Below are 72,089 nucleotides of genomic sequence, written 5' to 3'. Positions count from 1 at the left end.
TGGGGATTTACATTAGGCTCCTTGCTACTTATGCAAATTTCTGCAGCCAGCTTGTATTTCTCCCCAGAAAATGGGTTTTTCTTTTCTATTGCATAGTCAGGCTGCAAATTTTCCAAACTTTTATGCTCTGCTTCTGTTATAAAACTGAATGCCTTTAACAGTATACAAGTCACCCCTTAAATGCTTTTCTGCTTAGAAATTTCTTCTGCCAGACACTCTAAATCATCTTTCTGAAGTTCAAAGTTTCACAAATCTCTAGGGCAGGGGCAAAATGCCACCAGTCTCTTTGTTAAAACATAACAAGAGTCACCTTTACTCCAGTTCCCAACAAGTTCCTCATCCCCATCTGAGGCCACCTCAGCCTGGACCTTATTGTCCATATCACTATCAGCATTTTGGACAAAGTCATTCAACAAGTCTCTAGGAAGTTCCAAACTTTATTACACCTTCCTGTCTTCTTCTGAGCCATCCAAACTGTTTCAACCACTGCCTGTTACCCAGTTCCAAAGTTGCTTCTACATTTTTGGGTATCCTTTTAGCAGTGCCCCACTCTACTGGTACCAATTTACTGTATTCGTTCATTTTCATGCTGCTGATAAAGGTACACCTGAAACTGGCAATAAAAAGTTTTAAGTGGACTTACAGTTCCACATGGCTGGGGAGACCTCAGAATCATGGTGGGCGGTGAAAGGCACTTCTTACATGGTGGCAGCAGGAGAAAAATGAGGAAGAAGTGAAAGCAGAAACCCCTGATGAACCCATCAGATATGGTGAGGCTTAATCACTATCACAAGAATAGCACAGGAAAGACTGGTCCCCATGATTTAATTACCTCTCACTGGGTCCCTCTCACATGTGGGAATTCTGGGAGATATAATTCAAGTTGTGATTTAGATGGGGACACAGCCAAACAATATCACTGATGTTTATTCTGAATTAACACATCCCTTCCTAATAAGGGGTGGGGCATTCAGGAGAAAATCAAAGTCTCTGAAGAGCAGCTTAAAGGATAGGTAAAGCATGGTGGGTCAAAACAGAGTTAGCATTCTGGAAGGAATTTAATCTTACTTGCCACGTCAAGGGTTACCCAAGGCTCCTCCATAGATACAGTTAGTTGTCCAACAGGAGCTGTGGCAGAAGGTCTCAGTCCCGTCGCTCTTGGGCTTACCTGGCTATTTCAGCCATCATGGGTTTGGCTGCTGATGGATCCCTTCAGAATGCTGGGCAATCCCTTTCCCAATGGCCAGTTTTCTTACAATGTGCCCACTGATTTATGCCCAAGGCATGGTGACTCAGATGCCCAGCTTTGGGCTTCCCACCTTTCAGCTTCCCTTGTTCAGGCCAAGAACCAGGAGGCAACCCCATGTTTAAGGTGAGCTTAAGGCTGCAGCCAAGAGCCATACTTGTGGGAGGTCCTGCTTGCACTTTCTGCTTTTCTGCTTTGTCCCTGTTATCAAAAACTAAAAATTCCATAACCAAAGCTGTTCCTTAGAAGTTTGGGGACCCATAGCTGCTTTTAATAGTTTTCTGTGGATATCAGGGGCAGACTGGGTTATAAAATGTACTCCCAGAAGGGTTCATCTTTCCCTTGAGGCAGGATCAATGTTAGTATATTTCCCGATTGCCTCAACTAAATGCCCTTGAACAAAGTTGGATTCTCATCTTTGCCCGCAGAAACTTCCTTAACTTTTTTATAGTCAATAGGCTTTTTCAAACATTTCTTCATCCCTTTCAAAAAACAAGTGACCATATGCTCTCTTCACCCCAAGTCCTCACTGCCTCTTTGATAGTTCCCTTCTGGATCTTGATCTTGAACTGCTAAACCTCTTGCCTGATATATATTATGGTTCAAGTTGCAAGCCAATACCTCATCTGCATGGGCCCTAACTGTCCCCAAAATGCATTCTCTTTTACTCTTTTACTGTACAACACAGAGACAACAAAATGTGCAGATCCTGCCCAGTTAAACTGTAGGTCAGAGTTAATTTCTCAAACTCATCTAGGAATTTTCCTGGATCTTCAGAGAAATGACCAAACTTCTCTTTACATACAGCCAAATCAGACATAGAAAAGGGGACATGTCCACTCACAGTGCCTTCTTCCCCATTTGCCACCTCTGTAAGTGGACAAAGATTTCCCTTTGGAGGTTGATAGGCAGCTCCACTATGAATAGTACTCACTGAGCTCAGTTCCTCAGGGAGTGGTGGGTGTAGAAAGGGACTAGACGGGCAAGGAGGAGCAGATGAAGGATTCTCAACAGAACTTTCAGGTGGACTAGAGGAAGAAAGGACTGACACATCTGAACCTTTAGAGCTGACAGAAGGGTCTGCTCCACTCAAAACTGCCTGCTGAACCGGGGGTCGGGGATGCTTGCATTAAAGGATCATCTTGCATGTCTAGTTCTTTTTCTTCTTTTTCTCTCATCAAACATGTTTCACATTATCCAACTAACATAAGTGAGCCAAGCCATGAATCTTAAACCACAAATGAACTTTGGCAAAAATGTCAAATAAAGCAAAGGAAATGAAGAAGATTTAGATGGGAATGACCAGAGCAAGCAGGTTCTGGGCAATAGTGACTGTGTGGATTAAATAAGCAGAGTTGGTTTGCCTGAATCCAAGAAAAGAAAGAATTGCATTTTTCGTGTGCAAAATGAAACAAAACAGCAAGGAGAGAAGTCCCCTGATTTCCATCCCAGTGCTTCTCGATCACACTTAGTCGCTATAGCAGCAAGAAAATATAACCACATCTATGTAATTTTATTGCTCATAGCTGTTAAATACTAAATCAGCAATTTTAGAGATGGTGCCTTCAATGCTTTTTGTTCTCAAAGTTTCACAAGCAAAAGGACGGAAATCAGGAGGTACATAGAAAAAGAATAAGTTAACATCCCTAAGATCAGTTTAAGTCTCCTGAAAATGACGGTGAAAGCTGGGCATGGTGGATCACACCAGTAATCCCAGCACTTTGGGAGGCCAAGGCGGGCGGATCACCTGAAGCCAGGAGTTTGAGACCAGCCTGGCCAACATGGTGAAACTCCACCTCTACTAAAAATACAAAAATCTGCCGGGCATGGTGGCAAGAGCCTGCAGTCCCAGCTACTTGAGAGGCTGAGGCAGTAGAATTGCTTGAACCCAGAGATGGAGGTGGCAGTGAGCTGAGATCACGCCACTGCACTCCAGCCTGGGTGGCAGAGTGAGACCGCATCTAAAAAATAAAATGAAATAACATAATGACAGTGAAACAGAGACAGCGCCCAAGAAACTGATTCATGCAGCAAGTAGAAGGCAGATTAATACAAAGGGCTTAGCCTGCAGTGCCAAACCCGTTTTTATGTGCGAGGGACTTTACTGAGAGGTCCCTAAACCTTAGAAGGGACTCTAACCCTCCTAAATCAGGCATCTGACCTCAGGGTCACTCAAGCATTCTTTCCTTTTATTAAGAGGGGCCTCTAACCCAATTCCATTATTTAACCCCACCACTTACCCAAAGTCATCCAATCAGTGCTGCGGCCTATTTCCTTTGGGTTAGAGGGTTTCTTTAGTATCATCCCTTCCGTGGTTCACCAGAAAGATGTTACAGGACCCCAACACTTACGCAAAGGTAGCCAATGGCTCAGGGTTTCTGCACTATAGTCCCTTCTGTGGTCCCAGAAACGTGTTACAGGAAGGGGTCCCGATCCAGACCCCAGGAGAGGGTTCTTGGATCTCACGCAAGAAAGAATTTAGGGCAAGTCTGCAGTGCAAAGCAAAAGCAAGTTTATTAAGAAAGCAAAGTGGTGAAAGGACAGCTACTCCATAGACAAAATAGGACGTTCCTGACATCCACCCTAGGTACAATGCTTGTATATCAGATGTGTACTGCTACAAGGGTTTGTAATACATAATTAATTTTCTTAATTACTACATTTTGCGAGAACTGATATTATTATCTTTAAAGCAAAATTAGGAATGCCTTTGTTCTCCAGATATCAGGATATCTGGACACTCCCAAGTCTGAGTCTGTTTAGTAAACATTATTAATTTGTTCCCTTAACCATAAACATTTAGAGGCTAGGAATGCCTAATTTTCTGGGAATGCAGCCCAGCAAGTCTCGGCCTCCTTTTTTTTTTTTTTCTTTTTCTTTTTTTTTGAGACGGAGTCTTGCGGTCTCTCTCTGTCGCCCAGGCTGGAGTGCAGTGGCGAGATCTCAACTCACTGCAAGCTCCGCCTTCCGGGTTGACGCCATTCTCCTGCCTCAGCCTCCTGAGTAGCTGGGACTACAGGCGCCCGCCACCGCGCCGGGTATTTTTTGGCACTTTTAGTAGAGACAGGGTTTCACCGTGTTAGCCAGGATGGTCTTGATCTCCTGACCTCGTGATCCGCCCACCTTGGCCTCCCAAGGTGCTGGGATTACAGGCGTGAGTCACCGCGCCCGGTTTCAGCCTCAATTTTGTAGCCCTCACTCAAAATGGAGTTCTCTGTGTGGAACCCCTCTGACATAACCACTGCAGGAACATACCAGGAAAAACCAAAAGATTTCACAGACCCTTTGAAAGAAGCAGATTGTTGCTGCAAACCCCGTGACACAGCTGAAGAATTGTGAGTTCCCCAAAGTGTGAGAGAAAGAAAGTCTAGGGCCGGGCGCGGTGGCTCAAGCCTGTAATCCCAGCACTTTGGGAGGCCGAGGCGGGTGGATCACGAGGTCAGGAGATCGAGACCATCCTGGCTAACATGGTGAAACCCTGTCTCTACTAAAAATACAAAAAACTAGCCGGGCGTGGTGGCGGGCGCCTGTAGTCCCAGCTACTCGGAGGCTGAGGCGAGAGAATGGCGTGAACCCGGGAGGTGGAGCTTGCAGTGAGCCGAGATCGCGCCACTGCACTCCAGCCTGGGCGACAGAGCGAGACTCCGTCTCAAAAAAAAAAAAAAAAAGAAAGAAAGTCTACCTTTGAACGCACATCCCCACTGGGGGACCTGAAAAGTCCAGATCAAGGGAAACGTATTTAACCTTACCTAGAGCTGAAATGAATTTAGGGAGCTGAGTGAAATATAAAAGAAGAAACAAGAGAAAGAGCCTGTAGGCATTCCCAGCCCCCAGCTCAAGACCAAAGGAGTCATTCCTGACTTTATCTCACAAGGGTCTTTGCGAAAGGCAGCTAGCAGAATTAGGAAGGGGCCAAAAGAATAAAAAAGCTTTTAATGAACTGTGCAATAATTTTGACCGAGGATAAATGTTACTGCGCAGAGTCTGTAGGGGTAAATAGGAAGTGCAGATACAAGCACAGAAGCTGTGCAGCAAAAGGTGTGGGCAAGTGGGGAGGGGTGAAGCCTGAAAGCCTTTTTGGCTTTCTCAGCGGGAGGCATGTAGCCTGGGGCAAGATCTCAACTCTGCACGCTGGCTGCCTTGATATAAACTTCATGCTTTTGGCAGGACAGGGTGGGAATGGAATGAGACTGGCCTTGCTGGCTGCATGTGAGCTGGGTGAAGCCCGCCACTGCCAGCTTTGTCTCACTTTCTTGGTGCTCTGTATGGAGCAGCAAAGGCAGCCATAACTTCCCTTAAAACATAACTCCATTGGCTTGAGAACCACGTCTCCTCCAACAGTGACTGCAGCAAGCCACTGAGAGTCTGAGTTCAGACTGGTCTAATCCTGCCTCCCCCTGATGATTTTTCTCTACTCAACCTGGTAGCTGAAGGTGAAATAAAGTAACTTTTGGAAGATCTATGGTCCTACCCATCACCTGAGAATCCTGAACGGGTATCCTGGTTAACATAGAGCCAGTCTATACCCCCTTTCTACTACCACAGCTGGTGCTCTCCTGAAAGCACCACCATTTGGGTGGAGGCCAACTGACACAAGCCATGACAGCAACTCATAACAGAACAGCCCTGCTCCAAGGAAAAAACAAAAAACAACAACAACTAATTCCACTACCTGTAACATCCTGGCTAACCAGAGTTCCTGAGTCTGTCCACATGACAAATTCACTGCTTGCATAACAAGCACTTGAGAAAACCAATGCACTAAATAAAACTACAACCAAGGTCTCTCACACAGTCAATTTCACTTCCCTGCCACCTCCACTGAAGCAGGTGCTGGTATTCATGGCTGAGAGACCTGAAGACAGCTTACATCACAGGACACTTTGCAGACATTCCTCGATATCAGCCTGGAGCTGTGGAGCTCCACTGGGTTACTAGTCCCAGGAGAGCAGTAACAATCACTGTAGTCTGACTTGCAGAAAGCTCATCCCTAGGAAAAGTGAGAAAGCACCACATCAAGAAATCACTCCATGGGACAGAAGAATCTGAACAGGAGCCCTTGAGTCCAAGATCTTTCCACTGAAATAGTCTAGCCAAATGAGAAGAAACCAGAGAATTAATTCCAGTATGACAAGACAAGGTTCTATAACACCCCCAGAATATTGCACTAGCTCTTCTGTAATCATTCCAAACCAAAAAGAAATGTCTGAGTTGCCAGAAAATAAATTGAGAAAGTTGATTATTAAGCTACTAGAACAGTAACCAGAGAAACAAGAAAACCAACTTAAAGAAATTTTAAAAATTAATACAAGATACGAATTTAAAAATTTCCAAAGAAATAAATGTTATAAATTAAAAAACAATCACCACCGGAAATGAAAGATACACTTACAGAAATACAAAATAAACTGGAAAGTTTAAACAATAGACTACAACAAGTAGAAGAAAGAACTTCAGAGCTTGAAGAAAAGTCTTTCAGATTAAATCAGTCTGACAAAGACAAAGAAGAAAGAATCAACAAAATGAACAAAGCTTCCAAGAAAATTGGGATTATGTTAAATGACCAACCCTAGGAATAATTGGTGGTCCTGAAAAAAAACAAAAAGATAAATTTACATGTTTGTAAATTTTATTTGAGTGAATAATTGAGAAAAACTTCTCAGACCTTGCTAGTGATCTAGATATCACAAAAAATTTATCACAAAAGGATCATCACCTATTCACATAGCCATTAGGTTATCTAAATTCATGATGAAGAAAAGGATCATAAGAGCTGTGAGGAAAAACATCAGGTACCCTATAAACAAAACCTACCAGATTAACATAGATTACTCAGCAGAAACCCTACAAGAAAGAAGGGACTATGTTCCTGTCTTTAGCCTCCTTAAACAGCACAGTTTTTAGCCAAGAATGTTGTATCCAGTTAGAGGAAGCTTCATAAATGAAAGCGAGATAAAGTCATTTTCAGAAAAACAAGTGTTGAGAGAATTTACAAGTACCAAGCCAGCAATAGAAGAAATGCTAAAAGAACTTCTAAATCTTGAAAGAAAACCTCAAAATACACCAAAATAGTACCTCCTTAATGTATAAATCTCACAAGGCCTATAAAACAATAACAAAAAAACTCGAAGATATTCAGGCAACAGCTAACCTGATGAATACAGCAGTACCTCACATCTGAAAACTAACATTAAATGTCAATAACCTAAATGCTCTACTTAAAAGATGCAGAATGGCAGAATAAATAAAAATTTACAGCAGGGCACGGTGGCTCACGCCTGTAATCCCAGCACTTTGGGAGGCCGAGGTGGGTGGTTCACCTGAGGTCAGGAGTTCAAGACCAGCCTGGCCACCATGGTGAAACCCCATCTCTACTAAAATAGAAAAATTAGCCAGGTGTGGTGGCGTGCGCCTATAATCCCAGCTACTCAGGGTGCTGAGGCAGTAGAATTGCTTGAACCTGAGAGGCAAAAGTTGTAGTGAGCTAAGATCATGCCACTGCACTCCAGTCTGGGCAACAAGAGTGACACTCCATCTCAAAAGAAAGAAAAAAATAATTAACAACCAAGCATCTACTGTCTTTAAGAGACTTGCCTAACAAATAAAAACTTAAATAAACTTAAGACAAAGAAGTGGAAAAAGATATTCTGTGCAAATGGAAACAAAAAGTAAGAAGGAGTAGCTATTCTCATAGCAGACAAAACAGACAATGGTAAACAAAACAAAATGAAACAAAAAAACAAAGAATAACATTATATAATAATAAAAGAACTGGTCCAACAGGAAGCCATCACAATTCTAAATCCATATGCACCTAACACTGGAGCTCCCAGATTTATAAAATAATATCTGCTAGGCAAAAGAAAGGAGATAGAAAGCAACAAAATAATAATGGGGTACTTTAATATCCCACTGACAATACCAGAAAGGTCATCTAGACAGAAAGTCAACAAAGATACAATAAATTTAAACTGTACACTAGAATAAATTGACTTAACAGATATTTACAAAACATTCTACTCAACAACTGCAGAATATTCATTCTATTTATTAGCACATAAAAATTATCCAAAATAGACCATATAATAGGCTACAAAATAAGTCTCACCAATTTTAAGAAAATCAAAATTATATCAAGTATTCTCTCAGGCCACATTGGAATGAAATTGGGAATCAATTCCAAAATGAATCCTCAAATGCATTGAAATTACATAACCTGCTCTTGAATAATTTTTTCATCAACAATGAAATCAAGATGGAAGTTTAAAATTTTTTATAACCAAACAATAGTAGTGACACGACCTATCAAAACCTCCGGAATACAGCAGAAGTGGTGCTAAGAGGAAAGTTCATAGCATTAAATGCCTACATCAAAAGGTCTGAAAGGGCACAAATAGAAAATCTAACCTCACACCTCAGGGAACTAGAGAAACAAGAACAAACCAAACCCAAACCCAGCAAAAAACAAACAAACAAAAAGCAATAATCAGAGAATTAACATAATTGAAAATTTAAATAACACAAAAGACAAATGAAACAAAAAGCTTGTTTTTTAAAAGATAACCAAAATTAATAGACCATTAGTGAGATTAACCAAGAAAAGAAGAAAGAGAGAAGATCTAAATAAGCTCAATTAGAAACAAAATGGGAGATATTACAACTAGTACCACAGAAATACAAAAGATAATCCATGGCTACTATGAATACTTTTACATGCACAAACTAGAAAACCTAGAGGAGTTGGATAAATTCCTGGAAATGTACAACCCTCTTGGATTAAACCAGAAAGAAATAGAAACTCTCCATAGACCAGTAATGAGTAGTGAGATTGAAATAGTAATAAAAAATTGCCAAAAAAAAAAAAAAGGTCCAGGACCAGATGGATTCACAGCTGAATTCTATGAGGCATTCAAGGAAGAACTGGTATTAACCCAAATAAAACTATTTCAAAAATAGAGAAACAGGATATCTTTCCTAAATCATTTCATGAAGCCAGTATCACCCTAATACCAAAACCAGGAAAGAACATAGCACAAAACTGCACACTAATATTCCTGATGAACATAGATGCAAAAATTGTTAACAAAATACTAGCTAACCAAATACAACAGCATATCAAATAATAATACACCATGATCAGGTGCATTTTATACCAGGGATGGAGGGATGGTTTAACATATGTAAGTCAATAAATGTGATACATCACATAAGCAGAATTAAAAACAAAAACCACATGATCATCTCAATAGATGCAGAATAATATTTGTTTTTCCTTCACATGAAATCTCTGTCACCTGGGCTGCAGTGCAGTGACATGATCTCGGCTCACTGAAACTTCTGCCTCCGGGGTTCAAGCGATTCTCATGCCTCGGCCTCCCAAGTAGCTAAAATTACAGGTGTTCACCACTACACTCAGCTAATTTTTTGTAATTTGGTAAAGAAGGAGTTTTACCATATTGCCCAGGCTGGTTGAACTCCTGAGCTCAGACAACTCACCAGCCTCGGCCTCCCAAACTGCTAGGATTACACGCATGAGCCACCACACTCAGACCAGAAAAACATTTTAAAAATCCAGCATCTTTTTATGATTGAAACCCTCAGCAAAATCGGCACAGGGGGTACATACCTTAAGGTAATAAAAGCCATCTATGACAAATCCACAGCCAACATTATACTGAATGAAGAAAAATTAAAACGTTCTTCTTGACAAGTGGAACAAGACAAGAATGGTCACTTACAACACTTCTATTCAACATAGTGCTGGAAGTCCTAGCTGGAGCAATTAGACAATAAATTTAAAAATAAATAAATAAATAGCATTCAAATCTGTAAAGAGGAAGTCAAACTGTCACTGTTTTCTGAATTTATGATTTTATACCTAGAAAACCCTAGAGATTTCTTAAAAAGCTTCTAGATCTAATGAATAAATTCAGTAAACTTTTAGAATACAAAATCAATGTACACAAATCAGCACCACTGCTAAACACCAACCGCTACCAAGCTGAAAATTGAATCAAGAACTCAACCCTTTGCAAAAACCTGAAAAAAAAAATAATTAGAAATATACCTAACCAAGGAGGTGAAATACATCTACAAGGAAAATTACAAAACACTGCTTAAAGAAACCATAGATATCACAATCAAATGGAAACATATCCCATGCTCATGGATAGGTAGTGTCAATATTGTAAAAATGACCATACTGACAAAAGCATTCTACAAGTCAGTTTTCATCAAAATACCACCATCATTCTTCACAGAACTAGAAAAAAAATCCTAAAATTCATATAGAGCCTTAAAAAAGCCCACATAGCCAAAGCAAGACTAAGCAAAAAGTAAAAAATTAGAGGCATCACATGACCTAACTTCAAACTACACTACCAGGCTATAGTTACCAAAACAACATGCTACTGGTATGAAAGTAGACACACAGACAAATAGAACAGAATAGTGAACTCAAAAATAAAAGCCAAATACTTTCAGCCAACTGATCTTTGAGAAAGTAAATCAATACATAAGGTAGGAAAAGGACACCCTATTCAACAAATGCTCCTGGGATAATTGGCAAACCACATGTGGAAGAATAAAACTGAATCTTCATCTCTTACCTTATACAAAAATTAATTCCATATGGAGAAAAGATTTAAATCTAAAACTTGAAACTGTAAACATTGTAGAAGCCAACATCAGAAAAACTCTTGTAGACATTGGCTTGGGCAAATAGTGCATGACCAAGAACCCACAAGCAAATAAAACAAAAACAAAGAAAAATAAAATGGGACTTAATTAAACTAGAAACCTTCTTGACTACAACAGAAATAATCAGCAGAGTAAACTTACAACCCACCAAGTGGGAGAAAATCTTCACAGTCTATGCATCCAACAAAAGACAAATATTCTGAATCTACAAGGATCTCAAAAGAATCAGAAAAAAAAAAAAAAAAAAAAACAAGAAACAAAAAACAAAAAAAATGAATAAACAATTATCAAAAAGAAAAAAAAAAAAAAAAAAAAAAAAAAAATCCCATGAAACAGTAAGCTAAAAACATGAATAAACAATTCTCAAAAGGAGATATACAAATGGCCAACAAACATATAAAAACATGCTAAACATCACTAGTTATCAGGGAAATGCAAATCAAAACCACAATGTGATACCACCTTACTCCTACAAGAATGGTCTTAATTTAAAAATTTAAAAATGCCAGATGTTGACAAGAATGTGGTGAAACAAAAGCACTTTTACACTGCTGGTGGGAATGTAAACTAGTACAACCACTATAAAAGAAAAAACAGAATGAAGATTTTTTAAAGAACTAAAGGAGGCCCGGTGCGGTAGCTCAAGCCTGTAATCCCGCACTTTGGGAGGCCCATATGGGCAGATCACGAGGTCAGGAGATGGAGACCATCCTGGCTAACACGGTGAAACTCCGTCTCTACTAAAAAAAAGAAAAAAATACAAAAAACTAGCCGGGCGAGGTAGCGGGCGCCTGTAGTCCCAGCTACTTGGGAGGCTGAGGCAGGAGAATGGCCTAAACCCGGGAGGCGGAGCTTGCAGTGAGCTGAGATCCGGCCACTGCACTCCAGCCTGGGCGACAGAGCGAGACTCCGTCTCAAAAAAAAAAAAAAAAAAGAACTAAAGGTAGGGCTAGTCCTGGTGGCTCACAGCTGTCATCCCAGCCCTTTAGGAGACTGAGGCAGGTGGATCAGGAGGTCAGGAGTTCAAGACCAGCCTGGCCAAGATGGCAAAACCCTGTCTCTACTAAAAATACAGAAAAAATTAGCTGGGCGTGGTGGCAGGCGCCTGTGATCCCAGGTACTTTGGAGGCTGAGGCAGAAGAATCCCTTGAACCCCGGCGGCAGAGGTTGCAGTGAGCCAAGATCATGCCACTGCACTCCAGCCTGGGTGACAGAGTGAGAATCTGTCTCAAAACAAAAACAAAAACAAACAAACAAACAAAAACTAAAACCTAAAGGTAGAACTATCATTTGATACAGCAATCCCACTACTCGTTATCTACACACAGAAAAAGAAATCATTATATTAAAAAGACACATGCACACACATGTTTATAGCAGCACAATTTGCAACTGTAAAAATACAGAACCAGCCTAAATGCCTATCATCCAATGAGTGGATAAAGAAATGTGATATATATGTGTGCATATCACTATATATATCCATATATATATACACACATACACAAACAATGGAATACTACTCAGTCAAAAAAGGAACAAAATATTGGCATTTGAAGCAACCTGGATGAAGTTGGAGACAATTATTCTAAGTGAAGTAACTCAGGAATGAAAAACCAAATATTATATGTTCTCACTCATAGTGGGAGCTAAGCTCTTATGCAAAGGTGTAAGAATTATACACAGGACTCTGGGGACTCAGGTGGAAGGGCGGACATAAATTCAATGTTAAATGTGAACTCATGGAGAACCTAGACAGCCAACAGCCACTTGTTCATTCCTGAGTTTGGAGGGGCCCTTCTGAATTGTGAGATGATGTACCCAAGGTTAAAGGCCCTGAAGTGTTGCTGAAGGACATGTTGACTCTCATACTTGGGCCAGGAATATGTCACAATATTTTCTGAGGGCAGGGACCAGACAGGAGTGTCACATCACCTGAATACTCAGTCGGGAATATGTTACAATTTTCTCCTGACAGCAGGACACAGGCAGCAGAGTCAAATCACCTGGATGCTGAGCCCAGCAATAGGTAACAATGCTCTCTGTGGTTCAAGGCCCAGGCAGGAGAGACACATTACCTGGTACCTAGGCTTAGTGATAAGTCCCAATTTTTCCTGTGGGCACAGTGCAGGGAAAAATGGAGATCTTAGGTGATTGATGCAGAGATATGTCACAAGGCCCTCTGTAGAAAGGGCCCAGGCGAGGGCCTCCCATTTTATATATGTTGGGCCTAGTAATATGTCCTATTGTGCAAAATATTCTGGGCCTAGGTAAAAGAAAAGAGTCACATAACCTGAATGCAGAACTTAGCAGTATGTCACGATGCACCCTGTGGGCAGCGCCAAGGCAAGAAAAAAGACTTACATTACCTTTATTCCTGATTTAAAGTCCAATGTCTTGTAAGAGAATATTGACTAATGCAAAAATACATATAGACATGTCTGCGTGTGATTGGTGCTTATATTCACACAGTCCCCCATACCACAGGAGAAAACAGATAACTGTCAGGCCTCTGAGCTCAAGCCAAGCCATCGCATCCCCTGTGACTTGCACGTATAGGCCTGTGACTTGCACGTCCGCATCCCCTGTGACTTGCATGTATACGCCCAGATGGCCTGAAGTGAAAATGCCCTGCCCCACCTTAACTGATGACATTCCACCACAAAAGAAGTGAAAATGGCCTGTCCTTGCCTTAAGCAATGACATTACCTTGTGAAATTCCTTTTCCTGGCTCATCCTGGCTCAAAAAACTCCCCTACTGAGCACCTTGTGACTCCCACTCCTGCCCGCCAGAGAACAACCCCCCCTTTGACTGTAATTTTCCTTTACCTACCCAAATCCTATAAAACAGCCCCACCCTTATCTCCCTTCGCTGACTCTGTTTTCGGACTCAGCCCGCCTGCACCCAGGTGATTAAAAAGCTTTATTGCTCACACAAAGCCTGTTTGGTAGTCTCTTCACATGGACGCGCATAACAATAACCACAGACTGACCATTAGGGCCAAGTCCAAATAGCAAAATAAGTTTGCCTTTAATCTATTTTCTCCATATCTAAACATTGGAGGTTAAGACTGTGGACAGATCTGAAGATAGAGTTTTCTTGCTTTGTGGCTTCATCATTCTTTGTTCACTGTCTGATGTTTGGAATTAAGGTGAGCAACAGGGGGGCAGTAGTGGTTAATAAAATAACCAGAGGTAACCACAGGTCGACCTGTGGTTATTTTATTCTATCTGTCCTCTGTTGTTCTTTCTATGGTCACTGTTTCTTCCTTGGAATTGAAGAGAGATGTTGGTAGAGAGAAGCTGTCCATTCACCTCTGGCAAAAAAGGGATGTTCAGGCTCTTCACTCCCCTGACATCAGAGCTGCACTTTAATGTGGCAGCTATTGGCCACGTGTGGCTACTGGGTGCCTGGAATGTGGCTGGTCTGAATTGCAATGTGTTAGAAAGGTAAAATACAGTTATTTTCAAAGATTTAGTTCCACATATATGTGTGTGTGGTGTGTGTGTGTGTATATATATGTGTTTCATTAATAATTTCATATTGCTCCCATATTAAAATAATACTTTGGATATATTGGGTTAATTAAATTGTTACAATCAATTCCATTTGTTTTTTTCTTTTTAAAATTTGACTACTAGAAAATTTAAAATTCACATGTGGCTCACATTTTATTTGAGGATTGCTTCTTTTTAAAATTCTCGGGCTGCCTACTCAAAGGACCAGAAGCCAGGAAGGTCATAAAATCTGAAATTCTAAAATAATAATTATTATATTATTTTTATTTGTGAGTAGCCATATATCATTTACAAGTGTATATGACCTTATACACAAGGTTAAATACAAATACCCTCTGGGATGGGCCGGGCTCAGCTAAAAGAGGAAGCCCTGGCTGAAAAGGCTGCAGCGTAGGCTGTCACTCTGCATTCAGCCCAGTGTCTGATCACATCTTCTGTCACTCAGGGCCAGAAGGGTCAGGACCTTAAACGTTGTCCAATCAGGCACGCTGGGCTGGGAACCGTCCAATCAGGCACGCAGCTGGAGCAGACAAGATGGCTTCCGGGATTTGGCGGCGCCTTTGTCTCTGGCTGCAGCCGGAGCTCCAGGTTTCGCCTTCACTGCTCTGTGTCCTCTGCTCCTAGAGGTCCAGCCTCAGTGGGCCTGTGACCTGCAGAAACTGGGAGATCCACAGCTAAGACTCCAGGACCCCCTGGAAGCCTAGAAATGGTGAGCGTTCCGGGTGCGACACCCCCAGAGGTGGAAGGGGCTGGTTGGAACCGGTGGGAAGTGGCTATAGCGGGACTCAGGCCTCCCGGCAGTCAGCTCCACAATCTGCACCCCGAGTTCTTCCCCAGCTTGGCCTCAGTCCCCTGCAGCCATAAGATGGCGGCGCGCTGACAGCCAGGCCCCGGGGCGTCCGTCTCTTCTCTGCGTAGTGACTGTGCCCTGGCCTGTAGCCCTCTCTGGCAGCTCTGTACCCGCAGTGCCGCATCTCTCTCAGATTGTGCAGGGATCACGGGACGGGCGTCACGGGAGAATCCTGACTCAGGGTGCGGGTTCATTAATGGGAACAGTTTTCCTCCATGGGGTTCCCAGTTCCTATTTTCTCCTATTAGAATTTTATGGGAGGGCCGGGCGCGGTGGCTCACGTCAGTAATCCCAGCACTTTGAGAGACCGAGGCAGGTGGATCACCTGAGGTCAGGAGTTTAAGACCAGTTTGACCAACATGGTGAAACCCCGTTTCTACTAAAAATCCAAAATTAGCCGGGCGTGGCGGCACATGCCTGTAATCCCAGATACTCGGAAGGCTGAGGCAGTAGAATCGCTTGAACCCGGGAGGTGGCGGTTGCTGTGAGCCGAGATGGCGCTATTGCACTCCAGCCTGGGCAACAAGAGCGAAACTCCGTCTCAAAAAAGAAGTAAATAAATAAATAAATAAATAATAGGGGTCACCACAAAAATATTGTAGAATTTAATCAAAGATGGAATCAAAAATTGTGGAGCACTCAGCTGTGGTTTGTAGCTTGTGACTTATGAGAGCAACTTGAAAGACTTTTAAAGGTACATGATGAAGAAAACCAAATTAAATAATTGGTTAGGTACAGTTCATAGTTACTTGATTTGTACGATTGAGGTGGACATTTCCTGGTTATGTAATCAGAGGTTAATTGGCAGTTTTTGATTGATTAAGCCTAAATTTTGTTTCCGTCAGTCCAGTAATTTACAAAAAAAAAGCATTTGAGTTAGCGTTTTTAAAAAGTAGGAACCCAGGGACTAGAGTAACCTCAGTCTCATTACCTGCTACTTAGTTATTTTAACACTCCACAGGGGACTGATTTTCCCCTGCGTTTTTCCGCAGTTCTCTCAAGCTGGGTCTCAAGCCTACCCCTCACATCCCATTCCTCCAGACTAACTATGACTTGTAGTAAAATACTAAATTTCCAGTTTCTTCTCACATTGCCAAATGCCACTTTCCCCTTTTCTAATTCACATTATCAATTATTTGTCTTTTATTTTACACTTTAGATACTGTATTCTAACCATTTTTTGACATTGGCACTAAATAAATCGTTTTCTGTTTGAAAATATTTTTTATGAGAAGAAAAAGAAGAACAGTCCCCTGACACTGTATTGTAAAAAAATCTTTTCGCCTCATTTTTAAAAATCTTCTCTAGGCACAGAGATAGTATCAGAATATTGTTGGGTCAAGATTTCCCTTTGGAAACTTTATGGGTGATGAGGCCTCAGCCACCCTTCAGTTTTTTCTAGTCCTGGGCTCCAGTAGTTTCTGTGAATAAACCAATATACCTCCCATGGCTATGTCTGCTTGAGTGTCTAGTGAATATAATCTACTGGGTTGTTTTCTTTCATAAAACAACCTGAGGTATGGAGTGTAGCCTCTCAGTGGAACAGATGGATGCCCTTGGACTGATAGGACTCTCACCTGCGCTCTTCCTTTGAAAAACTAACCCTTGCCTGCACGGTGATGCATGCCTGTAATTCCAGCACTTTGGGAGTCTGAGGCAGTGGATCACCTGAGGTCAGGAGTTCGTGACCAGCCTGACTAACATGGTGAAACCCCGTCTCTACTAAATACAAAAAAATTAACTGGGCCTGGCGGTGCATGCCTGTAATCCGAGCTACTTGGGAGGCTGAGCCAGGAGAATCGCTTGTACCTGGGAGGTGGAGGTTGCAGTGAGCTGAGATCGCGCCATTGAACTCAAGCATGGGCACCAAGAGCGAAACTCCATCTCAAAAAAAGAAAAAATAACCCTTGAGACATTAAGATTGCCTTTACTCAACCCAGCTTCCATTTCTTGGAGACACATTGCTGATGACAGCCAATCAGATACTGGTATTGAGGGAAAAACACAGAGATAATTTCTGTCCCCTGGATTGTCTAAGATTTGTGAAAGAAAAAATAGCATTTCAAAAGACAAAAAAAAGTGACGTCAGTGAAACAATGCAAAAACTTGCAAGGTAAAATGCACTTGGGGCGGTCACTGAGGCATAGTGCAGTGAGAGGGTGGTCACTGAGCACTTAAGTGAGCAGGATGGGGTGGGAGAGTCTCTCAAGTGATTGGTGACCTGACTTGACACATGAATTAGACACATCTGTTTTCTTTTTTTTTTTTTTGAGATGGGGTTTTGCTCTTGTTGCCTAGGCTGGAGTTCGGTGGCACCATCTCAGCTCACTGCAACCTCTGCCTCCCAGGTAGCTGGGATTACAGGCATGCACCACCATGCCCAGCTAATTTTGTGTTTTTAGTATAAACAAGAGTTTTCCCATGTTGGCCAGGCTTGCCTCGAACTCCCCACCTCAGGTGATCCACCCCTCTCGGCCTCCCAAGATGCTGGGATCACAGGCATGAGCCACCATGCGGGGCTGACACATCTGTTTTCTAATCAGCATTGCCACTCCCTAGCTTTGTCACCTTGAAAAGATTTGTGCACTTATTTTTACTTTTTTTTTTTTTTTTTTGAGACGGAGTCTCGCTTTGTCGCCCAGGCTGGAGTGCAGTGGCGTGATCTCGGCTCACTGCAAGCTCTGCCTCCCGGGTTCACGCCATTCTCCTGCCTCAGACTCCCCAGTAGCTGGGACTACAGGTGCCCGCCACCACACCCGGCTGATTTTTTTGTATTTTTAGTAGAGACAGGGTTTCACTGTGCTAGCCAGGATGGTCTCGATCTCCTGACCTCGTGATCCGCCCGTCTCGGCCTCCCAAAGTGCTGGGATTACAGGCTTGAGCCACCGCGCCCGGCCCGACTTTAGTTTTTTTAAATGTAAATTGCATTTTATTAGTAGCATTTCAAAGGTAAGAAAATATGTCCAAAAAGCATATAAGAGTTGGGTTTCAGGAAAAAAAAAATCTAATTTTATATTCTATTTATTAAAAGTTTTTATTTACCTTTTTCTTTCCCATAGTGAGTTTAGAAAATTTGTCAGTTGTGTTTATGGCTGGGTGATTTCAAACAGAATTCCAAGGTTTAGCTGTTAGAATCCTACTAAGGAAAAGAATAAGGGCCAGGTGCGGTGGCTCACACCTGTTATCCCAGCATTTTGAAAGGCTGAGGTATGCGGATCATGAGGTCATGAGTTCGGGACCAGCCTGGCCAATATGGTGAAACCTCATCTCTACTAAAAATACAAAAATTAGCCAGGCATGGTGGCGCACGCCTGTAGTCCCAGCTACTTGGGAGGCTGAAGCAGGAGAATCGCTTGAACCCGGGAGGTGGAGGTTGCAGTGAGCTTGAGATCGTACCACTGCACTCCAGCCTGGGTGACAGAGTGAGACAATCCCTCTTCCTTTTTGGCTGTAAAAATTAAATACATTTCCACAAGAAAATGTAGTAGATAATTGGTGAGTTACATAGATTAATGAAAACATAGTTCCTCTTTTTGCACCATAAATTTGTGACAGTGAATATCAGTTCTGTATCCTATGATCTTGATTTCTGAATTTAATGCTAAGTGTTATGAGATGAAATTTGGTACCTCCTAGAAGTGTTCTCATATGACGAATTGTTTACTACATAACTTTCTTTTTTTCTGAGACGGAGTCTCGGTCTGTCACCCAGGCTGGAGTGCAGTGCCATGATCTCGGCTCACTGTAACCTTCCGTCTCCCAGATTCAAGTGATTCTTCTGCCTCAGCCTCCCGAGTAGCTGGGATTACAGGTGCGCATCACCAAGCCTGGCTAATTTTTGTATTTGTAGTAGAGATGGGGTTTCACCATGTTGGCCAGGCTAGTCTCGAACTCCTGACTTCAGGTGACCTGCTGGCCTTGGCCTCCCAAAGTGCTGGGATTACAAGTGTGAGCCACCGTGCCTGGCCTACTACATAACTTTTAAAATAAATAATAAAATAATACTTTTATTGTTTGAAAGGTATAGACACTTTTGGTTTTCTTATAGAGGTATGAAATGGAAGCACCTTAAAATTTTCTTTTTGTATGCCAACACTGTGTTTCAGTAATTTTGCTGGATTTTTCAAACACTTAGTTTCAGACACCAAGTGAATAACTCAGATATGAAAATTAAAGCTTGAACTCATCTAAAGCTAATATTGAGCCTGCAAAAGGAGGTTATTAAAGGTCCAGTTGATTCTTTCTGGGGAGCCTTTTCTGCAGATATCTTAGCCTGCTCACCTCAGCCATGGAAGAAGGCTTTATCCTGAGAGAAGCTTGAGAGCCCTGGGAAGCTGGAGATGCACAGGCAGGTGCAGTTAAGATTAAAATGAAAAAGGACTGGGAAGGTCTTACTGAAGATAAAGTTATTATTGATTTGAGGCAGTTTCTAAATTTTATAAAATGAAACAAAGTTAGATTTATGTAAAAAAATTTAATTCCAAAGGAGTATTGCAACAGGAGGAAGTACCAACTATTATTGCAAAGTTCAGGCAGACAAGGGCTTTTTTTCACAGAGGGGAGAAAACAAGATTAGAAAGAAAATAGCAGAAGAATGGCGAATAGAGGGTGAAAAAATCAGGTTTTAGATCAGAAAATGTTTTACCCTGAAGTTAGCATGTTCTTAGGATGAACATAAAATGGGGTTGTATGTTGGCTCAGACTGAGTGTAGCTCAGTTTAGTAGCTGTGGGAAAAGAAAAACTTAAGTTTGATTAAGAAGTATTTTATTTTGACCACTGAAGACAAATTTAGCTGATTTTTTAATAAGAAAAGGAAGGAAATGTGCAGTCTATGTCTGGCTATACGACAGGTGAGAAAAGAGAGCACCACCTAAGTCATATAAGAGGGTGTTTCTTTTTAAAAACTATTTCTGGAGAACACAAAGGATGGAGAATTTTATTAATCATAGTTCTTTATCAGGATTATCTACGTGCTTCATCTTTGCCCACCTTTTTTCCTGGTCCTATGTATTTCTTCCATTTGACTTTTTCTGAGTTGTATTTTTTATAATAAACTGGTAAAGATAACTACAGTGTTTCACTGAGTTCTGTGAATAGCTCTATTATATTACTGAACTTGAGGAAAGTTCTGGGAGTCCTCAGTTATTAAACAGTGGCTCAGAAGCATAGATCAGCCCATGAAGTTTGTGACTGGAATCTGCAGTAAAGACAATGTTGTGGACTGTGCTCTGAATCAGGGTCTGTGCTGACTCTGGGTATTGTCAGAATTCAAATGTTAGACAGTGAGTGTTGGAGAATTGCTTGGTGTTCAGTAAACTCTACAGATTGGTGCCAGAAAAAAGATATCACAGAGGCCTGGCCTGGAATGGAACTCTGGGTGCCTGGGAATGGGAGGCTCTGCTCTCCTGTACACAAGCTGTCACACTGCTCATTGTCCTGTGATTTCAGGTCTCCTCCACGGGTGAGCGAGGACTGAAAACTTAGAGGACAAGAGCTGTGATAGCAAACCCCACTTTCCCACAGCTGCCACCACAAGATTTCCACCTACTCACAAACACAGCCCCTAGGCATTGACGTGCCCAAACCCCTCCCAGGACTAGGCACCACCCTCAGAAAATTCACAGCAGCATTTTTTATCCCAGTGCTTCTTGCCAAAAACCCAAAAAATGACTGCATCTCCTAGAATATCCCCACGCCCAGACTCTGAATCTGTAGCAGTAATCTGTTTTCTCCACCATCCTAGGGTTTTGACCAACTGTTCGTAATCTCATCTGCCTGCCTTCATGGACACAAAAATAAGTCAGAGTGCAGCCTCACCTAAGCCACTATCTGCAGTACAAACCAGTCCTTCCACCTACATTGCACTCTCCTCCATCTATAGATTTTTTACTTTTAACTTTTATTTTTGGTTCATGGGTACATCTGCAGATTTGTTATATAGGTAAAATTATGTCATGAAGGTTTGGTGTGCAGATTATTTTGTCACTGAGATGCTAAGCATGGCACCAAACAAGTATTTTTTCTGATTCTCTTTGTCCTCCTACTCTCCACCCTCAACTGAGTCTCAGTTTTTGTTGTTCCTCTCTTTGTGTCCATGTGTTCTTATTATTTAGTTCTTATTTTTTTAAATTTATTTTTCTGAGACAGAGTTTTGTTCTTGTTGCCCAGGCTGCAGTGCAATGGCTCCATCTCAGCTAACTGCAACTTCCGTCTCCCAGGTTCAAGCGATTCTCCTGTCTCAGCCTCCTGAGTAGCTAGGATTACAGGCACCCACAACCATACCTGGCTAATTTTTGTATTTTTTAGTAGAGATAGGGTTTCACCATGTTGGCCAGGCTGGTCTCAAACTCCTGACCTCATGGTTCACCTGCCTCGGCCTCCCAATGTGCTGGGATTACAGGCGTGAGCCACTGCTCCCAGCCAGCTCTTATTTATAAATAATAACATGCATTTGGTTTTCTGTTTCTGCATTAGTTTTCTAAGGATAATGGTCTCTAGTTCCATCCATGTTGCTGCAAAAGAAATGATCTTGGTGTCTTTTTATGGCCACACAGTATTCCATGATGTTTATGTACTCTTTTTTTTTTTTTGAGATAGAGTCTGGCTTTGTCCCCAGGCTAGAGTGCAGTGGTGCAGATGTTGGCTCACTGCAACCTCCGCCTCCTAGTTCAAGGGAGTCTCCTGACTCAGCCTCCCTAGTAGTTGGGATTACAGGCACCCACTACCACACCCAGCAAATTGTATTTTTAGTAGAGACGGGGTTTCACTATTTTGGCCAGGATGGTCTCGATTTCTTGACCTCATGATCTGCCCGCCTAGGCCTCCCAAAGTGCTGGGATTACAGGCGTGAGCCACCGCACCCAGCCATATTTTGTTTTTATTAATTTTTTTGGGGGGGGATGGAGTCTCGCTGTTGTTGCCCAGGCTGGAGTGCAGTGACACAATATTGGCTCACCACAACCTCCGCCTCCCTGGTTCAAGCGATTCTCCTCCCTCAGCCTCCTGAGTAACTGGGATTACAGGCATCTGCCACTACGCCTGGCTAAGTTTGTATTTTTAGTAGAGACAGGATTTCACCATGTTGGCCAGACTGGTTTCAAACTCCTGATCTCAGGTTGATCTACCTGGCTCAGCATCCCAAAGTGCTGGGATTACACGTGTGAGCAAGTAGGTGGCCGTGCCTAGCCACCTACTTTTTAATGAGGTTGTTTGTTTTTTTCTTGTAAACTTATTTAAGTTCATTGTGGATTCTGGATATTAGACCTTTGTCAAAAGCATAGTTTGCAAGTATTTTCTCTTATTCTGTAGGTTGTCTTTACTCTGTTAGTAGTTTTCTATGAAGAAACTCTTTAGTTCAGTTAGATCCCATTTGTCAATTTGTTGCAATTGCTTTTGGTATCTTCATTATAAAATTTTCTGGTTCCTATGTCTGGAATGATATTTCCTAGGTTATCTTCTAGAGTTTTTTATAATTCTAAGTTTTATGTTTAAATCTTTAATTCATCTTGTTAATTTTTGTATATGTTGTAAGGAAGGGGTCCAGGGCTAGCCTTGTATATAGCGCTAACTAGTTATTACTGCACCATTTATTAAATAGAAAATTATTACCATATTTCTCTTTGTCAGTTTTGTTGAAGATCATATGGTTGTAAGTGTGTGGCATTATTTTTAGTAGGATTATTTAAATATTTACATTTAAATATAAAATTTTAAATAACATTTAAAATTAAATAGGAAATTATTCCCGTATTTCTCTTTGTCAGCTTTGTTGAAGATCAGATGGTTGTAAGTGCATGGCATTATTTTTTGGCTCTCTATTCTGTTGCATTTGTCTGAGTCTGTTTTGGTTCCAGTACCATGCTGCTTTGGTTACTGTAGCTTTGTAGTATGGTTTGAAGTTGGGTAATGTAATGCCTCCAGCTTTGTTCTTTTTGCTTAGAAAAGTTCCTTGGCTATTGGAGTTCTTTTTTGGTTTCATATGTATGTATGTATGTATTTATTTATTTAGTTCTGTTAAGAATATTTTTGATAGTTTCATGGAAATAACATCTGTAAATTTCCTTTGGCAGTAAGACCATATTAACACCAACCTTTTCTATCAATGAGCACAAAATGATTTTCCATTTGTTTGCCTCATCTCTGACTTTTTTTCCCCCCAAGACAGTTTTGCTCTTGTTGCCCAGGCTGGAGTGCAATGGCACAATCTTGGCTCACCACAACCTCTACCTCTGAGGTTCAAGGGATTCTCCTGCCTCAGACTCGCGAGTAGCTGGGATTACAGGCATGCACCACCACCCTGGGCTAATTTTGTATTTTTAGGCAGAGATGGGGGTTTCTCCATGTTGGTCAGGCTGGTCTCGAACTCCCGACCTCAGGTGATCCGACTGCCTCGGCCTCCCGAAATGCTGGGATTACAGGCGTGAGCCACTGCGTCCAGCCATCTCTGACTTCTTTAAGAAGTGTTTTGTAATTCTTGTCCTAGAGATCTTTCATCTCCCTTGTTAGCCGTATTTCTAGATATTTTATTCTTTTTTGTGGCAACTGTAAATGGCATTTTTTTTTTTTTTTTTTTTTGAGACGGAGTCTCACTCTGTTGCCCAGGCTGGAGTGCAGTGGTGTGATTCTGGCTCACTGCAACCTCTGCCTCCTGGGTTCAAGCAATTCTCCTGCCTCAGCCTCCTGAGTAGCTGGGATTACAGGCATGTACCACCACACCTGGCTAATTTTTGTATTTTTAGTAGAGACGAGGTTTCCCCATGTTGGCCAGGCTTGTCTTGTACTCCCGATCTCAGGTGATCCGCCCCTCTCCACCTCCCAAAGTGCTGGGATTACAGGCGTGAGCCACCGCACCCGGCTGAGATTGTATTATTAATTTGGCCTTTGGTTTGGATGTTGTTGATGTACAGAGTTGCTACTAATTTTTGTATGTTTATTTTGTATTCTGAAACTTTGCTGAAGTTGTCAGCTTACAGAATTTTTCTGCTGAGACTATAGATTTTTTTTAGATATAAAGTCATGTCATCTGCAAATGGGGATAGTTTGAGTTCCTCTGTTTCTTTTTGGGTGCTTTTATTGTTCATCTTGCCTGCTTGCTCAGTGAGGACTTCAAAATTCCATGTTGAATAGGAGTGGTGAGAGAAGGCACCCTTGTCTTGTGCCAGTTTTCAAGAAAAAAATGTTTGCAACTTGTGTCTATTCAGTATATTGGCTGTGAATTTGTCATAGATAACTCTTTTGAAGTATGTGCCTTCAATGCCTAGTTTGTTGAGGATTATAACATGAAGGATGTTAAATTCTACGGAAAGTTTTTTCTGCATCTATTGAGTTAATTTTGTGGTTTTTGTCTTTAGTTCTGTTTATGTGATGAATGACATTTATTGATTTGTATGTATTGAACCAACCTTGTGTCCCAGGGATAAATCCTACTTGATTATAGTGGATTAACTTTTTGATGTGCTGCTGGATTTGGTTTTTCAGTATTTTGTTGATGATTTTTTGTTAATATTTTAAAATATTGGCCTGAAGTTGTTTGTTTGTTTGTTTGTTTTGTCTCTGCCAGGTTTTGGTATCAGAATGATGCTGTTCTTATATAATAACTTGGGGAGAAGTCATTTCTCAATTATTTGGAATAGTTTTAGTAAAAATAATACCAGCTCTTATTTGTACATCTGGTAGAATTCAGCTGTAAGTCCATCTGGTCCTGGGCTTTTTTTGGTTGGTAGGCTACTTATTATTAATTTGATTTTGGAGCTTTTTATTGGTTTATTCAGGGGTGCAGTTTCTTTTTTGTTCAGTCTAGGGAGGAGGTATTTGTCCAGGAATTTATTCATTTTGTCTAGATTTTTTAGTTACTGTGCATAGAAGTGCTAATTGTAGACTTCCATCCTCATTTGTATTTTTGTTGGGTCAGTGGTAATGCCCATTTGTCGTTACTCATTGTGTGTGTGTGTGTGTGTTTTTTTTTTTTTATCTTCTCTTTTTTCTTCGTTAATCTAGCTAGTGGTTTATTTATCTTACTGAGTTTTTTCAAAACATTTACTTCTAATTTTTTAATCTTTTTTGTAGTTTTTTACATTATCTAAATATACCTCAGATATGATTTTAGTTATTTGTTGTTTTCTGCTGGCTTAGGGGTTGCTCTCACTTCTCTCATTCTTTTACTTAGGATATCAGGTTATTAAATTGAGATATTTCTAGCTTTTTGATGTGAGCATTTAATGCTATAAATTTCCCTTTTAATACTGCCTTAGTTGTGTTGCAGTGATTCTGGTATGTTGTGTCTTTGTTCTCATTTATTTTAAAGAATTTGATTTTTGCCTTAATTGTATTATTTACCCAAAAGTCATTCATGTTCAGGTTAATTTGCATGTAGTTGTCTTGTTTCAAGTGGTTTTCTTTGTATTGAATTATATTTTTATCAAGCTGTGGTCTTACTGAGTATGTTGCTGATACCATTTTGAAATTTTTGAATTTGCTGAGGATTGTTTTATTTCTGATTTTGTGGTCGATTTTAGAGTATGTGCCCTGTGGTGGTGAAAACATTGTATATTATGTTGTTTTTAGATGGAGAGTTCTGTAGATGTTTACTACTATTTGGTCAAGTGTTGAGTTTAGGTCCTAATATCGCTGTTAATTTTTCTGCTTCAGTAATTTGTTTACTAGTGTCTGTGGCATGTTGTAGTCTCCCACTATTTTTGTGTAAGAAGCCAACTGTCTTCATAGGTCTCTAAGAAGTTGCTTTATTTATGTGGACCCATGGATTTTTTATAGCACCTTTTTCTCTTCTGCTTTTTTCCCCATAAACATTCTTTCAAGTGAATACAGTGTGCTCAGTGCTACTCCTTAGATTCCTGAATCCAGTGTCTACTAAAATTAAGATGTCCAAGAGTTCAGCATATCCAGAGACCTGGCTGTTGTAAGAGAAAATATAAGTTAGAAATAAAAGGCTCTTTTTTCTTTTTTTTTTCTTTTTTCTTTTTTTTGTTTTTTGAGATGAAGTCTTGCTCTGTCACCCATGCTGGAGTGCACTGGCGTGATCTTGGCTCACTGCAACCTCTGCCTCCTGGGTTCAAGTGATTCTCGTGTCTCAGCCTCCCAAGTAGCTGGGATTACAGGCATGTGCCACCATGCCCAGCTAATAATTTTTGTATTTTTAGTAGAGACGGGGTTTCACCATCTTGGCCAGGCTGGTCTTGAGCTTCTAACCTCAAGTGATCCACCCACCTTGGCCTCCCAAAGTGGTGGGATTACAGGTATGAGCCACTGCACCCAGCCAAAAGGCTCTATTTTTTTTTTTTTTTTTTGAGACGGAGTCTCGCTCTGTCGCCCAGGCTGGAGTGCAGTGGCCGGATCTCAGCTCACTGCAAGCTCCGCCTCCCGGGTTCACGCCATTCTCCGGCCTCAGCCTCCCGAGTAGCTGGGACTACAGGCGCCCGCCACCTCGCCCGGCTAGTTTTTTGTATTTCTTAGTAGAGACGGGGTTTCACCTGTTAGCCAGGATGGTCTCGATCTCCTGACCTCGTGATCCACCCGTCTCGGCCTCCCAAAGTGCTGGGATTACAGGCTTGAGCCACCGCGCCCGGCCTAGGCTCTATTTTTATACCTGAAAATAAGAAAGAATGTTTTGCTCATCTCTCTCCTTTTTTTTTTTTTGAGATGGAATCTCGTTTTGTCAGCTAGGCTGGAGTGCAGTGGCATGATCTCAGTTCACTGCAACCTTGGCCTCCTGGGTTCAAGTGATTCTCCTGCCTCAGCCTCCCGAGTAGCTGGGATTACAGATGCCCGCCACCACGCCTGGCTAATTTTTGTGCTTTTAGTAGAGATGCCATTTCCCCATGTTGGCCAGGCTGGTCTTGAACTCTGGACCTCAGGTGATCCGCCCACCTCAGCCTCCCAAAGTGCTGGGATTACAGGCGTGAGCCACCGTGGCCTGCCCATCTCTGTCTTCTTCAAGCATTTAGGTTATATGTAGATATTTTTCTCTGCTTTTTAGAAATATATGTATATCATATTAACAGCTAAATAAACCTTTTGGCATTCTTTGTGACTCAGGATTTTATTTTTGTTTTTATTTATTTATTTTTTTGAGATAGAGTTTTGCTCTTGTCACCCAGGCTGGAGTGCAATGGCTTGATCTCGGCTCACTGCAACCTCCGCCTCCTGGGTTCAAGCAATTCTTCTGCCTCAGCCTCCTGGGTAGGTGGAATTACAGGTGCCCGCCACCATGCCCAGCTAATTTTTGTGTTTTTAGTAGAGACAGGGTTTCACCATGTTGGCCAGGCTGGTTTCGAACTCCTGACCTCAGGTGATCCACCCACCTCAGCCTCTCAAAGTGCTGGGATTACAGGTGTGAGCCACTGTGCCCGGCCAACAGTTTTCTTAATGTTCTATCATTGTCGAGTTTCTCTGGGGCTGGAGAAAATGTTTTCTTTTATTATTATTTTTTATTATACTTTAAGTTCTGGGATACATGTGCAGAACGTGTGTGCAGGTTTGTTACACAGGTATGCGTGTGCCATGGTGGTTTGCTCCACCTATCAACCTGTCATCTAATTTTAAGCCCCGCATGCATTAGATATATGTCCTCATGCTCTCCCTCCTCTTGCCCCCACCAGAAAATTTTTCTTTTAATGGTATTTCCCAAACACTGCCTAGAATTACCAGATATGATAGAAACATACAAGGTGCTAACCAGGATCTACTCTAGAGTGGGCTTACCCTCTCAGGCTTCCAGTCAACTCCCAAATTTGCTGCAGAGTGCATGCTGTCACCTAAATATGCAGGCAGAATTGTCTCTGTTATTTTGTATCTATAGTCCTCTACAGTGACTTCTAGAGGGGCTAGGCCATATTTCTACAAACTTCACAGGGCAGCAATCAGCCATTTTACCTCTTTCAATTACTCTTGAATCTTCAGACCTGAAACTGATTTAGAGAGCATGGGGCCCACAAATCCAACTAGAGTAACAGGTGTGCATTGAGTATACACATAGACATGAGAATCTCCACTTTCCACTTCCTCCTGTTACTGAAATGCTCACAAATGTGCAGGTAACATCTGCTGATACTCTGTCCACCCAGAACCTAAATCTGCAGCTCCAAATTCTGAATCTAGGTCTTGAAATTTTGGAAATTAAAAAACTTGTATCTGAGAAATGCAGATCCTTTTAGTTGTCAAACTTGAAGAGACATTAAAATGAGAGCACAATTATGTCTTTCTCCCCACTTTCAACTATATGTATTCATCCCTTGAAACTGTTTGCTATTGCCACCAGTAGTTGTGAATTAAATTAATAATGCCACACTGGACACTCTAAACCTTAGCGATGTACATCCAATCAATAATTAATGTTATTCCTGTAAATAAGAATTTGACAAACAAGTTTGTACCAGCCCAAAGAGGGACCATCCTCTGTCCTCTTTTTACCTTTACAAATACCCTTGTAACTGGTGGTAAACTAAGTGTAGATTCCAGGCAACTTGAATCTTTCCTTTCATGTTATAAATCTCAAGCTTGGTCCCCCCAAAACTGGGGGGGACCAGTTTTCTATATGTTGCCTTAGCTTTTTCCTTTTAGGTAGAAATATCATTTAGAATGAGCTAGAGCAGCCTCTATGAGTGGACCTCTTCTTTGATTGTACTCCACTTTCTGTGACACACAAGAATGCAGAGCCAGGTTTATCTGACGTAGAATCTGTACATAAGGTCTAACCTCTGTCTGGGATTCACAAGTCAAGGTTAGGCTTTGGATTGAGAATGTACAGAAAACATACAAGAGACATTTTCTCTATTGTGAGATGTCAGCATAGAAATGTTAAAACCCCTTTTTGAGAATGCAGTGTTCTGAACTTCTCAGATCTCGTCCAGTGACTTTCTACAGTTATGTGAGGGGCTCCAGGTGTAAATAGATTCTGATTGCAGAATCTGTAAGTGTAAACAAGCATCTTCAGAGTAAGAGATTGAGACTACAAGGTATCCAGTGCCATGACCAAACTATACCTACCCATAAAATGTGATACCGGAGTGGAGTATTCTAGTCCTTTTTTTTTTTAACCCAAGAGCAAACTAATCAGGACATGCAATTCAAGTTCTGGAGCTCCACCAGAACAGTTCCATTCTTCATTTAGCCTGAGTCTCTCCTCCCTAGCTTATCATTGGGCCACCAGCTCAGGGGCACTGAGAACCCTCTCACAATCACCTAGGCATCTTTGAGAAATTTGAAAATGTCCAGAACAGAATTATGTAAGGCTGACATGAGTGGTTAATTCTGCTTCTGTCTCAATGTAAGAGAAATAAGTCATCCTGTGTTTGTTCCTCCCCCCCATACAAGAGAGATCTTTGGTTGGTACTCAGATGAGAGTTTCTCCAGTTTCCTGGTACTTAGGTGAAAAACAAGGAAGAGGTCTGGAGACTCAAACAGATAAACTAATTGCTTCCATTTCATATGACCATTAGAAAAATAGATAAAGCAGTCATCATCCCTATCATCCAGGAACTTTTAATCTAGACTAGCAACTAGATAAATGGCTGAATTGGGCATGATGTGGTTGCTACAATGTTCCTAGACAGAGGCAGTGAGGAAGACCCCAGGACCCTTCAGTCTTCATCTAATTCCTCCTTCTGCACTGCTAGAGTTTTGTCTGACACAACCCCATGGTGGCACAGGGGCAGTCAGTTCTCCAGGGGTAATGACTGGTACCTTTGCATTGACAGCAGGGGCCTGGCAGGGGCTTAGTACATCCCTTTGCCCAATGCCCACTTTTCTTGCATTTGAAGCAAGAGTCTCTGCTGGCTTTATCTTTATGGCCCTTCAGATTCTCCTTAGATGCTCTTTGGGCATTCAAGACATCGCCAATGATGGCTGCCATAATTTTGGCTTGCCGTTTTTCTTTACTCTGTTTCCATTTTCCTTCATTCAGATCACAAGTGTTATACACCATAAACACAGTATCAAGAATCTGGTTTTGATTAGTCTGTGGCCCCATCTGTAACTTGTGGAGCTTATGTCTAATGTCAGGGGCAGATTGGCTAATAAAATGCTTTGCCATTAATAGTTTCCCTTCAGGAGAGGAAGGGACTAGATTAGTATATTTTTTAAAAGGCTTCCTCCAACCTGCCATAAAACATGGCTAGATTTTTCTTCTTGCTTTGTGTAACCTTCTGTACTATATCAAAATTTTCTGCCTTAGTTGTTCCCTTTCTCATTCCTCCAAGGAGAGCCTCAAGAAATTTAACCTGGTTGTTTCCCACAGTGGTGTTATAGTTTCAGTGAGGATCAGTAGTGGGAACTGTTTCTGGTCCTGAGTGATTGTCCTGAGGTTTTCAGGTGAATAATCCATCTGCTTCCTTGTGGGTGGCCTCAAAGATGTGTTCTTTTTCTGAAGGGATGCAACAGGTTGCTAGAATAAATTGAACATCTCTTCATGAGAGATCAAAGTTTGAAACCCATCGGCAAATTTCCCAAGATTCTCAGAATAGCTTTCTAGCTTCTCCTTACATTGTTGTGTATCAGTTATAGAGAAGGGGACCTTCACTAGGACTGGCCCCTCAGCTCCTGCTACCCTGAGAGGTAGCAGGGCTGGAGAGAGGGTTCAATACAATGTTCCCCCTTGAGTATGAGGGGAACGTGTAGGATCACCGGTGTTTGCTCCTGAGTTTTAGCCTCAGAAGCATTTGGCAAGGGACTATGTAAGGATGGTCGCTGGTCACCCTGGGAACCAGGTGACCCTGTGAAAGAAGGTTATCTATAATATCAACTTCTGCCTTAGAACTTTCCTTTACGGGGTAGGTTCTGGGAGTTTCACAGATTGTTAGGTTTTGATATAGGGTCATGAAGGACTGTACATAGATTTCTGACCATTTGCCCTGCCTCTTGCAAAATAGGCCTGTTTGCAGGATAGTGTCATAATTAATGCTACCATTGACTGCCCACTATTCTGAGCTGAGCAGCTCATAATAGGGCCAGACAGTATTGCAGAAAAATATTATACATTTTCTCTTGAGATTGTCAGGGTCAAATTGATTCTAATGGTGGAGGATATAGCCAAGCAGGGAATCAGAATTGGAAATAGAGTTGCCCACAGTGGAATCAGGTGAAATAGATTGAGAGTTGCTCATAATGGTCTAGAAAAAAGAAAAAAGAAGAGGACCTTGCAAACTAGAGGGCTTATTAGTTACCCAAATTTTTCCTAGGGCATCTCCCTGGAAAAATTCTTGGCCCAGACTGAGGTCTCTGGGAGCATCCCCTCTTTGAGCCTCAGACTTAGTCTGTCAGATGGCTCTGACCTTAGAAAGGTGCCAGCACTACTATAGAATGGTTCCCTCCACCACTGATGACCTACTATGAGTTTTTTTTTTTTTTTTTAATTTTTTTTGAGACAGAGTCTCACTCTGTTGCCCAGGCTGGAGTGCAGTGGCATGATCCTGGCTCACTGCAACCTCTGCCTCCTGAATTCAAGTGATTCTCCTGCCTCAGCCTCCTGAGTAGCTGGTATTACAGGTGCGTGCCACAATGCAAGGCTAATATTTTTGTATTTTTAGTTGGTCAGGCAGGTCTCAAACCCCTGACCTCATGATCCGCCCGCCTTGGCGTCCCAAAGTGCTGGGATTACAGGCATGAGCCACTGCACCCGGCCTACTATGAGCTTTTTTTAAGGCTTATCTATCCCATTTAAAGCAACCCTTTCTCTCTCTCAACTTAGGCAATAATACATTTTCTTTCACAAAATCCCCCCTCCATCACGCACCTCACAGACCACCTGCAACATGCTTGGACCCTCTGACTTATATAACCTTTTTGCATAGCTAGGTGGGTTTTCTGTCCATAGCTAGTTGAGTGGGGGAAGGAAAGAATTTAGCATAAGAAAAGAAGGTTTCAGTCACCTCAAATGTGTGAGTTCACCCTGGGCAAACTGCCACTGCCAACTGTGTCACATGTAGGGATCAGGGACTATAACCAGAAAGGATAGAAAATCTTTCCCCCTTCTGGGCAGGACAGCCAGCCTGTTTGCCCCTCGGCCTTCCGAGAACATCAGAGAGTGGCTCTGGCTAGTTCCACTCAATTACCAACAGCTACTAGAAAATGGCTGCTGAAAGACTGAAAAAGGAGAAAAGGAAAAGATCTCAGAAAACAGACAAAAACAATAGGACTCAGAAAAAGGAAAAAAAAAAAAAAAAAAGGTCTCAGGTCCCTCACCCAGACTGAGAGGTGGCAGTCAGGCGCTTCCACATGGAAACCTTTCAGTTTCATCAAAAAGTGGCCCTGGCCAGAAACTTGCAGTTGTCTTCATGCTTAGGCACTGTCCACCAAGGGTCCTGAGTAGGAAAGGAAAAGAGAGAGAGAAAGAGAGAAAGAAAAAGACTTCCCTGTATGTAAAAGGAGAAAGGAAAAAATTAAGTCCCATACTTTGGGCCTACCTCCTCTCCTGCCTGGCTTACCAAAATAAGTTACCAGTAGAAGGTCTTGACTGCAGGTTATCCAGGTTCTTGGCCTTTTGAACAAAGAATTGGATGAAACAGCAAAGCAAGAAAAGAATGAAGCAACAAAGGAACAAAACGGGCTTATTGAAAATGAAATTATACTCTGCAGTGTGAAAGTGAGCCCGAACAATGGCTTAAGGTCCCAGACACAGAATTTTCTTGGGTTCAAATATCTCCTAGAGGTTTCCCATTGGCCACTTGGTGCTCACCTCATGTAAATGAAGTGGTGGCCCACAATTGCTCTGATTAGTTGCAGAAAGCAACCAATCAGAGGCTGAAGCGAAGTTACAAAGGTCGCAGTCCTCTGCAAATATCCGATTGGTTGCAAAAACAACCAATCAGAGGCTAAGGTGAAGTTACAAAGTGTCAGTTTTATTCAAATAGAGACTCAGCCCACAATCAGTCTGATTGGTTGTGGACAGCCAATTTCCTATCTGCCTCACGGAAAAGGTGGGGATTTGCAAAGGCAGTCCTCTGGTCTTTTTGTTACTTAGGCATGGAAAGTTAGTTTTCCTTTCCATTTAGGTCTAGGAATTCGGTATGAAATGGTCTTAGGTTCCCTGTCTCCAGACCCTATTCTCCTGCCTCATTAGTACATGTGTACCTCATGGTTTCCAAATGCAGACTTATTTAGACGTTGCTGCTTTCTGCTTATTCTGTAAACTTTAAAGAGCCAGCAAAGAATATGAAAATTGGTAGTCTTCATTTGAGAAATATTTGTGTTGTGACAAGAGTGCTGAGTGTAAGGGACTCCATGCTGTGCCTGCTTTCTCTAATGCTAATACATGAGCCCCAGAGGAGCAATGTCAGCATTGATAGGGAACATTAATGGGTTTAAAATACCCATTAATGGCTGACTGCTGTGGCTCATGCCTGTAATCCCAGCACTTTGGGAGGCCAAGTTGGGTGAATCAGTAGAGGTCTGGAGTTTGAGATCATCCTGACTGGTGAAACTCTGCCTCTACTAAAAATACACAAAAAATTAGCTGCTTGTGGTGGCAGGCACCTATGTAATCCCAGCTACTCAGAAGGCTGAGGCAGGAGAATCACTTGAACCCAGGGGACGGAGGTTGCAGTGAGTCGAGAGCCTGCCACTGCACTCCATCCTGCACTACAGAGCGACACTCCGTCACACACACACACAAAACCCAAAAAACAAAAAACAAAACAAAAAAAAAAATTCATGAACGCTAAGTCTGCAGAATTACATCACAGAGAGTGGGGCCATAGTTTCTAAGTATTTTTTAAGCTCATTAAAGCTTTAAAGGCAATGCCCAGCTAAGTGGTTTTCAGCCCAGGTTTGATTTTTTTTTTTTGAGGCGGAGTCTCACTCTGTTCCCAGACTCGAGTGCAGTGGTGCGATTTCAGCTCACTGCAACCTCTACCTCCTGGGTTCAAGCGATTCTCCTGCCTCAGCCTCCTGAGTACCTGGGATTATAAGCAAGCACCACCACGCTTGGCTAATTTTTGTATTTTTGGTAGAGACGGGGTTTCACCATGTTGGCCAGGCTGGTCAAGAACTTCTGACCTCAAGTGATTCCCCACCCCCCAGCCTTGGCCTCCCAAAGTGCTGGGATTACAGGTGTGAGCCACCATGCCCAGCCCAGGTTTCTAATTAAGATTACATGGCCATGGCCAATTTGCAGAAATACCTACTTGTGCCCTATCCATGGGTCTGTTTATTCTTCTGGGCGGAGGTATCATGTTTTGTTTTTTGTTTTTGAGAAGGAATCTCACTGTGTTGCTCAGGCTGGAGTACAGTGGTCCGACCTCCGGTCACTGCAACATTCGCCTGCCATGTTTAAGCGATTCTCGTGCCTCTGCCTTCCAAGTAGCTGAGATTACTGGTGCATACCATTATGCCTGGCTAATTTGTGTATTTTTAGTAGAGAGGGGGTTTTGCCATGTTGGCCAGGTTGTTCTCAAACTCCTGGCCTCAAGTGATCTGCCCACCTCGGCCTCCCAAAGTGCCGCGATTACAAGTGTGAGCCACTGTTCCCACCCACGTTGTTTTAATTAAGTGCCTCATGTGACTCTAACGTGAGCCCAAAATCAAGTATGAGGGGTTCGAGATACATTCATGAGAGTTAAGTTCCACCTTTGCTCTAAAGAATGGTCAAAGGTCTGGTTCTGTTTGGTTTGGTAGTGACAGAAAAGTGTGGCTCGTATTTTCATTGCTGTAGCAGAAATTGCTGGTGTCCATGGCAGGGCAGGGCACCTGAGGACAGAAGGAAAGAAACTTTTACTTTTATCTCCATGGAGCAGCTCATGGTTCCTGAATCTCTTCTGGTATGAAGGACAGAAATGGGTGGACTTTTTCAGTTAGTCTTGGTCCTTCTGCCTGTGGGTATGATAGGAGCAGGTAAACATGTGGTACTGATACCTTTAAAGGCATATTCTAAAGATGCAGGTGTAATTTGTCCAGAGAATCACATCTGAAAAGAATTTTCAGAGAAAGGAAAAAATGGCTTTTTTTCAGTTAAACATGTCTCAGATCAAGAGCTGTGTCCACTCTGCCTCCTGGAATGCCATGCGTTTACTTTGACTTCTCTACTTGTGTTTTTTCTCCCTAATGAGTTTGTTTTAACTACTTCTAAAAACTCTTATGATAGTCAAGACTCTGAAAAATATTTCTTTTCTATATACCAGAGCCTTCTCTACATCATGGCTTCTTATATGCCATGCAGAATTCTCACCATTATTTTATGATCTGCAATATTAAAAATGTTGCCTGTGGCTGTTGAACATGGGAAGGTGTAGATACTCAAGATTCCTATTGAGAAAACCTGGGGTCCTTAGTAAAAATGGGGAACATCTAATGTTGAGGTTCCATCTGTGTTCTCAATTAGCTATTATTTAAACAAGATAGCGTTTATTACACAGAAGCTTCTGAAGCACTCAAAAAGGTACGTTTGTGTTTATGTCCTTAATTATATATATATTGTTTGTTGTTTTTTTGTTTGAGACGGAGTCTCACTCTTGTTGCCCATGCTGGAGTGCAATGGCACGATCTCAGCTCACTGCAACTTCCACTCACCACAGCCTCCACCTCCCAGGTTCAAGCGATTCTCATGATTTGCCTGCCTCCGCCTCCTGAGTAGCTGGGATTACACACATGCGCCACCACGCCTGGCTAATTTTGTATTTTTAGTAGAGGTGGGGTTTCTCCATGTTGGTCAAGTGAGTCTTGGAACTCCCGACCTCAGGTGATCTGCCTGCCTCAGCCTCCCAAAGTGCTGGGTTTACAGGCATGAGCCATTGTGCATGACCTATTGTATATATTATTATCCATAAAATTATTATATATACACTGGTGTTGTGGCTCTTGTGCCACTGTTTTCTCAGGGTTAGAGAACACATAAGGAAATATTTCTGTGTAAAAAATTGATTTTATTGGATAATTTCAGTCACTCCTGTAAATCAGAACCAGTTCTCATTACTCTCTCATTTTACCTTGAGTCAAATTATAATCTCTGTTGGCTACCTCGTGAATATGTTTGTGTGTATGTGTTTTTCAGGGACTGTTGACATTTAGGGATGTGGCCGTAGAATTCTCTCTGGAAGAATGGCAATGCCTGGACACTGCACAGCGGAATTTATATAAAAATGTGATTTTAGAGAACTACAGAAACCTGGTCTTCCTGGGTAAGGATAACTTCAACACACAGTTTCTTTTTGTTTTTCTTTTGAGATGGAGTCTGGCTCTGTCACCAGGCTAGAGTGCAGTGGTGCGATCTTGGCTCACTGCAACCTCTGCCTCCTGGGTTCAAGCGATTCTCGTGCCTCAGCCTTCCAAGTAGCTGGGACTACAGACGTGAGCCACCATGGCTGGCTAATTTTTTTTGTATTTTTGGTAGATACATGGTTTCACCACGTTGGCCAGGCTGGTATCGAACTCCTGACCTCAGGTTAACCACTTGCCTTGGCCTCCCAAAGTGCTAGGATTACTGGTGTGAGCCACCATGCCTGTCCCAACACACAGTTTCTAATGTACCGTAAAGGTTTCATTTCTCTTCTTTGTAGAATGTGTTTTGGTAATGTATGCTTTGAATAAATGAGTTTCAGATCCCTGTTTTTGAGAAAAGCTTAAGGATTTGTCTGTATTGAGAAGAATTTCTTCAGTATGTTTCATCTTGATCTGAACTTACCACATTCCTGAGCTGATCTGTGTCCTTCACTCTAGATTAGTGGTAATTTCAGAAGTTTAGTGGCATAAAACGTTGTTGCCCACACCTTAAAATCTAATTGCCAACACAAAGTTTTGATGCATAAGTACTGGGTAATGAAATTAAGAACCTGCAAATTTAGAATATTTTCTAAGTATTTAAAAATTTCTGTTATAAGTCAGTATTTGGGGATTAATTTGCTATTCTATTACATTCTCTTTACTGAGCACATTACTAAGTTGGTAATTGGAGAATATGAGCAAGATTCATGTTATTTATTTTTTAATAAAACAGGTATTGCTGTCTCTAAGCCAGACCTGATCACCTGTCTGGAGCAAGAAAAAGAGCCTTTAACTATGCAGAGACATGAGATGGTAGATGAACCCCCAGGTAAGTGAGAGTGAAAGTGAATACAACAGGTGACAAAGATGAGAGGTCCAAAGGTCAAAGAGAAAACCAGTCCTTAAAATGTGATTTGGGAAGCTGTGTTTTAAAGGAAATAGTTTCTGGAAAGCCTGAGTATTTTTTGTGCTCACATTTGAGCATTTTCTGTTTTATGCTTTTAAATTCTCTAAGGTTTCTATTTACATTTTTAGTAATTTCCCTTCAGGTTTTCAGTGAGAACCAATGTCCTCTTCATGGCATATAAGAGACTGCGCAATCTGAATCCTTACTCATTTGTTTTGGAGACACAGAAATATCTGCATAATTTTGAGAAACTCTATTAAATGATTTTTTAAGTTCTTTTTTTCCATCATGTCTGAAACGTGTGAGAAGTGTTTTCTATTGTTTTCTTTTCTTCTTCTTCTTCTTCTTTTTTTTTTTTTCCTTTGAGACAGAGTCTTGCTGTCTTACTCTGTGGCCCAGGCTGGGGTGCAGTGCTACAGTCTCAACTCACTGTAACTTTTGCCTCTTGGGTTTAAGCAGTTCTCCTGTCTCAGCCTCCCAAATAGCTGGGATTACAAGCACATGGCCACCACGCCTGGCTAATTTTTTGTTTTTAGTAGAGATGGGGTTTCACTGTGTTGGCCAGGCTGGTCTCAAACTCTTGCCCTCAGGTGATTTGCTTTCCTTGCCTTCCCAAAGTGCTGGGATTACAGGTGTGAGCCACTGTGCCGCGCCCCCCCCCCTTTTTTTTTTTTTTCCATTTTTCTACATATTTTATTTGTTTGTATTTCTGTAGTCTTCAAATGTAGTCTTGAAATTATAAAGGGCTGGGTGCAGTGGCTCAAGGGCCGGGCACGGTGGCTCACGCCTGTAATCCCAGCACTTTGGGAGGCCCAGGCAGGCACATCAGGAGGTCAGATAAAAACTAGAAAGAAGCTTTCTGAGAAACTGCTTTGTGATGTGTGCATTCATCTCACAGAGATAAATCTTTTGATTCAGCAGTTTGGAAACCTGGCTAATATGGTGAAACCCCATCTCTACTAAAAATACAGAAAATTAGCTGGGTGTGGTGGCACACGCCTGTAATCCCAGCTACTCAGGAGGCTGAGGCAGGAGAATCACTTGAATCAGGGAGGTAGAAGTTACAGTGAGCCAGGATTGTGCCACTGCACTGCAGCCTGGCTATAGAGTGGTACTCCATCTCAAAAAGAAAAAAGAAAAGAAAATTATAAAGTATGATATCCTTCTGCTTTGTTTTTTTTTCTCAAGGTTGCTTTGGCTATTTAAAGTATATCATAGTTTCATTTACATTTTAGAATTACATTTTTTATTACTGTGAAAAATGCCACTGGAATTTTGATAGGGAGTCTATTGAATCTATATATCATTTTGGATAACATGTCACTTTAACGGTATTCTTTCAATTCATAGACATAAAATATTTTCAAATTTATTTATGTCTTTTCTAATATATTTCACTGATATATCTCTCACTGTAAAGACTTTGTACCTCCTTTTTTTTTTTTTTTTTTTTGAGACGGAGTCTCGCTCTGTCGCCCAGGCTGGAGTGCAGTGGCGCGATCTCGGCTCACTGCAAGCTCCACCTCCCGGGCTCACGCCATTCTCCCGCCTCAGCCTCCGAGTAGCTGGGACTACAGGCGCCCGCCACCACGCCCGGCTAGTTTTTTGTATTTTTAGTAGAGACGGGGTTTCACCATGTTAGCCAGGATGGTCTCGATCTCCTGACCTCGTGATCCGCCCGTCTCGGCCTCCCAAAGTGCTGGGATTACAGGCTTGAGCCACCGCGCCCGGCCGACTTTGTACCTCCTTGGTTAAATTTGTTCTCAGAAATTTATTTTAATGCTATTGTAAATAAGATTTTTTTTTTTCTCTATTGTATCAGACAGTTTAGATTTATGGAACCCTAACTTGTATGTTAGTTTTATATTTTTCTAATTTACTGAGTGTATTTATTTACAAGTTTTAATGTACTGTTTATGTTTATATATATATATAATCGTATGAGCTACAGCTAGCAACTTTTTACTTATGTGTCTTCAATTTCAATTGCTCTTTTTCATTTTTTGACTAATTCTTCTGCCAGTACTTTCAGTGTTGTGTTAAACTAGCAGCATTGACAATGGGCACAATATAGTTTTGCATTGGCATCTGTGTATAGAAGGAGAAAACAGCTCAAGTTTTTATAAACTGGTTTCAGAAGGTAAAGATCTTCTTTTGTTGGACCCTCAGGGTAATGGGATGCCCTCTGGTTTGTAGTGGAGAGGGCTTTGTCACAAGGCTGCTGGGTCTGCACTAGGGTCTACCCTTAGTTGGCTTGTCCTAAAAAACTTGGGTAGTTTAAATTCCCATTTTGGACAGACTGAATTTTGGCAGAGGATTTTGCTCTGTAGGGCAAACACTAGGGCAGGTTTTTGCAGTAGGGTCTGCATATGGTGGGCCTTATATCAGAATGTGGATGACTATGGCTTTCAGCGAGTACCAGAAAGGATCTTTCCAGGTCACTGTGTGGGTTTCTATATAGGCAGAACTGACTATAAACTGTGGCTCAGCGAGCTGGAACTGAGTCATTGAACTGCTTCAGGGACCACAGTAAAGGCTAAGGTCTGTAGGCCAGCTGACATGGCTATAAATGGGTATCTTCCTCCGGGCCTCTGGAAAAGCAGAATCTCTCCCAGACTTTGGCTGGGAGGAGTTTGGGATGATTACATAGTAAATTCAGAATTCTAGTGGGACCAAGTTGAGTGGGCCATTTCCTAGTCTGTAGTTAAGAACAGGGATCCTGTAGTTTGCACCTGAATGAGGGCCTGCCTTCTGAAAAGAAAACTTTTAAATCTTGGGCTTTATCAGAATTCCACAACTCCCTCTCTCTCTGGATCTCAAAGCTCTCAAAGGCACTTATTTTGAGATGGAGTCTTGCTACATACATAATTCAGGCTGATTTTGAAATCCTAACCTGAAGTAATTCTCTAAACTTTTTTTTTTTTTTTTTTTTTTTGAGACGGAGTCTCGCTCTGTAGCCCAGGCTAGAGTGCAGTGGCCAGATCTCAGCTCACTGCAAGCTCCGCCTCCCGGGTTTACGTCATTCTCCTGTCTCAGCCTCCCGAGTAGCTGGGACTACAGGCGCCCGCCACCTCGCCCGGCTAGTTTTTTTTTTGTATTTTTTAGTAGAGACGGGGTTTCACCGTGTTAGCTAGGATGGTCTCGATCTCCTGACCTCGTGATCCGCCCGTCTCGGCCTCCCAAAGTGCTAGGATTACAGGCTTGAGCCACCGCGCCCGGCCATTCTCTAAACTTAATATACCATGTATCTTTCATTACAGGTGTGAGTCATGATGCCTGGCCATCTCCTAAAGGCGTTTTTGTCAGGGATGGCTGACAAATTGTCTTGCTGTGCAGGAGATAACAAAATAGGTTACCTTTTATTCTCCCATCTTACTGATTTCACTCCTGCTATACATTTTTATTCTCCATTTTCTATTTCAATTTTGTCTGTAATTTTACATTTAGAAATTTAGAACAATATGCTAGAATTTACATGTAATGCCTGAAGTAAATTAGATAATTTGTAGGCACTCCATATTTACTAAAACTTTACTTATAAATTTAGGCTTGATGTAGGAAAAAAGAATTCTATGATTTGCACCCATTTTGTCCAGCCTATATCTAAATAATGTAATTTATTTGCAGATATTTGTTTTATATATCAGACACTCTAACTATATTCTGCAATATATATATTTTTTATATATTTAACATTTATATATATTTAGCATTATATATATTTATATATGTGTGTGTATATATATATATAGCAATGTAAGGCTATTTTTTTGCTTCTAAAGTTGGATTACAGCAGTTTCATTTTGTGTAACAATAGCATATATTTAAAACATAAAATTTCTTTTTTTTTTTTTTTTTGAGACAGTCTCACTCTGTCGCCCAGCCTGAAGTTCAGTGGTACAATCTCTGCTCACTGCAACCTCCACCTCCCAGGTTCAAGCGATTCTCCTGTCTCAGTCTCCTGAGTAGCTGGGACTATAGGCACACACCACCATGCCCGGCTAATTTTTGTACTTTTAGTAGAGACGGGGTTTCACCATGTTGGCCAGGCTGGTCTTGAACTCCTGACCTTGTGATCCATCCATCTGCCTCGGCCTCCCAAAGTTCTGATACAGATGTGAGCCACTGAGCCTGGCCCAAAATTGTCTTTTTTTTTTTTTGAGATGGAGTTTTGCTCCTGTTGCCCGGGCTGGAGTGCGATGGTGCAATCTCGACTCACTCCAACCTCTGCCTACCGGGTTTAAGCAATTCTCCTGCCTCAGCCTTCTAAATAGTTGGAATTACAGGCGCCCACCACCACACCTGGCTAATTTTTGTATTTTTAGTAGAGGCAGGGTTTTACAACGGTGGCCAGGCTGGTCTTAAACTTCTGAGTTCGGGTGGTCCACCTGCCTTGGCCTCCCAAAGTGCTGGGATTACAGGCGTGAGCCACTGCACCTGGCCTTCTTGTTTTTTTAAATGCTTATTTATTAAGTTTCTCATTAGAGTCTTTCATTTATGATAATACTACATTTCCTTTGGAATTGTACTGCCATACAGTGCATGTCAAGGATTCAGCATACCTGCCTTCCATGAGTAGAGTTACAATCAAATGTTGCAGTTATCTGGACACATTATTATTTTTTAATTTATTTATTTTTCTTTTTCTGAGACGGAGTCTTGCTCTGTTGGCCAGGCTGGAGTGCAGTGGCACGATCTCAGCTCACTGCAACCTCCACCTCCCAGGTTCAAGAAATTCTCCTGCCTCCGCCTCCTGAGTATCTAGGATTATAGGTGTGCACCACCATGCCTGGCTAATTTTTTTATATTTTTAGTAGAGACAGGGTTTCACCGTGTTGCCCAGGCTGCTCTCGAACCTCTGAGCTTGTGATCCGCCTCCCAGAGTGCTGGGATTACAGGCGTGAGCCACTGCGTCTGGCCTAGACACATTTTTAATGCTACATCAGTGTTGCCTGCAAGATTTTATGAGTAAACATTTAACATTTATATATATTATGGTTTTGCCATTCCATATTAGTGTGTTTTTTCAGTTTGACATCTGTTTATTGTGTTTTTTTGTTTTACCATTTTAGACAATTTGCAATTGTTTGTACACTTTAAATCTATGGGATTTAATTAAGAAATAAATCAGCCATATATCTATCCCAGTCAGATTATATGTGTGTGTTAATAAATTTGACCCCAATTTTGGTTATGGCTTATCTTGTGTGTATTCTTTCTTATCTGATTTTCAATGGTCGTTTTATCTTGTCTAAGTGATTAGTCATGGAGATAGTCTTTTTTTTTTTTTTTTTTTAATATATGAAGTTTCACTCTTGTTGCCCAGGCTGGAGTGCAGTGGTATGATCTCCACCCACCACAACCTCTGCCTCCCAGGTTCAAGTGATTCTCCTGCTTCAGTCTCCCGAGCAGCTGGGATTACAGGCATGCGCCACCACGCCCAGCTAATTTTTGTATTTTTAATAGAGACGAGGTTTCTCCCTGTGGTAGACTGGTCTCCAACTCCTGACCTCAGGCGATCCACCTGCCTCCCAGAGTACTGGGATTACAAGGCGTGAGCCACCACGCCCGGTGAGATAGTCTTATTTTCACCATGTGTTTAATAATAAATACATATTTCTTTTGTGCGAGAGAAACACTTTTGTGATTTGAAGATAATTTATGTAGAGATTTATAATTCCGTATTTTTTCCAGTTTTTCTTTTAAAAAAATTAATTGTAAAACCACATAAAATAAAGTTTACCATCTAAAATCTATTGAAGTGTACATTTCAGGGCCAGGCATGGTGGTGGCTCACATCTTTGATCCCAGGATTTTGGGAGGCCAAGACAGGAGAATTGCTTGAGCCCAAAAGTATGGGACTAGCCTGGGAAACGTATGGAGATTCTCTGTTTACAAAAAATTTTTAAAAATAGCCAGGCGTGATGGTGTACACCTGTGGTCCCAGCTTTTTGGTAGATTGATGGTGCAGGATTACTTTAGCCTGGGAGTTTGAGGCTACAGTGAGCCATAATTGTTCCACTTTACTCAAACTTGGATGACAGTGAGAACCTGTCTCAAAAAAAACTGTACCTTTCAGGCATGGTTAGTATATTTGTATTCATCTTGTGAAACTAAAATTCAATACCCATTAAGTAACAGCTGCCCATTTTATCCTCTCTCCAGCCCTTGACAAACACCATTGCACTTTCAGTGTGACTAATTAAGATATCTCATATAAGTGGAATCATATAGTATCCATCATTTTGTTACTGGCTTACTTCAGGTGACATAATATTCTCAAAGTTTTATCTTAAAATGTGACAAGATTTATTTAAGGCTGAATAATCCATTTGTGTGTGTATGTGTGTGTGTATATGTGTGTGAGTGTGTGTGTGTATATACATATACCTTTTTTTTTTTTTTTGAGATGGAGTCTTTGTCACCCAGGCTGGAGTGCAGTAGCATTATCTCGGCTCACTGCAACCTCTGCCTCCTGGGTTCAAGTGATTCTCCTACCTCAGCCTCCTATGTAGCTGGGACCAGAGGCACATGCCACCACACCCAGCTAATTATTGTATTTTTAGTAGAGAAGGGGTTTCACCATGTTGGCCAGGCTGGTCCCAAACTCCTGACCTCAGGTAATCTGCCCACCTCAGCCTCCCAAAGTGCTAGGATTATAGGCATGAGCCACTACTAATGGGATTTTTATAGAGATTATGTTGAATTTGTTCACCACTTTTGGTTGCATTGACATTTTTGAAAAATTAAGTGTTTTGGCCCTTGAGCCAAGAATATGTTGAAGACTGTGTTTTATTTTGATATATTTTTCAATTTGCCAATTTTACTTTTGCTTTTAATGTTTTGTTTTATTCACTTTTGGTCAGAAAATGTTTATAATTTTGATCTTCCTAAATTTATTTATTGTTGCTGCTTGAGAGAAGATTTTACTGTGTCACTCAGGCTGGAGTGCAATGGCGTAATTTTGGCTCACTGCAGCCATAAACTCCCAGGCTCAAGTGATCCTTTTACCTCAGTCTCCCAAGTAGCTGGCACTACAGATGTGTCATGGCTACTACCATGCCTGGCTAATTTTTTGATTATTTGTAGGAACAGTGTCTTGCTATGTTGCCCAGACTGGTGTCAAATTTCTGGCCCAGCTGGGTCTTCCAAAGTGTTGAGATTGTAGGCATGAGCCACTGCACCTAGCCAGCATTCTTGAATTTAATAAGACTTGATTTGTGTCCTAACAGAATACACCAGGTGCAAATAAGAATATTGTGTATTCTCTTGATTTTGATTTAAAAGGTTTGTACAGGTCTGTTAAGCCTGTTTGGTCTGTGATGTGGCTTGGATGTCTGTGTTCTCCAAACCTCATATTGCAATATAATCATCATTGTTGATTTGGGTCCTGATGGAAGGTGAATATGGGACCTACTGGGAGGTGCTTAGGTCATGAGGGAAAGTTCCTCATGAATGGCTTGGCACTATCCTCTTGATAATCAGTAAGTTTACACTCTGTTAATTCAAGTAAGAGCTGGTTCATTTAAAAAAAAAACAGAAACAAAAACCTGGCTTCTTTATCACACTTGCTTTGTATCTTACCATGTGATATGTTCAGTTAATCTGTGCATTCCACTATGATTGTAGGCTTCCTGAGACCCTCACCAGAAGCAGATGCTGGCACACACTTTTTGTACAACCTGCCAAACTGTGAGCCAAATAAACCTTTTTTTCTTTATAAATTATTCACTCTCAGGTATTCCTCTATATGTAAGTAATTGAAGTTTGCAATTTTTTTTTTTTTTATGAGACAGAGTCTTGCTTTGTCACTCAGACTGGAGTGTAATGGTGCGATTTCGGCTCACTGCAACGTTAGCCTCCCAGGTTCAAGCAATTCTCCTGCCTCAGCCTCCCAATTAGCTGGGACTACAGGCTCCTGCCACCATGCCCAGCTAATTTTTTTTTGTATTTTTAGTAGAGACTGTGTTTCACTATATTGGCCAGGCTGGTCTTGAACTCCTGACCTCGCGATCCGCCCGCCTCAGCCTCCCAAAGTGCTGGGAGTATGGGTGTGAGTCACCACGCCTGGCTGCAGTTTACTTCTAAAAACATTAAGTTATATTGGGGAGTAGAAAAAGCTGTGTTGGGTAAATGTGACAGAATTTTTTTTTTTTCTATGTGGCTCTTTGCCTTGTGCTTACCTGGGGCAATGCATACACTTAATTATGGCCTGTGATGCCATCTTGCTTATGTAGTTTGTGTAATTTTATAAGTTAGGTTTGGAAAGTATATTTATCTGAGTCTGTAAAGTAATGTGTTATTTTTATTTCTTTCAGTAATGTGTTCTCATTTTGCCCAAGGGTTTTGGCCAGAGCAGAACATAAAAGATTCTTTTGAAAAAGTGGCACTGAGAAGATATGAAAAATGTGGAAATGATAATCTTCAGTTAAAAGGCTGTAAAAGTGTGGATGAATGTAAGGTGTACAAAGGAGGTTATAATGGACTTAACCAATGTTTACCAACTACGCAGAGCAAAATGTTTCAATGTGATAAATATGTGAAAGTCTTCAATAAATTTTCACATTCAGATAGACATAAGATAAAACATGTGGAAAATAAACCTTTCAAATGTAAAGAATGTGGCAAATCATTTTGCATTCTTTCACACCTAACTCAACGTAAAAGAAATTATACCAAGGTGAATTTCTGCAAATGTGAAGAATGTGAAAAAGCTTTTAACCAATCTTCAAAGTTTACTAAACATAAAAGAATTTATACTTGTGAGAAACTCTACAGATGTCAAGAATGTGACAAAACTTTTAACCAATTCTCAAACCTTACTGAATATAAAAAAGATTATACTCGAGAGAAACCATATAAATGTGAAGAATGTGGCAAAGCCTTTAACCAGTCCTCACACCTTACTACGCATAAGATAATTCATACAGGAGAGAAACCCTACAAATGTGAAGAATGTGGCAAAGCCTTTAACCAGTTCTCAAATCTTACTACACATAAAAAAATTCATACTGGAGAGCAACCCTACATATGTGAAGAATGTGGCAAGGCTTTTACCCAATCCTCAACCCTTACTACACATAAGAGAATTCATACTGGAGAGAAACCCTACAAATGTGAAGAATGTGGAAAAGCTTTTAACCGATCCTCAAAACTTACTGAACATAAAAACATTCATACTGGAGAGCAACCCTACAAATGTGAAGAATGTGGCAAAGCTTTTAACCGATCCTCAAATCTTACAGAACATAGGAAAATTCATACTGAAGAGAAACCCTACAAATGTAAAGAATGTGGCAAAGCTTTTAAACACTCCTCAGCCCTTACTACACATAAGAGAATTCACACTGGAGAGAAGCCCTACAAATGTGAAGAATGTGGCAAAGCTTTTAACCGATCCTCAAAACTTACTGAACATAAGAAACTTCATACTGGAAAGAAACCCTACAAATGTGAAGAATGTGGCAAAGCTTTTATCCAATCCTCAAAACTTACTGAACATAAGAAAATTCATTCTGGAGAGATACCCTACAAGTGTGAGGAATGTGGCAAAGCTTTTAAACACTCCTCATCCCTTACTACACATAAGAGAATACATACTGGGGAGAAACCCTACAAATGTGAAGAATGTGGCAAAGCTTTTAGCCGATCCTCAAAACTTACTGAACATAAGATAATTCATACTGGAGAGAAACCCTATAAATGTGAGAGATGTGACAAAGCTTTTAACCAATCTGCAAACCTTACTAAACATAAAAAAATTCATACTGGAGAGAAACTCTACAAAACTGGAAGGTGTGGCAATGCTTTTGACAACGCCTCAAACTTTTCTAAATATAAAGGAAATCATACTGGTGAAAAATTCTAGAAATGTAAAGAATGTGTCAAAGATTTTAAATGGTTTTCACACTTCATTGTATGTAAGATAATTCATACTGGAGAAAACTACAAGTGTGAAGAATTTGGCAATACTGTTAATTAAGGCTCAAACCTCATTGCACAGGAAAGCATTTATACTTAAGAAAAATTGTACAAATATAAAGAATGTAAAGTAGCCATTAATATCTGTTGACATCCTAATATCAGAATGTTGGTACTTAATAAAAGCATTATAAATGCAATTACTGTCTAAAGATTTTAAGAAAATATAAGCCATTAAAGTGAAGAAGAGTATTCATTTTGAAGACAAAGGTTACAAACATAAAGAGGGTTGTAGTACATGTACTGGTATCACAAATCTTACCATACACATTTTGTACTAGAGAAAAACTGAAGCAGTTGCTCAAACTTTTTTCAACATCAGTGAATCTATATGGGAGAAAAACTCTGCATATTTTCTCAAAAGAAAAATGAAAAGCAGATTTTTTCAAAATCTGTAAAACAGATTTTTTCAAAATCTAGAAAAGCATATTTTTTCAAAATCTGTAGCTTAGAAAACATCATAGAGTTAATACTAAAATATGTTTTTGCAGGCCAGGCATGGTGGCTCACGCCTGTAATCCCAGCACTTTGGGAGGCCAAAGTGGGTGAATCACCTGAGGTCAGGTGTTTGAGACCAGCTCACAACATGGCTAAAACCCCGTTCCTACTAAAAATATAAAAATTAGCCAGGCATGGTGGTGGGTGCCTGTAACCCCAGCTACTCAGGAGGCTGAGGCAGGAGAATCGCTTGAACCAGGGAGGCAGAGGTTGCAGTGAGCCAAGATCGCGCCATTGCACTCTAGCGTTGGCCACAAGAGTGAAACTCTCTCTCTCTCTCTCTCTATCTCTCTATATATATATATATATGTATTTTTTTGCAGATGTAAATGTAAAACTATTCTAAAATTAAGTCTATGTAAATGTCAGATAACTCACAGTAGAAATATCTAAGGCACTTCAGACATTACAGTAAATCAGTGCTTAGTATAAAAAATAATCCAGAACTAGAGTTGGTAGATAAATTATTTGTGTATAACTTTAAAAGATGTAAAAAATTTCTTGAAAAGTTATAATTACATTGAAAGTATACTTTTTTCCTTAAAAAATAGAGATTGTTTGCAACATGTACGTTGTAATTCAACTCTCAAATTACTTCTTGCTCTTTCTTCATTTGTATTCACATATAAAAACTTGTGACTAATTGTTGCTACATCAGAGATACAATTTTTTTTTATTAGGTGGGCGTTATGATCTTTATGGAAGGGTAAGAACATTAAAATGTAAGACACATGATAAAAATCTAAGTGGAGAGGCTCTTTATTAATATAAGTGACACATGAAGTAGGTGTTCAGAGTAATCTGCATTATAGTGAGAAAACATTTTAAATTTTAGTTAAAATTAGTAAATTATTAATTGTACTTTTATGTAATAAAATGTACATTCTTAAAATTTTAAATTATGTGTGAACAATATTTTATTAAAATTTTATTTAACATGTTTATAAAATTGTGCATTTAATAAAGTTATTATGCCACTAATTTTAACCTATTTCACCTTACTCAAGGGTGTAGGCAAAAGATGGTACCATACTCTTTGGTAACATAATGGACTAACATTTCTAGTAATCCCCTTTGCCAGTGACTTTAAACTGCAAGGAGGTTAAAGAATATTGTTCCCATAGGTTAAATATTTATTTCTTATTTAAATTTATACTTCTTAATTTTTGTGGATACATTGTGTATATGCCATATATAGCATATTTTGATACAGACATATAATATGTAATAATTACATCAGGGAAAATTAAGTATCCATCATCTCCAGCATTTATCCTTTGCATTATAAACCAACTCTACAGTTTTAGTTTTTTTTAATGTACGATTGTTATTGACTACAGAGCTATTTTTATGGTTATACTAAAAATTGTATAGAAGTGTAAATAAAGTCCATACATTCTGAGTCCTAAATAAACATTAAAATGTTATATATTTTTGAACATGTGGCTTCTCTGCCTGCAAACACATACAGTTTTGATTTACATAAAGTTAAGTATATACATACATTTAAGTTAAACCCTAGGTGTAAGAAAATTATGGAGTAAGTAGGCATGTTTGTGTGAATATAAATTTGTACCTATTTTCAGGAGAAAAGAGCAATATTGGAAGAAAACATTTTAGTAAGTTAATGTACTAGAAAACTATAAACCTCAAAAATGCTGAAAGCAAATCTATACTCTTTCTACTGAATTACTGTAAAATAGTATGGCTTATGGATTCAAAATCTGCTAATGCAAATTTTGCTTTTGCTAGGCCCACTTTTTTTGTTGTTTCTTGTAATTTTTTTCTTTTATAGTTTATGAGGTTTTCATTATGTGAAGTGGTCAAAGATATACCCTATTTTTATAAAATTTAGTAGGGCACACAAAATAATTTTAGATGTAATGACACGATTAGTGTATTGTTTCATTGAATTAAAACTTTCTATTTTGTTCTTTTAATTGAAGAACCTTATGTAAGCCTACTTTAGTTATTATTCCTTTCACTTTTTGTAATTGACAGAAGTAAATTTATTTGTTGATTGAGCCAGTTCAGGTATTGGGGGAACCCGCCCCCAGTATTTCAATATAGGTTCTTTCTGTTTTCCATAAGTGTCAGCCGGCTGAGAAAGAGAGACTACAAAGAGAGGAATTTTATAGCTGGGCCGCCAGGGGTGACGTCACATATCAGTAGGACCGTGATGCCCGCCTGAGCAGCAAGTCTTTTATTAAGGGTTTCAAAAGGGGAGGGCGTGTAAGAACAGAGAGTAGGTAAAAAGATCACATGCTTCAAAGAGCAAAAAACCACTGATAAGGGTCTAACAAAGATCACATGTTTCTGAGGGAACAAGGCAATGGGCAAAAGCAGAACCACTGATAAGGGTCTATGTTCAGCAGTGCACGTGTTGTCTTGATAAACATCTTAACAGAAAACAGGGTTCGAGAGCAGAGAACCAGTCTGACCACAAATTTACCAGGGTTGAGTTTTCCCAACCCTGGTAAGCCTAAGGGTTCTGCAGGATACCAGGGCTTATCTCAGTCCTTAACGGCACAAGACAGACATTCCCAGAGTGGCCGTTTATAGACTTCCCCCCAGGAACGCATTCTTTTCCTAGGGTATTAATATTCCTTGTTAGGAAAATAATTTAATGATATGTTTCTTACTTGCACGTCCATTTATAGGCCCTCTGCAAGAAAAAAAAAAAATACGACTCTTTTTACCCAACCCCGCAGGCAGTCAGCCCTTGTGGTTGTCTTCCCTTGTTCCATAAAGATTGCTATTCTGTTCTTTTTCAAGGTGCACTGATTTCATATTGTTCAAACACACGTTTTACAATCAATTTGTACAGTTAACACAATTATCACAGTGGCCTTGAGGTGATGTGCATCCTCAGCTTACAAAGATAGCAGGATTAAGAGATTAAAGACAGGCATAAGAAATTACAAAAGTATTATATGAGAACTGATAAATGTCCATATTAAGATGAAATCTAAACAATTTATGTTCCTCTGCCACGGCTCCAGCTGGTCCCTCTGTTCGGGGTCCCTGACTTCCCATAACATTCAGGTAAGTACTAAGGAGGCTTCATAAGTCATGAGGATGTTTTAATATATAAATGTAACAAAAAACATGACAGTGCTTGCTGAGTAACATGTTTTATAATCTATAAATATTCCTGCTAGAGTTAGTTTGTAACTTTAAGTCAGAGATGTAAAATATAAATGATAAAGAAAAAACATTGATTCTTTATGTGGAGAGGATCTTTTTTTAGGCAGCAAACTGGAATCTTGCTGAATATAAAGCAAAATTATATTCTGCTTCTTTTATTTTCCAGTTATCTTCAGTTTTGTTTGTCTTATTATGTGTTTTTCAACTATGTATGGCATCACAGCCCTTCTTTTTTTCTCTCTTTTATAGCTACAATTTTCTCACTTTTTTTAATGCCATGTCATTTCACATGCTACTTTGTAGGTTTTGATGAGAAAATTGGTATTTTTAATACACTTGAAAAATTGTTTTTTTGGCCAGGCGCGGTGGCTCACACGTGTAATCCCAGCACTTTGGGAGGCTGAGGTGGGCAGATCATGAGGTCAGGGGTTTGAGACCAGCCTGGCCAATATGGTGAAACCCTGTCTCTACTAAAGATACAAAATAGCCAGGCAGGGTGGCATGTGCCTGTAATCCCAGCTACTCAGGAGGCTGGGGCAGGACAATCGCTTGAACCCAGGAGGCGGAGGTAGCAGTGAGCCGATATTGTGCCATTGCACTCCAGCCTAGGCAACAAGGTGAGACTCTGCCACAAAAAAAAAAGAAAGAAAAATTAATTTTAACTGGAGAGTTTGCTTATCAATGTAAGTGTTTTGTTTTGTTTTGTTTTTTTGAGAAGGAGTCTCGCACTGTCACCAGGCTGGAGTGCAGTGGCACGATCTTGACTTGCTGCAACCTCCACCTCCCTAGTTCAAGCGATTCTCCTGCTTCAGCCTCCCAAGTAGCTGTGACTATAGGCATGCACCACCACGCCTAGCTAAGTTTTGTCTTTTTAGTAGAGATGGGGTTTCACCATGTTGCCCAGGATGGTCTCGATCTCTTGACCTCATGATTTGCCTGCCTCAGCCTCCCAAAAGTGCTGGGATTACAGGCATGAGCCACCATGCCCAGCCCAAACACCTGCCTTTTTAGTGTCTTTCATACCATTACCATCTGTAATAAATAAATGTGTATTTATTTTGTAAAACATTAGATTTTGAAGCATATATACATTGTCAAATGCTTAATTTTATTTAATGCTTCACAGTTAACTTTTTTTGTGGTGAGCACATGATACTGTCTTAATTTTTTTAAAAAATGCAAATACATTATTATTAACTATAGTCACTATGCTGTAGAACATATTGTTTGAACTTATTTCTCCTGCCCAGCTATAATTATGTATTATTCAATAGATATATTTTCAAGGTTCCCTTTCTGAATACCTTGGCATCTGGTGGTCACTATGTTACTCTCTACTTCAATGAGATTAAGTTTTTTAGAATCCATCTGTAAGTGAAATTATAAAATAATAATCTCTATACCTTACTTCAACTAATGTCCTCCAGATTAATCATGTAATTGAAAACAATATTTTCTTTTTTAAAGATGAATAGTATTTCATTGTGTATATATACCACATTGTCTTTATGTACTAATTATATGTTGAACCATTGATTTTATGTTTTGGCCATTATGAAGTGTTGTAAACAACACAGAGTTGCAAATGTTTCTTCATTCCGATTTTGTGTTGGGTATGTATCCAATATTGCACTCGCTGCATTTGATAGTTTGATTTTAAATTTTTTGAGGTATCTCTCTTTTGTTTTTCATAATGGCTATCCTCATTTGCATTCAACCCAACAGTGTGCAAGCATTCCCTTTTCTGCACAGCTTTACAAACACTTTTTCTTTTTAATAAGAGTCATTCTAACAGGAGTGAGTTGATATCTCATAGTAATTTTTTTTTTTTTTTTTGCTTTCCTTTTCTGATATTTGACATTGAGCATTTTTTATTTATAGCTTGGCAATATGTATGTCTTGAAAAATATTCAAATATTTTGCTCATTTTTAAGGTTTTTTTTGTGGTGTAGTAATTTTAGTGTACAACAAAAAACTTGTCGCACGTATGATTTGCCTGTATTTTCTCTGATTCTTTAGTTGTCTAATCTTGTTAATTGTATGAGAATTGTGTGCAGCAACTTTTTAATTTGAAGTAATATGACTCATCTGTTTTTCCTTTATTTTCCTGGGGTTTTGAGATTACAACAAAAAAGTCACCATCCAGAGCAATGTTATAGGGCTTTCACCCTATATTTTTTGTAGTAATTCCAGTTTCAAGCCTTACAGTTAAGTATCTAATTCATTTTGAATTGATTTATATATATGGTGTGAGATACAGATCTTGTTTTATTGCTCTTCATGTGGCTATATAGTTTTCTCAACACCATTTGTTGAAGAAACTGTCCTTTCCCTAAGAAATTGTCACCTATTTCTAAAATCACTTTTAGACTTCTAAAAATGCATGAATATATTTCTGCTCTCTTCTGCTTCATTTGTGTGTGTGTTTATTTTTATTCAAGTACCATACCATTTTGGTTACTATAGCTTTGTAGTATATTTCTAAGTCAGGTAGGGTGATAATTTCAGTCTTTTTTTTTTCTTGATTGTTTTGGCTATTTCTTGTGGGAAGTTGTGGACCCTGAATGGAGGGACCGGCTGAAGCTGCGGCAGAAGAACATAAATTGTGAAGATTTCATGGACATTTATTAGTTCCCCAAATTAATACTTTTATAATTTATTATGCCTGTCTTTACTGCAATCTCTGAACATAAATTGTGAGGATTTCATAGACACTTATCACTTCCCCAATCAATACCCTTGTGATTTCCTATGCCTATATTTAATATCTTAATCCCATCATCTTTGTAAGCTGAGGAGCATGAATGTCACCTCAGGACTCTGAGATGATTGCGTTAACTGCACACATTGTTTGTAGAGCATGTGTGTTTGAACAATATGAAATCTGGACATCTTGAAAAAAGAAAAGGACAACAGCGATGTTTAGGGAACAAGGGAGGCAACCTTGAACTGGCCGCTGGTGAACCAGACAGAACAAAGCCATATTTCTCTTCTTTCAAATGCAAGTAGGAGAAATATTGCTGAATTCTTTTTCTCAGCAAGGAACATCCCTGAGAAAGAGAATGCGCCCTGAGGGTAGGTCTATGAACGGTCCCCCCTGAGGGTGGCCGCCTTTTATGGTGGAAGCCAAAGGGATGAAATAAGCCCCAGTCTTCTGTAGTGCTCCCAGGCTTATTAGGATGAGGAAAATTCCTGCCTAATAAATTTTGGTCAGACAGGTTGTCTGCTTTCAAACCCTGTCTCCTGATAAGATGTTATCAATGACAATGCGTGCCCAAAACTTCATTAGCAATTTTAATTTTACTTCATCCTGTGGTCCTGTGATCTCGCCCTGCCTCCGCTTGCTTTGTGATATTTTATTGCCTTGTGAAGTATGTGATCTTTGTGACCCACACCCTATTCATGCACTCCCTCCCCTCTTGAAAATCACTAATGAAAACTTGCTAGTTTTACGGCTTGGAACTTGACGAAGCGTGATGTCTCTCCTGGACACACAGCTTTAAACTTTCTCTCTCTTGTACTCTTTCCCTTTATTTCTCAAACCAGCCAAGACACTTAGGGAAATAGAAAAGAACCCACGATAAATATCGGGGGTGGGGTTCCTCTGATAGCTATTCAGGTGTTTTGTGGTACCATGTAAATTTTAGATACATATTTAAAATTTTCTATTTAGGCCAGGCACGGTGGCTCACGCCTGTAATCCCAGCACTTTGGGAGGCCGAGGTGGGTGGATCACGAGGTCAGGAGATCGAGACTATCCTGGCTAACACAGTGAAAACCCGTCTCTACTAAAAATACAAAAAAAAAATTAGCCGGGTGTGGTGGCAGGCACCTGTAGTCCTAGCTAGTCGGGAGGCTGAGGCAGGAGAATGGCATGAACCTGGGAGGCGGAGCTTGCAGTGAGCTGAGATTGTGCCACTGCACTCCAGCCTGGGTGACAGAGCAAGACTCCATCTCAAAAAAAAAAAAAAAAAAAAATCTCTATTTAGTGTGTCACTGGTACTTTGATAGTTTTTTTGCAAATATTTGTAATTTTTTCATTTGTGTATTATTTATTTTCTTTAAGGTTCTTTATTCTATAATGTAACATGTTTCAACTTTTTAGTTAAATTTCAAAGTCTAGTAACTACAGTTATTATAGATGGGATTGGTTTTTAATTTCATTTTCAGATAATCATTAGTGTATAGAAATGCTACTTATTTTGTATGTTGATTTTATATTCTGCCAGTTTAATAAATTTGTTTATTCTAGTGGTTCTCGGTAAAGTCTTAGGCTTTTCTATACTTAAGATGTCATCTACAAGCAGCAATAATTTAATTTTTTTCCAATATGGATGCCTTTGATTTTATTTTCTAATTTTTCTGCCATGGACATTTAGTACTATGTCTAGTAAGACTGAAGAAAGTGGGCATCCTTGTGTTATTCTAGCCCTTAGAGTAAAAGCTCACAACATTTCACTGTCTAGTATGTTGTTAGCTTGCAATTTTTGTTATATGTGGCATTTATTGGCTTAAGGTGCATTTGCCCTATACCTAATTTATTCACGTATTTATCATGAGGGAATGTGACTTTTGTCAAACTTTTATTCTGCATGTATTTAAATGTTAAACATGTGAAAGCACAGCTAATCCCACATAAATATAAAACAAACTCAGAGACTACTATGGACATCTCTATGCATGCAAGCTAAAAAATTTACAGAAAATAAACTCCTGGATACACAATCTCCCAAAACTGAACCACTAAGAAACAAAAATCTGGAACGGAGCAAAAATGTATAATGAAATTGAGTTAGTAATAAAAAACCATAAATAGCCCTGAATCAGATAAATTCACAGCCAGATTTTACCACACATAAAAAAGATGAACCAGGCCGGGCACGGTGGCTCACTCCTGTTAATCCCAACACTCTGGGAGGCTGAGGTGGGTGGATCACAACGGTCAGGAGTTCAAGACCAGCTTGGCCAATATGGTGAAACCCTGTCTCTACTAAAAATACAAAAATCAGTCAAGCGTGGTGGTGGTGGGCACCTGTAGTCCCAGCTACCCAGAAGGCTGAGACAGGAGAATTGCTTGAACCCAGTACAGGGAGGTTGCAGTGAGCCGAGATCGCACCGCTACACTCCAGCCTGGGTGACAGAGTGAGACTCTGTCAGAAAAAAACAGAAGGATGAACTGGTACTAATTCTACTGAATGTATATAAAAAAATCAAAGTGGAATTTATTCCTAATTCATTATATGAGACCAGTATCATCCTAATACCAAAATCTAGTGAAGACACACAAAAAAACTATAGGCAAATATTCTTGATTAACATTGAAACATCCTCCATGAAATACTAGCAAGCTGAGTTCATAAGCAAATCAAAAAGCTATTTTCCACAATCATGTGGAATGCAAGAATGCATTGATCTTTTTTATGAATGCAAGAATGTTTTATGATATGCAGTCAATAAGTGAAATTCACCTTATAAAGATGATTAAAAGCAAAAATTATGTAATTATCAAAACATGCGGAAAAAGCATTCAAGAAAATTCAATATTTATAAAAATATTCTCAAACTAGACATTGAAGAAATATACCTCAAAATAATGAGTCATCTATGACAAATCTTCATTTAACATCATACTGAACAGATGAAAGCTGGATGCATTCTCCATAAAAATAACAATATTCACTCAACACTCCCACTCCTATTCAACACAGTTCTGGAAGTCCTAGCCAGAGCAATCAAACAAATAAATAAAAGGCATCTAAATAGAAAAATAGGAAGTCAAATTATCTTCACAGAAGATATAATTCTCTACCTGTGAAACTTTAAAGATTTCATCAAAAGACTCCTAAGCCTAAAAAATGACTTCAGCAATGTCTCATGATACAAAATCAACATACAAAAATAAGTAGCATTTTTTTACACTAATAACATTCAAGCTGAGAACAAAATCAAGAATATAGTTTATGATAACCGCAAACAAAAAAAATATATATATATATACATTGAATCAAGGAAGTAAAATGTCTCTACAAGGAGTATGACAATACACTGCTGAAAGAGATCAGAAAACACAAATAAATGGAAAAGCATTTTATGCTTATGGATTTGAAGAATCAATATAATTTAAATGCTCATGCTGCCTAAAGCCACCTACAAATTAAGTGCCATTTCTATCAAACCCTTAATGCCATTTTTATAGAATTAAAAAAAAAATCTTCTAAAATATATGAAAAAACAAGCCTAAATAGCCAAGGCAACGTTAACAAACCTGGATGCCTCACATTACCTGACTTCAGACTTTACCAGAAGCTACAGTAACCAATATGACATGGTTCTGGTATAAAAATATACATATGGACCAATGGAACAGAGAGAGAGCTCTGAAATAAAGCTACACTCCTACAACTAAGCTTTTTTTTTTTTTTTTTTAGGGAGTGCAGTGGAAAGATCCCAGATCACTGCAACCTCTGACTCCTGGGTTCAAGCAATTCTCATGCCTCAGCCTCCCGAGTAGCTAGGATTACAGATATGCACGACCATGCCTGACCAACTTTTGTATTTTTAGTAGAGGTGGGGTTTCACCGTGTTGGCCAAGCTGGTCTCAAACACTTGAACTCAAGTGATCTGCTCACCGTGGCCCCTGAAGTGCTGGGATTATAGGCAGGAGCCACCACTCCTGCCCCCAACTTATTTTTGACAAAGTTAATAGAAATAAAAAGGAAATAACTACCTATCTAATAAATAGTATTGGGAAAACTGGTTAGTCATATGCAAAAGAAGAAAACTGAAACCCTACCTCTCATATAAAACAAATAAGATTAGTAACTGTGAGACTTTAATATATAAAAATTCTAGAAGACCAATTAGAAAGTACTCTTCTAGACACTGCCCTCTGGATATAATTCATAACACCTTAAAAGTAAATGCAATGGAAAAAACTTGGAAATTGGCACCTAATTAAACTAAATAGCTGCACAGCAAAAGAAACTACTGACAAATTAGACAACCTATAGTATAAAATAAAATATTTGCAAACTACATACAACGAAGTATTAATATATAGAATCTATCAGAAATTTTGTAAGAAAAAACAGACAAATAATATGAAAAGTCATTTCTCAAAGAAAGACATAAAGCTGCTAATAAACATACTAAGAAAAATGCTCAACATCCCTAGTCATCAGAGAAATGTAAGTCAAAATAACAATGTGATACTATCTCACGCCAGTTAGAATGACTGCTATTAAAAGCCAAAAAGTGACAAATATTCAAGTTGTGGAAAAAAGGGCATCTTTATACACTGTTGATAGAAATGCAAATTAATTCAACCTCTATGGAACGCAGTTTGAAGATTTCTCAAAGAACTAAAAATAGAATTGCCGTCTAGCCCATCAACCAAATTACTGAGTATATAGCCAAGGGAAAATAATTTTACAAAAAATCTTGCACTGACATGTTTACTGCAGCACTATTCACCATAGCAAAGACCTACAATTTAACTAGGTACTCATGAATTTTAGATTCATTTCCTTTTTCTTTTCTTTGTCTTTTTTTTCTTTTTTTGAGACGGAGTCTCCTGTCACCAGGCTGGAGTGCAGTGGCGCAATCTCATGTTCAAGTGATTCTCCTGCCTCAGCCTCCCAAGTATCTGGGACTACAGGTATGCACCACCACATCCAGCTAATTTTTGTATTTTTAGTAGGGACGGGGTTTCACCATGTTGGCCAGGATGGTCTCGATTTCTTGACCTTGTGATCCGCCCACCTCGGTCTCCCAAAGTGCTGGGATTACAGGCATGAGCTACCACGCCCAGCCTTTAGATTAATTTTCTTTTCTAATTTGCTTATAATGAGAAAATTAACATCCATATTGCTGCAAAGAACGTTACTTCTGATTCCACGTTGCTGCAAAAAACACTTCCTTTTCTGTGGCTGGATAGTATTGCATTGTGTGTAAGTATGTCATATACTACAAGTTCTCACTTATGAATGGGTGCTAAACATTGGGTTAACATGGAAACAAAGATGAAAACAATAAATGCAGAGTTCTAAAATAAAAAAAGAAAGGAGAGAAATACTGAAAAACTACGTATCAGGTATGATGTACACGACTGGGGCAATGGAGTTATCAAGTTCCTAAACCTTAACATCATGCAGTATACCTATGTTACAAATCTTCACCTGTACCTCTTGAATCTGAAATAAAAATAGTAAAATATTTTGTGCTATAATGAAATGTTACATTTCTCTAGATCTGGGTTATTAGTTGGAATTAGGAGTCAAAGAAGACACAAAATTATGTTTCCCTTTGAGCATAGGGGTGAATGTTTCAATACTAGGTCTCCCCATAATCTATAAACTAGCATCTTTGAAAGCTCTCAGCCTGTAGGCAAAGAAGTGTTTTATTTCCAAGTGTACAGCTAAAATAAATGACTCTACATGTTTGTTTTTTATGAACTGTACACTAGACTATAAAGTTAACTTTTTACTCTGTTTTTGGAAAAAAATGCTGAATTGTTTAATCATACTTCTTTTAGAATAAACCATTTTTGAGAACGTGAGACTGAAAATTACGTTAAATTTCTGAATTAGGAAAAGAAAGTATTTTTCTAAAGAAAAAAGTGGCCGGGTGCAGTCGCTCATGCCTGTAATCCTAGCACTTTGGGAGGCCGAGGTGGGCAGATCATGAGGTCAGGAGATGGAAACCATCCTGGCCAACATGGTGAAACCCCTTCTCTACTAAAAAGATAAAAATTAGTTGGGTGTGGTGGCGCACGCCTGTAGTCCCAGCTACTCGGGAGGGTGAGGCAGGAGAATCGCTTGAACCCAGGAGGCAGAGGTTGCAGTGAGCTGAGATCACGTCACTCTGCACTTCAGCCTGGGCGACAGAGTAAGACTCCGTCTCAAACAAACAAACAAACAAACAAACAAAAATCTAATGGCCATAGCGCAAGGATGATGAAACGGAGTGTTGGCTATTTAAGACCACACTGCTGCAACCATTCCATTACAACCATACTAATGAATAAAAGAATAATGGATCAGAAAGTATTTTTAGCAAACTTTCCTGATTCTATCACAGTGTTAAATTTTTACTTGTACTTATTATTTGCCACATAGATGTCCGTACTTCTACAAAAGATGCCATAAATTTTAAATTAATATTCTCACCCATATATTCTCCCTAGAAAGACGCCAGTGTGTTTGCAATCAAGGTGTATCCTTTCTGGCCTTTCTTGTGCTGCTTTGTTTCTCTAAAATAGTAAGGCAAGAAGTAAAGCAGAGTTAACCATGACATTTTCAGTTTCTACAGCCACAGCATGAAAATTGTTACGTTATGTCAGCTAGAAATAATGACAGTGATCCACACAACTCGGCCTTCCAAAGTGCTGGGATTACAGGCGTGCACCATATAGCGCCTGGCCAACTTTGTGTTGTAAAAGAAAGAAGAGCACAATAAAATTTTCTGTGACCTATTGAAGTCCATAAAATTTATCGAAGAATTTCACATACAACCTACATTTTTTGGTAACATTTAGTTCCAATCACGATAAATTATATCTGCAACTAACATCTATAATCAATCCCTTTTCTCTCTTTTTGATAAATACTCTGTCTTCCTCCCAGTTTCAAGCAATTCTCCTGCCTCAGCATCCTCGAGTAGCTGGGATTACAGGCATGTGCCACCAGGCCCGGCTAATTTTGTATTTTTAGTAGAGACAGGATTTCTCCATGTTAGTAAGGCTAGTCTCAAACTCCCGACCTCAGGTAATCCGCCCGCCTCAGCCTCCCAAAGTGCTGGGATTACAGGCGTGAGCCACTGTGCCCGGCCAGAAAAAAGCCTTTTAATATACACACAGAAGACCACATTAAGTTAATATTTTTGATGCTATATATGCAAAATAAATATTTTATTTTTCTGATTTCATCAGTTCCACAGGGAAATAACGAACATGCTTATGGTCAGAATTTTTTCAATCAAGCTGTGTTAATAAGAATGACGTGTGGAAAATAAAATTTTACAATTCAAAAAAAAGTCTTTTGTTCATAAAAATAGTGATTAATTTTTAAAACTGTATCCTAACAAGGACTAAATAGTTGTGATCTGAAGTGTTTCAGATGTACTCTACTGATTATTTTAGTCTTATACCACATTAACCTGTTTTGTTTGTTTGTTTGTTTTTGTTTTTTGGTTTTTTTTTGAGATGGAGTCTTGCTCTGTCACCTAGGCTGGAGTGCAGTGGCGCAGTCTCAGCTCACTGCAAGCTCAGCCTCCCAGGTTCATGCCATTCTCCTGCCTCAGCCTCTGGAGTAACTGGGACTATAGGCGCCCGCTGCCACGCCCAACTAATTTTTTTTTTTTTTTTTTTTTTTGGTAATTTTAGTAGAGATGGGGTTTCACCGTGTTAGCCAGGATGGTCTCTATCTCCCAACCTCGTGATCCGCTCGCCTCGGCCTCCCAAAGTGCTGGGATTACAGGTCTGAGCCACCGTGCCTGGCCTTAACCTGTAAAATTTACTAAAATATTTTTATCTAAAATATTTTCAAACTTATTGTAAATAAGGATTGAAAACATTGTTGACATTTTAAAATTTAATGTAATTTAATTTTAGCTGGACCACGAATCAAAGGAATTCAGGTCTCTGAAGCACAGCTGAAACTGCATGTGCTGAGACTGACTTTTTTAAAAAATTGTTTTTATTTCCAAAGGTTATTGGGGAACAGGTGGTGTTTGGTTACATAAGTAAGTTCTTTAGTGGTGATTTATGAGAGTCTGGTGCACCCATCACTTGAGCAGTATACACTGGACTTTATTTGTAGTCTTTTATCCCTCACCCCCTTTCCACCCTTTCTCCCTGAATCCCCAAAGTCCATTGTGTTATTCTTATGTCTTTGCATCCTTATTACATAGCTCCCACTTATTAGTGAGAACATACGATGTTTGGTTTTCCATTCCTGAGTTACTTCACTTAGAATAATAGTCTCCAATCTCAATCAGGTCGCTGAGAATGCCATTCATTCATTCCTTTTTAAGACTGAGTAGTATTCCCATCGTGTACATATACCACAGTTTCTTAATCCACTCGATTGATGGGCATTTGGGCACGATTTTGCAACTGTGAATTGTGCTGCTACGAACACGCATAGGCAGGTATTTTTTTCATATAATGACTTCTTTTTTTTCTGGGTACCCAGTTGTGGAATTGCTGGATCAAATGGTAGTTCTACTTTTAGTTACTTAAGAAATCTCCACACTGATTTCCATAGTGGTTGTACTAGTTTACATTCCCACCCACAGTGTAGAAGTGTTCTTTGTTCATTGAATCCATGCCAACATCTACTATTTTTTTGATTTCTTGATTATGGCCATTCTTGCAGGAATAAGGAGGTATCATATTGTGGTTTTGATTTGCATTTTCCTGATCATTAGTGATTTTGAGCGTTTTTTCCATGTTTGTTAGCTATTTATATATCTTCTTCTGATAATTGTCTATTCATGTCCTTAGCCCACTTTTTGGAGGGATTGTTTCTTTTTTTTTTTTCTTGTTGCTTTTTTTGAGTTCATTGTAGATTTTGGATGTTAGTTCTTTGTCAGATGTATAGATTGTGAAGATTTTTTCCCACTCTGTGGGTTTTCTGTTTACTTGCTGACTTTCCTTTTGCCATGCAAAGGCTCTTTAGTTTAATTAAGTCCCACCAATTTATCTTTGTTTTATTGCATTTGCTTTTGGATTCTTGGTCATGGAGTCCTGCCTAAGCCAAGAAGGATTTTTTCAATGTTCTAGTTTCAGGTCTTAGATTTAAGTCCTTAATCCATCTTGAGTTGATTTTTGTATAAGGTGAGAGGCAAGGCAAGGATCCAGTTTTATTTTCCTACATGTGACTAGCCAATTATCCCAGCACCATTTGTTGAAGAGTGTCCTTTCCCCCACGTTATGTTTTTGTTTGTTTTGTTGAAAATCAGTTGGCTGTAAGTATTTGGGTTTATCTCTGGGTTCTCTATTTTGTTCCATTGGTCTATGTGCCTATTTTTATACCAGTACCATGCTGTTTTGGTGACTGTCATCTTACAGTACAGTTTGAAATCAGGTAATAGGATGCCTCCAGATTTGTTCTTTTTAGCTAGTCTTGCTTTGGCTGTGTGAGCTCTTTTTCAGTTTAATATGAATTTTAGAATTGTTTTTTCTAATTCTGAAGAATCATAGTGGTATTTGGATGGGAATTGCATTGAATTTGTAGATTGCTTTTGACAGTATGTTCATTTTCGCAATATTGATTCTATCCATCCATGAGCATGGGAGGTAATTCTATTTGTTTGTGTTGTCTATGATTTCTTTCAGCAGTGTTTTGTAGTTTTCTTTGTAGAGAGCTTCCACCTCCTTGGTTAGGTATATTCCTAAGCATTTAATTTTTTTTGCAGCTATTCCCACCCACAGTGTAGAAGTGTTCTTTGTTCATTGAATCCATGCCAACATCGACTATTTTTTGATTTCTTGATTATGGCCATTCTTGCAGGAGTAAGGTGGTATCACATTGTGGTTTTGATTTGCATTTTCCTGATCATTAGTGATGTTGAGCATTTTTTCCATATATTTGTTAGCCATTTATATATCTTCTTCTGATAATTGTCTTTTACAGTAGTAAAAGGGGTTTTACAATACTTTTACAATAGTAAAAGGGGTTGAGTTCCTGATTTGGTCACTGTTGGTATATAGAAGAGCTACTAATTTGTGTATATTAATTTTGTGTCGAGAAACTTTGCTGAATTCTTTTATCAGTTCTAGAAGTTTTCTGGAGGAGTCTTCAGGGCTTTCTAAGTAAACAATTATATATCATCAGCAAACAGTAAGAGTTTGACCTTCCTCTTTACTGATTTGGATGCTCTTTATTTCTTTCTCTTGTCTGATTGCTCTGGCTAGGACTTCCAGTACTATGTTGAACAGGAGTGGTGAGAGTGGGCATCCTTGTCTTGTTGCAGTTCTCAGAGAAAATGGTTTCAACTCTTCCACATGCGGTATTATGTTGGCTGTGTGTTTGTCATAGTATGTCCCTTGTATGCCTATTTTGCTGAGAGTTTTAATCATAAAGGGATGCTGGATTTTGTCAATTTTTTTTTCTGCATCTATTGAGATGATCATGTGACTTTTGTTTTTAATTCTGTTTAGGTGGTGTATCACATTTCTTGACTTGCATACGTTAAACCATCCCTGCATGCCTGGTAGGAAACCCACTTGATCATGGTGGATTATCTTTTTGATATGTTGTTGGATTCAGTTAGCTAGTATTTTGTTAAGGATTTTAGCATCTATGTTCATCAGGGATATTGGTCTGCATTTTTTTGTTTGTTTGTTTGTTTTTAGTTATATCCTTTCCTGGTTTTGGCATTAAAATGATACTGGATTCATAGAATGATTTAGGAAGGGTTTTCTCTTTCTCCATCTTGTGAAATAGTGTCAATAGGATTGGGACCAACTCTTCTTTGTAGCAGAATTCTGGTAGAATTCTGCTGTGAATCTGTTTGGTCCTGGACTTTATTTTGTTTGTAATTTTTAAATTATCATTTCAATCTTGTTGCTTGTTATTGGTCTGTTCAGGATATCTAATTCTTCCTGATTTAAGCTAAGAGGGTTGTATCTTTCCAGGAATTTATCCATCTCTTACAGGTTTTCTAGTTTATGCACATAAGAGTGTTCATAGTAGCCTTGAATGATCTTTTGTATTTCTGTGGTGTCAGTTGTAATATATCTTGTTTTGTTTCTTGTTGAGCTTATTTGGCTTTTCTGTCTTCTTTTTTTGGTTAATCTTGCTAATGGTCTATCAATTTTTTTTATCTTTCCAAAGAAGCAGCTTTTCGTTAAATTTATTTTTTGTGTTGTTTTCTTTGCTTCAATTTTATTTAGCTCTGCTCTGATATTGGTTATTTTCTTTCTTCTGCTGGGTTTGGGTTTGGTTTGTTTTTGTTCCTCTAGTTCCTTGAGGTATGATCTTAGATTGTCTGTGTTCTTTCCGACTTTGATGTAGGCGTTTAGGGCTATAAGCTTTCCTCTTTTCACCACCTTAGCTGTATCCCAGAGGTTTTGATAGATTTTGTCACCTTTTTCATTCAGTTAGAAGAATTTTGTAATTTTCATCTTAATTTCATTTCTGACCCAATAATCATTCAGGAGCAGGTTATTCAATTTCCATGTATTTGCATGATTTTGGTGGTTCCTTTTGGAGTTGATTTCCAGTTTTATTCCACTGTGGTCTGAGAGAGTGCTTGATATAATTTTAATTTTCTTAAATTTATCAAGGCTCGTTATGTGGCCTATGATATGGTCTGTCTTGGAGAAAGTTCCATGTATATTCTGTGGTTGTTGGATGAAATGTTCTCTCTCTCCATGTCTATCTCTCTCTCTCTCTCTCTCTATATATATATATATATACACACACACACACATATATCTGTTAAACACATTTGTTCCAGTGTATAGTTTCAGTACATTGTTTCTTCATATACTTTCTGTCTTGATGACTTTTTTATTTTTATTTTTAAGATGAAATCTGCTCTCTCACCTGGGCTAGAGTACAGTGACATGATCTTGGCTCACTGCAACCTCCACCTCCCAAGTTCAAGTGATTCTCTCACCTCAGCCTCCCAAGTAGCTGGGATTACCGGCATCTGCCATCACACCCAGCTAATTTTTTTACTTTTGTAGAGACAGGATTTCACCATGTTGACCAGGCTGGTCTTGAACTCCTGACCTCAGGTGATCTGCCCACTTCAGCCTCCCAAAGTGCTGGGATTACAGGCATGAGCCACCACACCCAGGTGACTTTTCTAGTGCTGTCAGTGGAGAATTAAAGTCTCCCACTATTATTGTGTTACTGTCTATCTCACTTCTTAGGTCTATTAGTAATTGTTTTATCAATTTGGGAGCTCCACTGTTAGATGCATATATGTATAGAATTGTGATATTTTCCTGTTGGACAAGGCTTTTTATCATTATATAATGTCCATCTTTGTCTTTTTTAACTGCTGTTGCCTTAAAGTTTGTTTTGTCTGATTTAATAATAACTACTCCTGCTTGCTTTGGGTGTCCATTTGCATGAAATGGTTTTTTCTACCACTTTACCTTAAGTTTTTGCGAGTCCTTATGTGTCAGATGAGTCTCCTGAAAGCAGCAGATAGTTGGTTGGGGAATGCTTATTCATTCTGCAATTCTATGTCATTTAATTGGATCATTTAGTCTATTTACATTCAGTGTTAGTATTGAGATGTGAGGCACCATTCCATTCATCATGCTATTTGTTGTCTGTATACTTTGGTTTTTGTTTTTGTTTTTGTTTTTTTAATTGTATTTTTGTTTTTTAGGTCCTGTGAGATTTATGCTTTAAAGAGGTTCTGTTTTGATGTGTTTTCAGAATTTGTTTAAAGATTTAGCTCTCCTTCTAGCTGTTTTTGTAGTGGTGACTTGATAGTGGCAAATTCTCTCAGCATTTGTTTGTCCCAAAACAACTATCTTTTCATCATATGTAAAGCTTAATTTTGCTGGATACAAAATTCTTGGCTGACAATAGCTTTGTTTGAGAAGGCTGAAGATAGGTCCTCAATCCCTTCTAGCTTGTCGAGTTTCTGCTGAGAAATCTGCTGTTAATCTGATAGGTTTTGTTTTATAGCTTACCTGGTGCTTTTGTCTCACAGCTCTTAATATTATTTTCTTCATTTTAACATTAGATAACCTGATGAAAATGTGCCTAAGCAACAATCTTTTTGAGATGAATTTCCCAGGTGTTCTTTGTGCTTCTTGCATTTGAATGTCTAGGTCTCTAGCAAGGCCAGGAAACCTTTTCTCAGTTATTCGCCTAAATGTGTTTTCCAAACTTTTAGGTTTCTCTTCTTCTTCAGCAACACTGATTATTCTTAAGTTTGGTCACTTAACATAATTCCAGACTTTTTGAAGACTTTGTTCATATTTTCTTCTTCTTCTTATTATTATTATTTTGTCTTTGTTGGATTGGGTTAATTCAAAAACCTTGCCTTAGAGCCCTGAATTTTTCTTCTACTTGTTCAATTATATTGCTGAGACTTTCCAGAGTGTTTCACATTTCTAAAATTGTGTCCAAAGTTTCCTGAATTTTTTATTGTGTTTTTTTCTTTGAGCTGTCAATTTACTTGAATATTCCTCCCTTTACTTCATATATGATTTTTTTGGATTTTCTTGCATTGGGCTTCACCTTTCCCTGATCTCTCCCTGATTAACTTAATAATTAACCTCGTGAATTATTTTTCAGGTAAATTAGGGCTTTATTCTTGGTTTGAATCCATTGCTGGTGAACTGTGTGATTTTCTGGGGAATGTTAAAGAGCCTTGTTTTGCCATATTGCCATATTGTTTTCTGACTTCTCATTTTGGTAGGCTCTGTCAGAGGGAAAGTCTAGGGCTGAAGGCTGTTCTTCAGTTTCTTTTGTCTCACTGGGTGTTGTAGTACTCTTCCCCTTTTCCTATGGAAGTGGCTCCCTGTGAGCCAAAATGCAGTGATTGTTGTCTGTCTTCTGGGTCTAGCCACCCAGCAATGGTGTGGCCAGCAAGTCTACGTGACTCTGGGCTGGTACTGGGATTGTCTGCACAGAGTCCTGTGATGTGAACCATCTATGGGCTTCTGAGCTGTGGATACCAGCACCTGTTCTAGTGCAGGTGGCAGCGGGGTGCAACAGACTCTGTGAAGGTTTTTAGCTTTGGTGGTTTAATGCTCTAGTTTTGTGCTGGTTTGTCTCCTGCTAGGAGGCGGTGCTTTCCAGAAAGCATCAGCTGTAGTAACAAAGAGAGGGACCGGCAGTGGGCAGAGTTCTAGAACTCCCAAGATTATATGTCCTTTGATTTTTGCTACCAGGGTAGATAGAAAAGGACCATCAGGTAGGTGGGTATAGGTGTGCCTGAGCTCAGACTCCTCTTGGGCAGGTCTTGCTGTGGCTGCTGTGGGGTATGGGGGTGAGATTCCCAGGTCACTGGATTTGTGTACCTAGGAGGATCATGGCTGCCTCTGCTGAGTCATGTATGTTGTTAGGGAATTTGGGGAAAGCTGACAGTCACAGGCCCCATCCAGCTCCCACACAAACCAAAGGGCGGGTCTCCCTCCTACCATGTACCCCGCAACAGCCTTGAGTCTGTTTCCAGGCAGAGGGTATGATGGGCTTCAAAACTTGTCCCCGGCTACCCACCTCCCAAACGTGAAAGATAGGGGCTTAGTTCTTCCCCTGCCTGTGAAATCTGCACACCAGATGTGTGCCTTCCCCACAGAGATCTGGCCAGGAGGCTTCTTGCCCTATTCAAATTTTTACAAAGTTCAGCTAGAGATTTTCTTCTCCCTGTGGAGTTTTACCCCCTGCTCCTCTGGTCACCCTCCTGATGGATCCCTTTGGTGCCAGACAAAAATGACCTGCTAGGGGATGCAGTGAGCTCCCAGGGCCTTTCTGCTGCTTCCTCTACCCCAATATTTCACTTGGCTATCTAAATTGACTCAGTTCCATGTAAATTCAGAAACTTCTCCCACAAACAGTCCTTTAGCTTCTCCAGTGGGGGCATGTGTTCAGGAAAGGAGACTCTCCCTTTCCCACTTCCACAGTTGGGACACTCACAGTATTTGGAGTGTCTCCTGGATCCTGCAGGAACAGTCTGCTTTCTTCAGAGGGTCTGTGGGTCCTCTTGGGATTTCTGGCTTGTTCTTGCAGTAGATCTGGAGCTAAAATTCACCATGCAAGCTTCAGCAAGCTGCTCTGTCTGGAGCTGCAATCTAGTCCTGCCTCCTGTCCTCCATGATGATCCAACACAAAAGTACAGTATATTTTAAATTAAAAAGAGTAAACTGGGCCTGGCACAATGGCTCACTTTTGTAATCCCAGAACTTTGGGAGGCCAAGGCAAGCAGTCACTTGAGGTCAGGAGTTCAAAACCAGCCTGGCCAACATGATGAAACCCCATCTCTACTAAAAATACAAAAATTAGTCAGGCATGCTGGTGTAAACCTGTAGTCCCAGCTACTCAGGAGGGTGAGGCACAAGAATTGCTTGAGCCTGGGAGGCAGAGGTTGCAGTGAGCTGAGATCATACCACTGCATTCCAGTCTGGGCGACAGAGCAAGACTCTGTCTCAAAAAAAAAGGAATGAAGCCATGAAGCCATAGGTAACATGTACTGAAGACTTCTCATGTGCCAGGCCCAGTGCTTACTTAACCTAAATGATCCCATTGGATCCTTACATTATGCCAACAGAGACGTATTATTACATGGATGTCTAGAAGTACAGTCGCCCCTTGGTATCCAAGGGGGATTGGTTTCAGGACCAACCCTACTCTCCTCCATGGATACCAAAATCCAAGGAGTCTCAAGTTTCTGATATAAAATAGTGTCATGCTGGCACATAACCTATGTACATCCTATCATATACTTTAAATTATGTCTAAATTATTTATAATACCTAATATTAATTTATAATACTTAATAGAATATCTATGCATTATTTCATTAGCATAAACGCAACATAGTACTTGGTGAGTTTTTACGTTTTGCTTTTGGGTACTTTGTGGGAATTTTTTCCCAAATATTTTCCATACATGGTTGGCTGATTCCATGAAGGTGGAACCCATGGATAAAAAGGGTCTAAGTGTTAGAGCCAGAGTAAACTGTATGTATTGGTGTTATATACTTAAGGCTCAGACTCACAAATAATGTTCCTGTTTATGATTTGAAAACTTCAAGGTTTTGTTTTCCATCTGTACATACACAGAACGGTGTATAGTGCTAAATTATTTGTTTCTTAAAATGACAGCCACAGTTCTTGTCTGTCTGGATATATTTTGGACTTTTTTATGTTTAATATAACATAAAAAAGAAACTTTATTATGTTTTGGATAATCTAAGATTGGTATACATAAATAAAATTTGCAAATTACTGTAGGGTTTAACAAACTATGTATATATTATGACTTTAATATCTTTACTTTTTGATGTCTAAGTCTTTTTTTTATTTTTATTTTTTGAGATGGAGTTTCGCTCTTGTTGCCTAGGCTGGAGTGCAATGGTGCAATCTTGGCTCACTGCAACTCCCCAGGTTCAAGTGATTTTCCTGCCTCAGCCATCCTAGTAGCTGGGATTACAGGTATGCACCACCACGCCCACTAATTTTTTGTATTTAGTAAACACTGGGTTTCACCAGGTTAGTCAGGCTGGTCTCAAACTCCTGACCTCAGGTGATCGCCCCGCCTCGGCCTCCCAAAGTGCTGGGATTACAGGCATGAGCCACCGCTCCTGAGCCACTGATCCTGGCCTAAATTTTTTTTTTTTTAAATAAAAGATGGGTTTTTAAAAAATGTCTCCACAAATTCAGGCTTATTTTATAAAATGGCAAAATAGTAAATAAATGAGTGATTAGCATGTATATATATATACACACACACACACATATATGCTACCACTCAATTAAAATACCAAATATTTTAATCAAAATTATTTAGACAGCAGATTAAAATAATTTTTTGATTTTCTGACTACAGTGATAGACATTCACAAACATTTCATAAATCACACCTATCAGTATTAGGTTTTACTTAGTAGTAATATATATATATGTGTGTGTGTGTATATATATATTTATAAGAGATCTGTTCAAAATAAATATTTTTCACCAAGAATTTAGCATTTTGAAATACCCAGAAGTCTTGCTTTAATCAGATTAAATCAGAGGATAGTTGAGTAATTATATTTCTTGTATGATGTGTTTAAAATTTTCTAGTTTAATTTGATATTGATTGATGATGGGTAAACAAATCAATTTTATAAATATCTCATAGGCCTATTAAACTGTTGAATTTTTTTTTTTTTTAGACAGAATTTCACTCTTGTTGCCCAGGCTGGAGTGCAATGGTGCGATCTCAGCTCACTTCTGTCTCTGCCTCCCAGGTTCAAGTGATTCTCCTGCCTCAGCCTCCTGGGTAGCTGGGATTATTGGCACCTACCACCACGCCAGGCTAATTTTTTTTTGTATTTTTAGTAGAGACGGGGTTTTTCCATGTTGGCCAGGTTGGTCTGAACTCCTGACCTCAGGTGATCCACCCGCCTTAGCCTCCCACAGTGCTGAGATTACAGGTGTGAGCCACCATGCCTGCCTGAAAATGTTTTTAATTTAAAAATTCTGTCTTTCGGTGTTGTTTACGGGGATTTTAGTCAGTCCAATATGCTCCACCTGTTAATTAGTGACAGGTGCTAGATTTCAATTTATTTTCAGTGTGCCCATACGACTTTTCTATCCATATTTTTTGAATAAAATTTCTATTACTTATTTGAATGTTTTATAATACAGCTGACACATTTAAAATGAAGCCACCAGGTAAAACAAGTTCCGGCTTAGAATTAAAAAGCTGTTACCAAGATAGAGTTATATATACAGATGGTTGTGGCTCGACAAAAATTTAGACAAAAAAGAGTTGAATATGTTGCTATGACTTAGCCTCTAATGAGCTGATAAATAAATGCAGATTTCAGCACATTTATCCAGTTGCTTCCAGTACCTCTAAAGGTGGAATATCAATAATTCTTATGCTGCTGTCTAAGAAAACATATTTTGCTGTTACCTAAACAATCAACTGGAACTGGAAGGATTTTTTTTTTTGAGACTGAGTCTCGCTCTGCTGTCAGGCAGGAGTGCAGTGGCGCAATCTTGGCTTATTGCAACCTCTGCTTCCCGGGTTCAAGTGATTCTCCTGCCTCAGCCTCCTGAATAGCTGGGACTACAGGCACGTGCCATCATGCCTGGCTTCTTTTTTTTTTTTTTTGACAGAGTCTTGCTCTGTCGCCAGGCTGGAGTGCAGTGGTGCAATCTTGGCTCACTGAAACCTCCACCTCCTGGGTTCCAGTGATTCTTCTGTCTTAACCTCCTGAGTAGCTGTGAGTACAGACGCATGCCACCATGCCCAGTTAATTTTTATGTTTTTAGTAGAGACGGGGTTTCACCATGTTGGCCAGGATGGTCTCGATCTCTTGACCTCATGATCTGCCTGCCTCGGCC

At 39.8% G+C, this 72,089-nt stretch overlaps 1 protein-coding gene across 4 annotated transcripts; it reads left to right on the top strand.

The window, feature by feature from the left end:
- The first annotated feature begins 14,971 nt into the window (after nt 1–14,971).
- On the top strand, nt 14,972–47,547 carry LOC110741840 (zinc finger protein 675). Of its 4 annotated transcripts, none has more exons than XM_031660306.1 (5): nt 14,972–15,173; nt 36,311–36,437; nt 37,253–37,348; nt 45,056–45,118; nt 45,769–47,547. In XM_031660306.1, exons 1-5 carry the CDS (start codon nt 15,171–15,173, stop codon nt 47,292–47,294), a joined length of 1,815 nt encoding a protein of 604 aa, XP_031516166.1. In that variant the 5' UTR covers nt 14,972–15,170; the 3' UTR covers nt 47,295–47,547. The 4 variants fall into 4 exon arrangements, with proteins under 4 accessions (XP_031516166.1, XP_021786004.2, XP_031516167.1 ...); XM_021930312.2 differs by having other exon boundaries at nt 45,745–47,547; XM_031660307.1 differs by lacking the exon at nt 45,056–45,118 and having other exon boundaries at nt 14,973–15,173.
- The last annotated feature ends 24,542 nt before the right edge of the window (nt 47,548–72,089 follow it).

This window comes from Papio anubis, chromosome 20 (genome assembly GCF_008728515.1).
Source record: "Papio anubis isolate 15944 chromosome 20, Panubis1.0, whole genome shotgun sequence".
Lineage (NCBI taxonomy): Eukaryota > Metazoa > Chordata > Mammalia > Primates > Cercopithecidae > Papio > Papio anubis.
This window is presented reverse-complemented; position numbering and strand designations above follow the sequence as displayed.

Excerpts from the sequence above, each read along its gene's own strand:
- LOC110741840 (XM_021930312.2), top strand. Across the intron at positions 37,349-45,055 it reads GATGGTAGATGAACCCCCAG|GCTTCCTGAGACCCTCACCA; the intron begins GTAAGTGAGAGT and ends CTATGATTGTAG. Across the intron at positions 45,119-45,744 it reads TTTGTACAACCTGCCAAACT|TAATGTGTTCTCATTTTGCC; the intron begins GTGAGCCAAATA and ends TATTTCTTTCAG.